Here is a 60699-nt window from a genome sequence, read left to right as displayed (position 1 = left end):
TATGTATATAATAAGTATGTTGATTAAATCATTTCTAGACATTTAATTGAGGAACAATGCATAGTGTATGTGTAAGAGGAACAATACTTGAAAAACATGTTTTCTATTTGATATTTTACTTACAAACAAATCATGTGAAAATATTAAATTTCAATAAACTACCATGTCAATGCAAGAGATGCTAAGAATAGTGGTTTTGCATGAATATTAATTTATTTCTTTATAATAAAATAAGAAACACTTAATTGATTAAATTAACAGATTTAAATATTTATTTTGAACATATTTAAACATATTCATATCAAAACCCCTAAATTATCATAAATCCTAATATTTTTAATAACTAATTATAAAATAATAAAACTAGAATTAGATAATGAAATAAATAGAAAAGATGAAGAAAATTTACCTAAAATATAAAGCAAAAGACAAGAAAAATTAATTGATGAGTAAAGCAAGAGGTAGGGAACGACACTGAACAATGTTAGACAGGGGAAGATAAAGAAAGAAAAGGGAAAAGGGGGGGAAATTAGGGGAATGAGCTGTAATTATATATATATATATATATATATATATATATATATATATATATATATTAACATATGAGTTTAATATTTTAATATAAAAAATATAAAAAAAATTAAGAGGGCAACTTTTGATTCACCGTGGCTCCGCCGTTAAGGATATGAGTCTATCAACACCAAAAAAATATCACAAATAGTGAGTCACAAAGGTGTCAGACTCGCTTGTTTTTGGGATGCTCGTGTGACCCACTTAAATCACTGTTAATAATTTTTTTTTTATCATTGAAGTCGTTTCGTCGAGATCTTTTTCACTGGTACAAATAGAATCATCATTAAAGTTAGTTTTGATATTTCTCTAGGTTTTTTTTTTTTTTTACTCTCTCCTCTTTCCAATCTTCTAATTAAATCTTGTATCTTTCAAATAAGTTCATGTAACAACTGTGATTCGTGAATTACAAAAATTATTTGTGATTCTCGTATTATTTTTCTATTTTTTTTTTTCAATATGTTATTTTTTTAAAAAAAAAAACACCAGAAACAAAAAAAAAAACCTCTAAAAAAAAGGGTTCCACGTGATTCTGTATTTATCCACCAATCAGCACTCATTTCGAGTCTCGACAATTCTAATGATATCCAGTCCAGTCCAGCATAAACGACGTTGCATAATAACCATTAAACGGTACCGTTCCTTCGGGCGGCCGCCTGCATAGACCGTGCTGCTTCCTACGTTTAGCTAGACACACGATCGAGCATCAACATGAATTGGTGGCCTGTGACGTTAGCCCTGGAAAAAAGTATCTCTTGCGCACGTGGCTTGCAGTCGCTGGTTTTTGTTTATCCTTGACATCTAGTTTCAAATTAGTTGTCGGATTTTCTAGTGTTTTTTTCTTCTCACAATAAATCATTCAATTTTATTAGAGAACATTTATTTTCGGCATCTCTCTCTTTTTTTTTAGAGACAAATCATCTACATGATATCACTGCTCAATAGGACGAGCTGTGCTTCTTCGCGTGATCTTCGAATCCGTTAAAAATGTACTAATATTATTATAAAAGAGATAGTAAATCTGAAAGTATGTACAATTGAAAATTATAGACATTCGATTGATATCCAAGAACGGGTCAGCGTGCTGGACATATAAATTTGATGATCATGTCATTATGCACGAAGAAATCTAAAAAAAAAAAAAACTAAGTGGAAAAAAAAATTAAAATCTCATATAATGAGATAATAAAATGAGACAGTAAAAATAAGCACGCTCGAGTATAAAAGTTAAAAACTGTTATTTTAGTGTGTACTTTTATCTATAAATTTTTTAATATTCATTTGATTTTTCTTTATGAAACTCAAACATGATTCAATACTATTTTTACCTAGATTTTAAGTCTTTTTAATTAAGGATGTATTTGTCTATGCGGTCAATCTGATGTAAAAATCATAATAATTTTAAAGTTTTTTTATAGTTAACCATAATATAAAATGATGCCTTTTGAAACTAATCATAATTTAAAACATGATTGGCATGTAGGTAAACAGGTATAAATTGTTTAGCAAAGACATCATTTTTAAAGGCTAATTATTAACTAAGTTAAAAGAACATTATGAGAGTTTATCCCTCTTCATTTTTCATCGATATATCTTGTTTATTTTTGCAAGATTTTTTCTAATAAATTCGTTTTAATATCTTAAAGTGTTTTGTTATTATACTATTTTATTTAAAATTTAGATTTTATATAATGTAACATGTATTATGAACCCACGTTTTATTTTTAACTGATGATGAGATATTTTGAAAATTTATAAAATATTGTGTAATTTTATATAATTTGTTTTATAATATAAATGTTATGAGGCTTGGTGTAGGTGTAGTATATTTACGGCACTGCTTTCACCAGGGGCGGAAGGAAGGGGGGCAAGCAGGGGCCCGGGCCCCCCCTAAAATATTCCGCCCTTGTAATATATATATATATATATATATATATATATATATATATATATATATATTATTAGATAATTAAATGTGGAGGAGGTTTTTTATTCTATAAAGATGAGTTTTTCTACTGTAATTAAGTGTGATTTTTCAATTTGATTTTTTTAAAATTAATTTACTTAGCTCTAATATAAATCTTATAAATATAAAATCATTACTTTGCACAATAAATTCTGCAGCCAGTCAAAAACAAAAATATAAATATAAATCATAAGTAAAATTTTTCAACGGAAAGATTGAAGCAGAGTCATCAATTAATTTATTTTTCATCAAACAAAACAAGGTAACTTAAATTTAAAATCTATTTTTATTTTGTTTTGAGATGTTTGTTAATAATTTGATGATTTTTTTTATATAATTCTACTATTTTTGCTTCATTTTTTTCTCAGATTTGCTAATTTTACCAATTGTTTTTTGAATTCTTGTTATAGTGTTTTTTTTAATTAATTAGATATATTTTATTGGTTTGTTTTGATTATACTTTGATTTTTTTTTATGTTTTGTTTTTAGCAGAATCACCAAAATTATCAATTTTTTCTCACGATATATGTTTTGATTTTAGGTTGAACCATGAACAAAATAAGAAGAATTTGATTTTTTTTTCAAAAAAAAATATTGATAACTCACAGCCTAGTGAACCAACTCCAATGTGTAATGTTAAAGTTATGGTTGAGCAACTCCGATGCGCCATAATTTACAAAGAACCCGCACTGATTAGTGAAAATAGTTCTTTATTATTTTTTGCTTTATTTCAAAGTTTATCGAACATAAATAATGCTTCGTTTTAGCTAATGTTTCTTATATGCTTTGTATGTTTATATTTGATAGATATAAAAACAAACAACATTAAAGTGATGAATATATTATGAAGATGAAATTAACTTCGTTGCTTTGACTCAATTTGGTATTTCTTCGAACCTTTTACCTTATACAAAGATCATTATATTTTATAGTAATTTATTTGAATAAAACTAAATTATACAGGTTTTTTTACAACTCATGTACAATAAAGTAAAATAAATATTATATTTTATTATATTAATTATGACCTCCCCTAACAAATAATTATAGCTTCGTTCCTGGCTCTCAAGTTACTAGTCATGTCATGAATTTAAAATCCAGGTCGTGACATCTACTATAATAAAAGAATTAGTTTTTAAATGTGCTATTAAATAATTCATTAGAAAAATCTAAAAGTAATAAAGAGCACGAAATAACATATAGTTAAATATTCAACTCATATATAACTTGAATAATAAAAAATAATAAAATATTGATGATTCTTTATTTTAAAGAGTATAAATATAATTATATATTTTTAAAAACTAATTAAAATAGTTTTTTCTTAGCTACGCAAAATAAAAAGCACGAGTGGGAATGCTCTTATAAAACCAGAATTTACATCGCCGCTGAGGATTTCCCACCACCAACAGGGCCTGTTAGCAGTATTCCTCTTGTAGCTTTTTTCCAGTCCTTTTACCTGTTGTCGTTCGTGTCTCTTAATGAAATCCAAGTTTGTAGCGTGAAACACTGAAACTTATGCTTTGTCGGTTTGTCCAACTTTAAGCTCCACGTGTTTCCGTGTCTATCCACCAATCGGCACTCGTTCCTGCCCCGAATCTCAACAATCCATCATTAACGACGTCGCATAACAACCATTAAACGGTATCGTTCCTTTGGCCCGCCGTCTGCATAGACCGTGCTGCATTCCACGTTTAGACACACGATCGAGCATCTAAATTGGTGGCCGATGACGTCATCCCACGGAAATTAATCTCCGCGCACGTGGCTTGCAGTTGCTGTGAAGCCTGGGTAGTATCTTTGATTGTTTTTTTTTTTTTATAAATAAATTGTGTTGAGCTTTATATTAAATAAAATTGATATTAATGAGTGATCCTTCGTTAAAAAAAAAAAAAAAAGCAGTATCAGATCACAAGAACAGATCCTATAGGATTCTCTAAGAATAAAAAAAGAAAAAGAAAAAGGTTAAAGAAGGCCATGAACACTCACCATGGCTATACCTCACATGAGAAAAAATATAAATTGATTTTTTTTATGGAGCACGAGTCAATATTTTTTAAATTTAAATTTTAAAAAATATTTTTTTAATTCAAAACTTGTTATTAAATTGAATCAAAATTTTATATTAATCAAAAGTTAAAATTTTCAAATTTTAGATTCCATTTACTTGAGTTTTTCAAATTGATTGAAGTTGTTTTTAACTTTTGACTAATAACAATGTTATACATATATTTGGTTACAAATTATTTTTAACTTAAATAAAAAAAATTGTTACAAAATTGAATCAAGATTTTAATTTAATTTAATTAAAACCTAAAACTTTTAATTTTTAATTTATGAATTCAAAGGTATACTGCATTTATTTTTATCAATATATCTCTAATTTAAAGTTATTTTAACTTATTTTTTCATGAATTATTTATAAAAAAAAAACAACTTTGAAATTTTGATTCAAAATATTTTATTTATTTATCATACTAAACGAACTATTAATTTATAAATTCTATCCTATGTTATTATAATTATTTTTTAAAAAAGTTGTCTTAAATTGATTTTTATCAAATATATTTTTAAAATAACTTATTTTTTCATAAATTATTTATAAAAAATAAATTTTGAATTGTAATTAATCACGTGACCGTGTGGGCCAAAAGAAATGAAAATGAAAAATAAATAAATCCAAGTTCTGTTTAGGTTGACCAGTATTATTACCATATTTCTATAAATAACCAACTAATTATTTTCTATTTACCCCTCTCTAATCAAACTCCCTTCATTCAAGCAAGCAAGTAGCCACCGCCACTCCATTTCCTCAATTTCTTCAGGTGCCCTTTTCCCTCCCTTTAATGTTTCAGATCTACAGTTACATTAAAATCATTCCTCATTAAGGCAAGCAACCGATACATTAATCCTCCCCTCTTGTTTTCTTAACGGCTATTTTTGTAGCAGTAGAAACCATGGAAGCTGTCGATGCAGTGCCGGTTCACTTGAACGGGAAGGTTGAGATCGAGGACTTCGATCTGACGGTTGTGGAGGCGGAAAACGGAGATAAACAAAATGGAAGAGAGATTGTGTTAGGGAGGAACGTGCACACCACTTGCCTCGAAGTCACGGAGCCCGAGGCTAACGATGAATCTACCGGAGATAAAGAAGCTTATATGGCAAGCGTTTTGGCTCGCTACCGAAAGAACTTAATGGAAAGGACTAAACATCATTTAGGTGATCAATTTTTTGAACACCAATAGTAACACTAAATTTCATCATTACTATTATCATTACATTTTTTTTTTCGTAAGTGTCTAATTTGGTTTCTTAATAGCTCGTGTTGATGTTTCAATTTTAGAATTTTGCTTATTATTAATTTGTTCTTCCTCAATGCGGGAATTGAATCTGTTAACACTGCTCGGGATCTGGTCATTGTTTTGTTAATTTTGAAATGCATACAATTTGATTGGTATAATTGCTTTTAAAATTTATTATGTTGCTGGTGTTTGGAAGAGTCTGCTTGGTTCCATGTCTGTAGAATCTATTTATTTCGAGTTCGAATCGTTCACATGGTTTTATCTGTTATAGGTTATCCTTATAATCTGGACTTCGACTATGGTGCTTTGGGGCAGTTGCAACATTTCTCCATCAACAATCTTGGTGACCCGTTCATTGAGAGTAACTATGGTGTACATTCAAGACAATTTGAAGTTGGTGTTCTTGACTGGTTTGCACGTCTTTGGGAGATTGAGAAAAGTGAATACTGGGGTTACATCACTAATTGTGGTACAGAAGGCAATCTTCATGGGATTCTAGTTGGGTTAGTAGATTTTTCATGTTTCTTTTTGAATACGGAGGAGTTGAATCAAGTGCTAGAAAAGAGTGAGTTGCTAATGCATTTCAATTGTGCAGGAGGGAAGTGTTTCCTGATGGAATTCTCTATGCATCTCGAGAGTCGCATTATTCTGTCTTCAAAGCTGCTCGAATGTATAGAATGGGTTGTGTGAAGGTTGATTGTCTGGTATCTGGCGAGATTGACTGTGCTGATTTTAAAGTTAAACTACTTGCTAACAAGGACAAACCAGCCATCATTAACGTTAATATAGGTATCTTTCTCTCTTATGTGCACACACTCTTATGCAGACACATGCCCATGTCTGCTTGAGCATCATTAATTTGTTTCAATGGACCATTCTTATTGCAGGCACGACTGTCAAAGGAGCAGTTGATGATCTTGATCTTGTGATACAAACCCTTGAAGAAAGTGGATTTTCACAAGATCGATTCTATATTCACTGCGATGGAGCTTTATTTGGACTTATGATGCCTTTTGTCAAACGTGTAAGTGATTTCTTATGACTCCTGTTAGAAGATGATTTGATTGATCATAGGAAGGTAATAGTTCTTGTGTTTTCTGTAAGGCTCTTGGATCAACCAAATATGAATAACTCATGACATTTCATGAGGATCAATCCCATTTATTTTCTCTCCAGTTGGTCACCATCTATTAGAGTGACTGATTTGTTCTGCTTCTCTTAAGTATGTTAGAAATTAAGTAGTTCATCTTAACAAAATTTGACAAAAAGGGCTGAATCATCTGATCTAAATGTTTCTGTAGCATCACCAGCCCCTATACACTTGGAACAATCTCAAATCTTTCATTATGGCGGTTTTATTTCTGGAGCGCCTCCTCTTTGTTGGCATCTTTGACATGCTGATACATACAACCGTTGAACATTATAAAAGTCATTGATGGAACCATAAGAAGCAAAATATTATTTTCATGTACACAAAATGTAGAGAACAAGAAGTGGCCATATTCCATTATGCTAGCGAGACGTCATGATGTCATGCTGTCTCCCCTGTAGCTGTTTAGTATGTTGCGGTCACGCATTCCAATTTTCTTTGTTTGGGTCGTTAAGAAGTATACAAGTACCTGTTATTTTAGCGTTGTGGTCCTGGTTTTCTGTGTAGCTCATTTCATTGGTGATAAACAGGCACCGAAGGTTACTTTCAAAAAGCCCATTGGAAGCGTTAGTGTCTCTGGCCACAAGTTTGTGGGATGCCCAATGCCATGTGGCGTGCAGATAACAAGGATGGAGCACATTAATGTCCTCTCAAGCAATGTTGAGTACCTTGCTTCAAGGGATGCTACAATCATGGGAAGCCGTAATGGTCATGCCCCTATCTTCCTTTGGTACACGCTCAACAGAAAAGGATACAAAGGGTTCCAGAAAGAAGTGCAAAAGTGTCTCAGAAATGCTTATTACTTGAAGGACCGACTGCGTGATGCTGGGATTAGTGCTATGTTGAATGAGCTCAGCAGCACAGTTGTATTTGAGCGGCCTATAGATGAGGATTTTGTTCGCAGGTGGCAGCTAGCTTGCCAAGGGAATATTGCCCATGTTGTGGTTATGCCCAGCGTTACAATTGAGAAGCTCGATGATTTCGTGAATGAGTTAGTTGAAAAACGTTCAACTTGGTATCAAGATGAAAAAGTTCGGCCTCCTTGTATTGCAGCGGATATAGGGAGTCAGAATTGCTCTTGTGATTTGCACAAGTGAAGTGGTGAAGACACTATACCCGATATATTGTTTATCGCTTGAATAATCATAGATAATAGTCATAGATAATGGATGGTAGTCCACATGAGAAATTAAGTTTTAGTTTATGTATGGTTTAATTTATTTGAATATTTAGTTAAAGTTTATTAATCAAGTTTTATTTGTTTAGTTTAATTTAATTATTATTAAATATTTTTTTATGAGCTATAAGTTTTTTTTTAAATTTTTTTTTTAAATATTATTAATTATTATTAAATTAAGTTTTATATCCTACGTTTTAAAATATTATGCATTTGATGATATATTAAATAAAAATTATAAAGTTGCAGATTTTTACAACATCTATTTTTTCTCTTTAATTTTTTTCTCTTTCTTTGGCTTATTTTTCTTAGCTTTTTATTTTTTTTTAATTTTAAATCTCTTTTGCCTCATGTCAATTTTGGTATCAGAACTTTTTTTTTTCACAATTAAATAATGCATGAGCTTGTTTAGATCTTCAAATTCAAAAACCATTGTAAACTTTAGATCTTATGGGAAACTTTGATTAACAATGATAAAGAATGTAACAGTAAAAAAACAAAATGAAACAAAAAAATAATAATATTTCTGTTTACAGCTTAAATCTAAAAAAAATTTCTTTAATCTTTCTGTTTACAATTGACAAGGAAGAAAAAAAATAAAACTACTGTTCATCTTTAACACAGACCCATCCCTCTTCTAACCTAAACATACCCTTAGATCTGTTCTTCTCTTTAACCGTAACAACCAAATCAAGCAGCCAACAACCACCATAACCAATTAGCCACCACACACAACCACAATCTCCCAACCGACGACAGCCACCATTCATCCTCCCTAGCCAGATCATCCGCCACACCAAACCCATCCCAACTACCACAACCGCAGCAAGCACAACCTTAACAACCGTCCATAACACTCGCAGTGCCATCGTCCTCAGCAGGAACCAACAGATCGACGCCACAGACCATTGAAAGCCCCCATCTGCAGTGATCGCAAGATTTTCGTCTTCTGAAGCCACATCAGATCGATGCAACAGATCCTCGGCCCACGGTGCCACACTGCCTCGAGACGACAACTCCTTCACGCTGCCGATCGCAACCCACTACAGAACCACCTCTCTCTTCAATAGTGGCAAGGGAACCACTTAAGGTAGATTAATTCACTAATCCATGTCAGCATATAATCAACGCCACGTCAGCATATTCTTCCACGTCACCGCCATGCCAGCACATAATCAGTGCCATGCGTCAGCAATCTTCTCCATGTCAACAACAGTAACTACCAGCTTCCTACCAATCTAGATAGGAAATCACTTTACTTTTGATACGTTGAATTTTACTATGTATTATACTTGTTGTTTAACTTGTTATTAATAGTATTGTTTTGTGCTTAAAATTTTTTTTTTCATCTTGCATTATATTCTTATACTTTGCTTCCTTTATATTTTTCCATTTAAATTTTGCCATTAATCTTTTTTTTATTAATTGTGGAGTTTACCTGAAAGTGACTTTTATTTGATTAATTATTTATATTTAAGGTCTAGTATTGCACAGTTAAATTTTTTCTGGTGTTTTTTCTATTCATGATTAATTTATATATTAAAAAAAATAAAATTAATTTTATTTTTGTTTTGTGATTTCGCTTGTAAGAATAATAAGTGATCTCAATTCTATTTTTAAGCTAGTGTTGCATATATTTGTATCATGATCATTTAGTATTCAAATTTAAATCTACACTTATTATGAATTTAACTCTTAGTGATACTCTTATGACTGATACTCTTATAACTCTTAGGAAATCACTTTACTTTTGATACGTTGAATTTTACTATGTATTATACTTGTTGTTTAACTTGTTATTAATAGTATTGTTTTGTGCTTAAAATTTTTTTTTTCATCTTGCATTATATTCTTATACTTTGCTTCCTTTATATTTTTCCATTTAAATTTTGCCATTAATCTTTTTTTTATTAATTGTGGAGTTTACCTGAAAGTGACTTTTATTTGATTAATTATTTATACTTAAGGTCTAGTATTGCACAGTTAAATTTTTTCTGGTGTTTTTTCTATTCATGATTAATTTATATATTAAAAAAAATAAAATTAACTTTATTTTTTTTTTGTGATTTCGCTTGTAAGAATAATAAGTGATCTCAATTCTATTTTTAAGCTAGTGTTGCATATATTTATATCATGATCATTTAGTATTCAAATTTAAATCTACACTTATTATGAATTTAACTCTTAGTGATATTCTTATGACTGTTTGAGGAAAGCTGCAAAATTAGATGACCAACATATTTAAAACAATTGAATCCCAAGAAAGTTCTCGAATAAGGCATCTAAAGATCAATAAATATTACAAGAATAATCATTGTTGGCAAGTTCACCAAGAGCGCAACCAATATGACTATCATTTAGGTTACTCTAAATATGATGGTCTTGATAAACGAGTTATGAGCTCTAACAAAATAAAAAACCCTCACTTTGACCCTTGAATCTTTGATATGTGGATTTGTGATATAGATTAATTATTTAAGTGACACAATTTGTCTGATAATAAAAGAATTAGATCTCTTAAGATGATATTAATTGATGAAGCTCAATTTTGTTGAAGAGATGTTAAGGATTATTTAAAGAAGAGAAGTACACCTTCTACAATTAATTGGGTCAAAATAAAACAAAAGCCAGAGGAAAAGTAACTACCCAATTTTATTATCTCACAGCACAGATATCTTTTTTTAACCTAGTTATGTTTATGAGGATTTTCCCTGTTTTATATGTTTCTAAATCATGGTTAAACCAAGGTCATCCATAATTTCCTGCAGCTGGACAGCGGAAAATTTCCCCCTCCGTGTTTTATGATGGCTTGACAGGTTGGGTGGTTAATTAGATTCTTTATTACTCTGTACCAGTAAATATAGAATCCTTTTCCCTCCTTCCATCGCTATGATAAGTTCCAGTGTCTTTGCAAAGTTGTCTATTCTAATCTTCTTTCAATGGATTCTGGTCTTACCTTTTCGTATTGCATGGAAGGCTAGTTTTCTGGCAATCACATATAATGTGAACCTTACCTACGGATTTTTGAGTTTCAGACCCAAACTTAATTCACCACGCTGAAATGGTTCAAAATAGTGTTTTGTGGCAGCGCAAAGTTGAAGTTTGTTGCACAGCAGAAGACACAAAACGAGTCCTGTTATCATGAATTACATCATTGTTGAAGAGAAAATACATTGGTTTAAAAAGTTCTCGATGCTTATTCTTGTTATCTCATAAATGCTTCGAAGTTGTTCTTTCTTATCCATCCATATGTTCCTAGGAGGTAGATGCTTCACAGTTTATAGTGGCTCAACAATAACTGGATACTTGTTTCTTGGCATCCGCACAAGTGTTGGCTGGACAGAGTCATCTTTCTCAAGAGGTTTCCACCTATTATTGATACCAGAATTATAAACAGATAGTGATAATAATAACAATAATAATTAAAAAAGCTTCAAAAGGTTGAGATTGGATGAAGTGATCATGCTCTCCATGCAAGAATGTTCCTGCTCTCATGATGCAAGTATAGTACCATGCAATCTATATTGGTCTTCAAAAGGTTGAGATTGGATGAAGTGATCATGCTCTCCGTGCAAGAATGTTCCTGCTCTCATGATGCAAGTATAGTACCATGCAATCTATAATGGTCTTTCATGCAAGTGATATTTTTGTGCGTTCTATTCGATCGATTGAATATGGTTTTTCATCTTACTTGTATCTTATGACCAGGTGGTGTATGAAGACACAGATTTCTAGTCTGGCAAGGTTGATTCCAGGGCACATCCGCGGTCCACTACCAAATCCAAGAAAGCTGAAAGACTTTACGGGTGCCTGCAATTGATTTCAAAATTATTTCACTCTGCATATCAACTGATGATAATGGATTGTATTTGAGCTACTCACGTCAAATCTGGAAGGGTCAAACTTTTCTGGGTCGGGAAAAACTTGAGGGTCATGGTGGATGGAAACAACATCCAAGTTAATAGACCAGCCTTTCTTGATTTCATATCCTGCGATATTATGAAATGAATTAATACCACTATGTTCATATTGCTGCTTGACATCAGGTTTTGTGGATATACATACCGTCAATTTCAAAGTCCTGGGCAGCTTTTCTTGAAAACCAAGGTAATATTGTGGCTCTTCTGAGAGTTTCATTGATTACCTGGACATAATGGAAGAACCAAACATTCAAATAAGGGGAGATTTTAGCAGATGAATTTTTTTTTAAAAAAATCCCCCCCTCACTTTATTAGTATAAGGCATGTTGTTAACTTCGGACCATGTGAGGCTGGCTCCATCCGTTCTCTTTGATTGGATGTTTATATGCTCTTCCTGCAAGTCCAATATCAGACTGCATCCAGAAGTCATCCTCACAAAATAAAATATAATTGGAAGTCTGAATTTATCATTACTCGGAGTTTCTCTAAAACTGCAGGATTTTCTTCGAGAAATTTCATAAGCCAGGTGAGAGCAGCGGTTGTTGTATCGTGACCTGCAACTAGCAGAGTTAATATATTATCCTTCAGTTGTTTGTCTGTCAGTTTGTCCTCCTGATCTTCTCCACCTTCTGCTTTGCTATGTTTCATTATCAGGGATTCTAGGAAATCTTGTTGGATGCTTTTGCCACTTCTCCTCCCTGCGATTATTGAGTCTAACATGTCGTACATCCTATCCCGAGCCTGATGATAAGGTGCAAAATCTTATCAGAGCACATCTCAAAATATTCGTTTTTTCATGGATTGTTGTAAGAAATTATGTTCTCGATTTTGTCCTCAGTTTCCAAAGATTAATTAGTTGCTTCATATCTCACGTTACAGTTTGACAATATGGCATGAAGAATTAATTTGACAACATGGCAAGAAGAATTAATACCTTGATACCGTTATGATAAGCTGTTCCTGGGATTTTAAATGGCAGTGATGCAAATGAAGAAGAAATGATTTTGAAATTTGATCGAAACTTTTCCTGCTCTTCTCCAGCGGGTTCTAAGCTCATTATCATGTTACCGATTACTTTGAGAGTGAACTGCAAAAGTGGAAAGATATTTCAATAACATCCCAAAAACAACAGTGCAACCCGGGTGGGAAGCAATCTCTTTTGATTGAGCAACAGAGACTCAACTGTAGAAGCTTCTTCAAGGACCAGCACTGTTCGTCCAGACCATTGGTCTAATGTTTCCATAGCCACTGTGTTAATGAAGTGAAAATACGTTTTTAGGCCATCTACTGACAGGGGTTCTCCGATCAGACGCCGAAGCCTTTTGTGAGCTTCTCCGGTGGTTTGGAGCAAGCTGGTAGGGCCCAGCACCTGCTTCCCTGTATAAAAGAGGTTTAAACTCACCATCCCATCTTTTCCTGTCAACAAGATTTTACTTGCTTCTCTTCCAGTCATGAATACAGTGAATCTTCCCAGAACAAAAGTCTTGAAAACCTTTCCATACCTACGAAAAAGTTTCAAAAGAACAGAAAAACAAAGATCAAATTGTTTAGTAGCTGTAGCCGTTCGGACAATAAGACAGATTTTGAGAAGTAAATTGCTTACCTCTGCTGCCTGTTTTTCATGAAGCTGAATATACCAGCTGCACTAGAAAACGCGGATAGGAAAGAGAAACTTTCGCCAACAACTGGCCAACCCAAGCTACCTGGGATTACCTCCATTTCTTTTGGTGAAATCCGTGACTGTAGCCAGAAGAAAGCTGAAAATACAAGCATGCTTATGAGAATTAAGACCAGCAAGATGCTCAGTTCCATTGCTAGTCGCTTGATCCCACTACACAGCTAGCACCAAATATATATTCAGTTAACAAATAACAGTATTGAATGCATATATATATTTGGATGATGAGCTCTGATTTCTCCGGTATATTCTTCTCCTTGTTGTCGTTTCTCTAAGACCGTTGGAACTTATTAGGGACAATCTTTACTCTCTAAATTCCTCCGAATGCCGCTTCCACATTACGACTGCTTAGTAATTAACGTCAATTTATTAAATTGTATGATGCTAAAAAATGAAAATGAAATCTAATAAAATTAATCAGTTAAATCCGTGATCTCAGTTAAACTCGTGATCTGAATTATGAAATCAATTAGTTTCAACAATTTATTTTATAATTTTTTTTATTTAAAATAAACACCTATAAAATTAAGTACGAACCAAATATCAAGATGATTGAAAAAAAAAATCAAAACAAATTATGCTACCCAATTAGTAATCAACCAAATATTAAGTGATAAAACTGAGAAAAAATAAGCAAAAAATTAAAAAAAAATCAATTCTAATAGATAAAAAAAAAGAAAAAAGAAAAAAAAACCTAGTTTGTCGGGCTTAGATAACCTAGAAATCTTGGACCTAAAAAAAATAATGCTCAAGCAAGCAAGCTTGGAGCGACCTATATTCCTAGGCTTTTTTTTCAATTTTCTTAAGGGGGTTATCCACCTTTTAATTAATTGAAAAAAATACCAAGATTTCATTGACCTCTGGTCACTGAAAAATTTGCATGGTTTGTTTCATACCAAGAAAAACTCATTTTAACCATATTTTGACTAAAAAACAAAAAAAAAAACAACAACAACATAAACACTTTGTAAAATAGATCTATAGACCATAGTTATTAAACCCGGCCCGGGGGTTGACCCGACCAAGGGGCCGGGTCCCGGGTTTCATGGGTCAACCCGGATTAACCCAGAAAAATTAAAAAAAAATTAAAATTTTAATATTTCATATGAAAAAATCCATGTAAATATAAATTATACATATTATGAAGTTTAAAAGAATATTTTTTTTAAAAAATTATCCCACATTAAAAAGATATTATGTTAAGCTTTTAAGTTAAAGTATTTAAACTAAAAAAGTTTTTTATCCCACATTGAAAAAACATAACTTTTTCCTTGGAAACATAGAGTATATATACTAATGGGTTTCAAATCCCACATTGAAAAAACATAACTTTTTTCATGGGAACATAGAGTATATATATGAAAGGGTTTCAAATCCCACATTGAAAAGATAATATGTTATCTTTTTAAGTTGAAGTATTTAAACCAAAAGGTTTTTTATCCCACATTAAAAAAACATGATTTTTTTTCTTGAGAACATAGAGTATATATACTAATGGGTTTCAAATCCCACATTGAAAAAACATGGTTTTTTTCATGGGAACATGTAGTATATATATGAAAAAGCTTCAAATCCCACATTGAAAAGATATTATGTTATCTTTTAAGTTGAAGTATTTAAACCAAAAGGTTTTTTATCCCACATTGAAAAAACATGACTTTTTTCTTGGGAACATATAGTTTATATACTAATGGATTTCAAATCCCACATTTGAAGAAAAAAAAAAATCGGGTCTCGTTCGGGTTCGCCCGGGTCGCCCGGGTTTGGCCGGGCTGTTGCCACAGCCGGTCTTTTATTAAACCCGGACCGGTCCAGCCACCGGGTCTACCGGGTCCCGGGTCGACCCGCCGGGCCCGACCGGGTTTAATAACAGTGCTATAGACTCTAACAATCCAAAAATTGACTTCAAAACCCACAATCAACCTGAAACCAAAATTCTTTTCGGATTCAGATCTTTATGTAATTTTAAGTGAAAAAATACCTTGAATAAACTCTCAATGTAAAAAAAAACGTGTTGACTCCAAAATAACTTGTTTTCGTGTTCAGAACCGGTCTCAACCAAAACTTTCTCTTTTTACAACTGAAATCCGGTCAATTTATCTTTCCTCTCTCAAACCAGGGATAAAAAATTAAAAAAAATGAAGTTTGGGACCAAATTTGAATTTCTCTGAAAGTTTATAATTTAAAAAATTAAAGGACTAAAATGTATGTTTAGCTTCAAGTTTATAATATCTTTTTTTATCTTTGAATAGAAGAGGAACTAAAAAACAAATCATTTTGACAGATTGTGATTTGTCTTTTAATAAATAGTGGCGTGCGGAATAATATTTTCCCTGTTTTTTTTAGTGTATTTTTTTTTAATTTGGTTTAAAATTAAAAATTAAAAGTAAGTGTCTAAAGATGTTTTGATGGATGTGTAAAAATTATATATATAAATGTAAGTGGGTGGGTTTTTTCTATTGTAAAAAAGAAAAGAAAAAACTGGCATCATTCATCCAACTGATTGTATTATCAGCCCACCAAATCAAACATCAATGCGCAACAAGGAGAAGAATTCGTCACCTTCGCTTATTACAAGACAACCATAAGCTTGCAAGAAACGTTCACATGAGCGACAAAATCTAGATGTTTGGTTTTATGTTGAAGGTTTATTCACTTTTAACCTTGTTTGGTATATTGTTAGTAGGAGAGGAAGGAAAAAATAAGGTGGCTAACACTTGATCCTTAAAAAATGTCAAGTATTAACCCAAGTGGGGGTGATGAAAAAATGTCAAGGGAGGATACTTTTTTAGATTTGTGCTTTTTTTTTATAAAAACAATCATCCTCGTGTTTGATTTTCTTTTCCTTTTTAAAAAATAATATTTTTTATTATATTTAATTTAAGCATTGATTTAAAATTTATTAGATCCCACATATATGAGTAATTATATGGTTCTGATTTGAAAATTTTAAGACCTATCTTAAGGCTATAAACACTTTAGATCGAAACAAAATAATTATTTAATTCTAAATAAAATTTACTCGGTTACTGGTAAATTGCTAAACTAGTAACCCATAGTTTGCAATTATTTTCAAATATAATTTAAAATAGTAGCATTAATCTGCTATAGCATATTTATCTTTCACGTAAAAATCAAATGTTAATTAGGTATTTATCCTGAATTTATTATTTTTAAACAATAGAAAAGGCCCACCCACTTACGTATATATAATTTTTACACATCTTTAACAACTCTCTATCCTTTAAATATTTTCTTACACCCTTAACATGTAACCTTTATACACTTGACTTTCAATTTTTAATTTTGAATCAAATTAAAAAACTATTCACCGTGGATATCAATTCAATATACATATTATTTGATAAGCACTTATGTATGATATTTTTTATATTTCAGTTTATGAAAAAAAAGCTATTTCATTTCATAAAAAAAACATAATATATATTAATCTCAATAGTTCTAATTAATATTCAGTCTTAATAGAGTATTGATTATGAACATTTAGGAATAATGTTTTAATGCAATAAAAATATTATAATTATAACAATTTTATAATTTTCTTTATAAAATATTTTTGTTCAAAATTTTTTATTTAAATTTTTTAATTAAATATTATATATATATATATATATAATTAAAATCATATATAACCAATTTATTTATTTATTATTATTATTTTTTTTAGATTAACATAGGTGTCTAGGCCAGCTTGCGCGCACCACGACTAATTCCACGGGCCTTGAAGTTAATGACCATGTAAGCCTCCAGTGGTCATCATATGAGCAACCAAGGACTCGAACCTGAGACCACAGAGAGAGCAAACTTTTTAATTTCTTACCACTAGACTACCATCTAGATGGTTGTATATAATCAATTTATCGAACCTGAGACCACAGAGAGAGCAAACTTTTTAATTTCTTACCACTAGACCACCACCTAGATGGTTGTATATAATTAATTTATTAGTTATATAACATATGGATATTAGCGAAAGTCTTCGCACGCTGCCTGCCGGATTCAGCCCCTCTCCATTGCAAGCTGCCAATGCCCTTGGCTTCGTCAAGGCAATGCGATCTTGTTGGCGGGTCTGCACCTAGACTTTCCACAAACCCACAAAACATTCTGCCAACTTCCCACGCTACCAGAATGAGTATGCCTTGGGCTATCCATCACCCAAGTCTAGACTCATGCCTGCTTGCATAAGTTGGTGCAATGCTTGCCGAAATCGCTGCTGTCTTGTGGGATATCATTGCCCATTATATCTTTTCAGCTATTGGAGTTTTTGTAAGTGTAATTGTAGTTATTTTTTAAAATATTTTTTTTTTACAAAAATATGCTAATAATATTATTTTATTTTTTAAAAATTATTTTTAAAATCAGCACATTAAAATGATTTAAAAACATCAAAAACATATTAATTTAAAAAAAATTAATTTTTTCTAAAACACATTTCAAAGGCATTAGGCATTGCCAAACGAGCTCGCGCAAACCTAGCCAATTTGACACTCTGACAGTCCTTTTAGCTGGAGGGAATCTTGCTCGGTCACAAGTGATGACAGGCAGATGAAAGAAAAAAAAAAGAACTGAAAAGGGTAGTCTCCATCAAGAATAGCAAATGGTTGGGCCAACGATCCCTGCAAAATATAGCCACCAACCGCCTCCAAAACCTCACCGGTTGCCATTCTCATCCATGTATTCTGGAGGACTAAAATATAACCCTTTAGGCTTTTATTGATGTCAAAAAATTGCATGCTCGTCATTTAATTGTGAATGGCGTAAGAGATCACTTCTGACCAAGGTTAGCTCATAGCTGGTTGAAACCAGGGGAGGAAAAACATATTTCAAAGGAAAATGTGTGGTGCTTGGTCCTGCCGAACCCAGAGATTAATTATTCTGCACATAGAAGATTACAATAGTCATCCACTCAATTGTTTAATGAAGGCCTAATTTCTATGCAACATGTGATAAATATAATCTGTCCTGAGGATAACATAGCCTGACGTGACAGGAGCTACGAGAAAGTACTCTCACAGCCTGTGCCTGCAACCAATATACATGCTTACATATACAAGATGCTACGAGGGTCGAACTAATTTCTATTTTGCAACATTACATTCCAGCAAATGAGGTTCCGCCGGTGACATTAGACCCTTTGGCTGAAATTTGAGAAGCTAGGGTGTGGCTGCCCATTATGAGTCTGGCCAGTGGTGGATGGCTGTGGCATGTGCAGCTGCTGCTGAGCTTGCTGGTTGCCAAAGGTTTGTAAGCCCTGATGGGAGGAGAATTGAGGAGGTAGACCTCTGTTGAAAGGGTTTCCATTGACAGCCGGAACCTGACCGGTTGCTATCTTAAGCCGCTGCACCTCTTCCCTTAATGCTTCATTCAGAGCTGCACACCATGGAAAATTACAAAACACCAATTCATCACTACTCTAGATTCATCCCCTAAAACTACTGATGAAAAATAAGTAAGTGAACATGTTAAAATAATCAAACATGAGCATTTTGGCAGAGCGCCAAAAAAAAAAGTTCATATGGAAATGATAAAAGGTATTTCTCCCATTTTAAGAATAATTTCAAAGCATGGCAACAACATAATACCTTTGGCTAAATGATGCTGACATGCTATAACTTATACTCAACAGACACACCTACACCCAAACCTGCCCAGGCACTGTTTAAGATGTGGCAAATTATGACATATCACATCCATCAAATGCTAAAAGAGGACGATGTTCACATACCAGGTGGGGAGCTTAGATTATGCAAGTACATTATAATGTTACCTGGTGTGCTTAGATTATGCAAGTACATTATAATGTCAAACAAATAGAAAAATGTGATTATTACACCTCCAAAAAAGAAAAACATTCTTATTCAAAGCGTACCATCTCTAAGGTGTGCTTGTTGCTCCATAGCCTGTAACCTCAGTTTCAGTTCCTTATTCTCAACAGTTAACCCAGTGGTGTCTCTCTGCATCCATAAAAAGAATATAGACAAACATTAGCTTTCCTCCATATTTTTCTGTATGTTTTTTCCCAACTGATTTTTTAGCCAGTACCAGCTGCAGCCTCTATGAGTGCCATCCAGGTTACTGGAAGGATACAGACAAGTCTGCATAAATTAGTACAATTTTGAACAAGATACCCATATCATCTAAAAACAAATTCAAAAAAGCACGCAGGTGGAAAAGGAAATATAGCAACATGTACTGGACTATATATAGCCCATGCAGCCCACAACTTAAATATGCTCAACAAATATCATTGCATCTTTTGGGAAATCCATGGATATGGAAACTATTTGCCAAGGTGAAAATAGGAGCCTACATTTTTCAAAGTCATATACCTGTCTAATACAAAGCACAGGACATACTTGTCAATATACACAAACACATCAATGAATTGCACAATCTATATTGGGAAACATAAATAATGTTCTGCCGATTAATAACTGGATAAGAGTGTAAACAAGAATCTGAAGTGAAGCTGTCTGTAGGTAAGTCTCAAACACCAATCAACTTGTAATTTAGATAACTATCCAAACAGAGATTTATCCAAGCATATTTTTAAGAAAAATAATCCAGATTTCAGGGAGGTGTTAATGTGGGCTCCACTTTCACATGAAATTTAAATGTATTTCAACACTTGAAACAGAGCTTGCAGCCACTACTTTCCATGCATGGTGACTGCAGGATTTAATTTCATGTCTTCAATACAAAGCCAAAGGGACAAAACCATCTAAGATAGCTAGAATCTTTGCTACAGGTTCCAACTGAGATTATGGACAGCCATTGTGGGAGTTAAGATGATATGAAATCTCACAAGGTTTGTTGCATTTCAAAATAAATGTTAAAAAAAGTTCCAGATAATCTTTTAGTAAGGTTTCTGGGGGCATGTCTCAATAGCTAAGGCTGATAAATACTTTCATTGGAGAGCATTTATGGGCGTGCAGAAACAGGGCTGGTTGCATGAATGGTTGGATGGGTTGCAGTTGAACTGCCATGAGTGTCCACATGCACTATGCATTTATGCATGATAACACAGAGAACAATTATATCCAGTATTTTGGAATGACAATATGGTGCATGCTTCAGAAGATGGAATGAGTTAAGCGTGTGGACAATAAGCATAACTCATTGTTTTTGGCTATAAGTTTTGAAATGATTGATGCATCACTCAATTCTTCCACGCTTCAACATGAAATCAAAAGCTCTTGCTCAAATTTATTCTATAAAATCCTTCTAGAGTGCAAGTGCAGCTGAAACAGAGTTCAAGTCCAGTGAGGTCAATTCATCCTGTTAAATCTGGTTCATCATCAGGGGTTCTATAAATAAGATGATCTGGTAGTATGACAGCACGCAAGCAACCAGTTTGACTGAGCTCAAATTGACAGACCCAAGTATCTCCTTTTTATCACGGCCACTGACAATATGAAATGAGGCAGCTTGCTGCAGTTGACGCATAGATGACATCGTGCTATTTAAGAAACTTCATTGATATCACTAAAATATAACTATTAATCACTGTAAAGGATATAAACACAACAGTTCTTGTCTTCGAGGATAAGTAGCAATTGCGTGGCCACAACAAAAATAGTAATATGATTACTGTGTCAGGTATGTTACCATAACAACCAGAACTTCTCACTGAGAATTAACACAATATTCAACACGATGCTTAAATTAGAACACTAGAAGATAATACTAGTGCATAATCTCATAAATTCATAACCAAATGAGATGGTTAGTCAGCGGTTGTAAACGGTGATTAGATAAAACTTGAACAGAATTGACATGTCAAAATATTATAAATGGTTTCACAATTGAAAATATGGTTGACCTAAACTTCCAATTATGGAACACACAAGACAGTGTGTTGGGGTTAATGCCTCAAATATAAAAGGCATGTAGCTGCTTGGTGCAGGTGACGCATGAAAGACGCCATGCTATTATATTAAAGAAGTCGCTTTGATGTCAGTTAAAGAACTATTAATCACTATATGGCTACACTGTTCTTTCCTTCAAGGATACGGAGCAAGGTGCTTGGCCTTAACATAGTAATCTGATCAACGAGTCAGGTTTGTCATCATAAGAACTGAAACTTCTCAAATCAAGAACTAACCCAGCATTTAATGCAATGCTTAAAATAAAACACCAAAAATGATCATTGTTCCATGCATAATTACATGGGTCCACCACAAAATACGATGCATCAGTTAAAACAATAACATGTGGAAAGAATTTTTTTACAAAACACGAAAAAAGTTATTAAATCAGAGTCTTGAAAAATGGTTATACAAATGCAAGAAAGGTTAAAAGAGATTTTGATTGAACATAAACTTCCTATTATGGGATGGACATAGCTTAAAACAAATAAGGCAATATATCAAGGTAATGCCTCAACATGCCATAGCCAAATTGTAAAGTACCATAGCTTCTATACTTGCTTTCCATCCTGTTAAACTCTAATAGATATCTCAAAATGGTATCAAATGAATTGTCCATCATGAGACAAAAGTCATTAATCACTCCATCAAGAGATCAAAGTCATAATCAATAGATCCAACGATTATTCACACGTGAGACATCACAAACAAAATATTGCAGCTCCATGCATTCCCATACAGAAAACAATCATCACTTCACAGGGCAATGAAGCACAAATTCAATAAAAGAAACCAAATCTAATTATATTTCTCAAGGAAGTTAGATAAAACCATTAAACAAAACAAAACCAACATATACCTGCAGCATCGTGACCTGTGCGGAGAGGGTGGTTGCTTCAGTCTGAAGCGTCTGCACCTTCCTCTCTAGCTCGCCAGTGTATCTGATTTTCCTCTCCTTTGACCGTGCTGCGGATTGCCTATTAGCAAGAATCCTAGAAAACACAAACATTTCGTTAAAAAAACCCTCATCACTAATCATTTTACCCAGCAAAATGACAATTCAAACAACAAAAGACCACAGAACTAATAACATCACACTACTACTTCTCCATCTTTCTACTGAAGTACTACAATAATTAACACATATAATATATATAGCTTAGGAAGCAAATGAGAAACAGTTAGAATTAATCATTAGAGATTAATTTTAAATTAAAAAAAAAAAGAAAAGGTCAAACCTTTTAGCTCTTTTGGGATCAATCAAAGATAGCTCTGCAAGTCTATCGGGAGCCATAGCTTTCTTGACACCATCAATCATAATAGAATCCACCTCAAACGACCCATCCATCGAATAGCTATGCCTGTGGTGGGGGTTCGCGGCCCTCTTTTCTCCCGCTACCGCTTTCCCGTCGAATTTCTCATCTGCACCGCCGGCAGCCCCAAGACCCAAACCGTCAAAAAAGTCGGAGTCCATAGACAAGCTCCGGAGGTGATTGACGGGTTTGGGCTTCTGATTCTGACCGTTGGATGTGGAGTCATCGGACAAGGAGTCGACGGCCATGGGAGCTGCAGGTGGAGGGTGGGTGGTGGTGGTGGTGGTGGTGGTGGTGTTGGGAGTAGGGAGGTCGTCGAGAGATGAGAGGTCGAAGTCAGAAGCATCTAAGAAGAGGAGGTCGTCGAAGCGGAAGGACGTATCTGAGTGGGCCCTTCTGTGGTGGCTCCCTCGGTAAGGTGTCTCCGGCATCTGCTCAATGTCAACCGTCATGGGCTGCTTCCCTCTGAACTTGGTGGGGTCCATTGTTGGACTTAGAGCGGTGGTTTTGGTGGAACTGTGTTGGTTGAGTAAAGAATACAGACAACAGCTCCACTTGAGACGGAGAGGGTTTGTAAAGAGATTTGAGAGATTATGTGCTGTCTGCTGTCTATTTTTGCTTTGTTACGCGGTTTCCACAAATAACTTTTTTATTGTTTTTTTTAACCGCACACTCTCTACGCAGGCTCTCTCTAATCAGAGCACACGGTCTCCCTCCCAATAAACTCTACCTTTTTCGCTTCGTTGTTGTCGTCGTTTCCTTTCCATGTATGATAATTTTTATTCAAGCTCGCAATGCAATGCAGTGTTTTAACTAATTATATACCCGCGTTATTAGATTTTAAAATCTATTTTTTTAAGTTTTTTTTTATAATTTCAAAAAATATTTTTTGAAAACGAATTATTATTTTCTTATTCATGCAATTTTTTACTAAAATATTTCTTTATAGTAACAAGTATTTTAAATTAAAAGTAAAGGCAATTAAAATATCTTTTTTATAAAAATATCAATAATTTAAAATAAATAGGAAAATATGAATCCCTTCAATCTAAACTACATTTTTTTATTAATAGAAACATGGTTTTTTTTATTAAAAGCATTGTCTTTTAAATAAAAAAAACTTATATTAATAAAATATTGAAAATCATGCCTCCATATTTCATATACTATTAAAAAATAATTAATCTAATAAAAATATGTAAGATATTTATAATAAAAAATATAAATCTTATTTTTATTGAATATTTTTTGCCACAAATATTTTTTTTTGCATATTAGGTTAATAAATAATAATTAACAGGATTGTTGCTAAAATTACAAAAACAAATGCTATGATCAAATTTGAAAACAAAGGTAAAATTGAATGGTATTAGTGGAATAATATTTTAAATATAATCTTAATTATTTATTTATAGTGAATTTTATCATAACTTATTTTTTACCTTAATTTTTTTATGTGTTTTGTTCAATTTATATATATATATATATATATATATATATATATATAGAGAGAGAGAGAGAGAGAGAGAGAGAGAGAGGAGTTTAAGGGTGAAATAAAAAGAAAAAGAGAACAAGGAACTAAGTACAGGATGGACTAAAAATTAATAATGGGAGATTGTGTTAAAAAAAAATAGATAGAAAGATCAAGTAAAGTTTAAAAATTATTGCAAAAGATCCTACACATTAAAAAAAAATTAATTATGAGTCCATAATAAACAATGAAACAATATAATTATCTAATATTGTTTTTCTAGTTAGCACAAAAATAACTTTATGACTTCCGATTTCCTATCTTTAGTGGAGGTGACTAACACTGCTGACACGTTTCATCTTGTTTATTTTTATGTTTTAAAAGAGTTTTAAAAAAAAATATTTTTTAAATTTTTTATTTGTTTCAAATTAATATTTTTTTAGTTTTTTTAGATAATCTTGATGTGCTGATATCAAAAATTAAAAAAAAATATCATTTTAATACATTTCTAAGTGAAAAGCATTTTGAAAAGCAACTGCAACTACACTCCCAAACAGACTTAGAGGAGTAAGTTGTGTTTCCTGCAGAGTGGTCCACGCGCTACAGCATTAATAGCTCCTTCATGCGTGTAGCCCACATGCCGAGACCGTTTCTTTTTTCTTTCCATCAATTCTCTTCATGTCCCAACTGACTCTAACGACTCGTAAAGATTAATTTTAATCCTTATATATGATTTATTTGTTGTTCAAATAATTTTGTAATTTGTTTTGTTAAATTTTGAACCGCGCGAATGTATGTTAATGTTGATGTGGTTTTGAATATATTCACAGTGTATTCATGATTTTCTTTTCGTGTTAGATTATGCTTATTTATATTAATTGAATTTGTGTGAAATATTGGTGGTTATGCTTGGTAAAATAATTAATTTATGTTGGGTTAATATAATTTGAGTAATTAAATGAAACAATTCAAAACCCAAGTTCGTGTTAATTATTATTTTGAATCTTGTCCCCGTAATAAAAAAAAAGTGAGGATTTAGTTTCATTATCAAACCTACATCCAAAATCATTATCTTAGGAGTTTTCACCTCTAATAACATATGCATTTAGTTTAGGCAAAAATATTAGCATGTATGAATAATAAGTATTTTTATCCAAAAATCAAATAACAATACAACTTACCTTAAGCATGATGTTTTATGGTGTTTCATCTTTCTTTTAGCATAACAAATTCTTTATCCAAAAATCTTTAAAGACTAGTTAGTGTTCATAATAATCATAAAATTAGGTGGTAACACCTTTTCTTATTTTTATCATTTCATGTAATCAATTCACCAAGATCCCCCCTTGACAAATTTTAATTAAAATTTTAGATAAAAAATAAAATAAATAAGGTTTGTCTAAAAGAAGGTCAGATGCCCAGATTTAGACGAGTTAACATGCTTGACCCAATACAAAAAAGTCGAGGCACATGTGAGCCTTCAAGGCTAGGCTCTCATGTTTGGTCTTATTTCTCTATTTTTAACCCTTTCTTCTTCTTCTTTTTTTAAAAAAAACAGAGTAGATGAAGTGTAGTCTATAATGACAAGTGATGCGTTCTTTACTAGTATAGTTTCCAACCATTAAAAGTGGTAGAAAGGTCGGAGTCTGACATTTCAAACCTTAAAAATCTATTTTTCAACTATATTCATGTAAAAGTATCTAGAAACACCTTGATAACCTTGATAAATTCATTATTGATCTCAAATCACTCATAAATCGATCAAAAACCAAAAATAAATTGAATCAACAAAAGTTTTTCGAGGCATGCTCTACTTTTTTTTGGCAAGATGAAAGTTCAAAATCACCTTAACAAAATTTATCTCATTAAGAGGAATCCAATAACACCAAGATTTTTTTTAGTGTCAAAACGTGTTTAACCCGCCATTTTCTCTCTCCTTTACTATTTTTCAATGACCTTCTCTCTCTTTTTTTAAAACTAAAAGACTAGAACATAAAAAAAATAAAAATTATGATCTAAACATAAAATTATAAACCTAGAAGGACCAAGAATGATTGAATGGAGAATTTTTGGATGACAATGAACCTTTTTCAAGCAAATATGAAAAAAACCCATTTGTTTTTTTGGGGTCATTTTTCTTATAATTATTTTTGATACTGCAAATTTAAATCTTATTTCATCAAATTTATCTCTAATTTAATTATGAAATTTTATAAAAAAACCTTGAAGCCTAAAAATATGCAAAGAGAAGTAAACATCACAAACATTATTTTGAATGATAAAACTGGAAAAAAAATTGTGACCAATTTTATTTTGAAATAGTATTATTCATTGAATAGTATCAACCGCAATAACACATAGTAAAAGGATGTTTTCTTTTAAATGTATTTTATAATGATCAGCCTTTTAACTTGCCTAATATTACAAGTTATTTTCATATAAATTTTAAACATGTCATTTATTTATATCTTTGAGATTTTTTAAAAAAATGATATGATAAGGAGCACACTTATCTGTCAAAACTTGAAGATAATTGATTAAATTAACAGTTTTGAATAAAAGAATATAGACAATTAACAAACAATGATGTATACCAAGAAAAAGGTAAATGTACAATAAAATAAAAAAATTTAAGGTGTTTGTTAATTTTTTTCATAGATACACATTTAATGGTGTGGTTGTTTTTGCAATTCAACCCACTTGTATTTCAAACTTCTTTTCATCTTAAAAAAATATTAAATTAATGGGGTTTTTTAGATTTTTTTATGATTTTAATATGTTGATGTCAAAAAAAAAAAATATATTTTAATATGCTATCAATTAAAAAATAGTTTTATCAAAATACTGTGTATCACATTACTAAATACATGCTTAAGAACAATCGTTAACAATGCAATCATGATATTATATTGTTGCTATTTAGTACTTAAGAAGTAAAAAAAAAGTATTGCCATGATATTACAAGGGATTGCATTGCCATCACACGAGGCTATTTGATGTAATGTATAGCTTGAACAAAAACTAAGATTCTCGAGCCTTGAGTTTATAGTCCTAAATTGTTGAGAAAACTTTAATATTTTTCTGAAAAGTTTGTAGTTCAATAATCTTCATTAATGATTGTTTCAAAGCTTCCACCATAATTTATTAGCACCACATTACATATGACAAATTCTATTTTTTGATAACTAGAAATTTTGTTCAAATAAAAATAGATTCATATTTTAATGACCATTCAATAAAATCTTTCTCCAAAAAGTTCCCATCAAAGAAAGGAATCTCTTCAAATTTAGTAACTTGCCAAGTAGGGTTCTTAAATAGACCATCGTGGATTTATACCAATTGACATAGCGTGTAACGTGAATACAAACTAGGGTTTTTAAACCTTGAATTTACAATTCTAAATTGTAGAGAAATAGATGGAGAAAACTCTAATATTTTTTTAAAATCTTGTAATTCAATAATCTTTTTTTTCAAAAAAATAGCCCCTCGGGACTGTTTAAATATAAGAAGAAATATCATAATTAATAAAATCCTAGCATACAATAATAAAAACAAAGAAAATCATGGGCAAAAACTCTTAGAGTCAAATTTGGCATGTTCTCGAACAAAGTTGACTTCTTATACTTGTAGACAAAACGTTTTAGCAAAATTCCCACCCGATCCATTGATTAGATAAAAAATCATGATCCATTTTTATTAAAAAGTCTATTTGACGCGTTCAACTTCTTTCTGGAGCTAAGACTTTTGTTACGCGCAAATCGCACTGGTTCGCCACGTCGATAATGAATGGAAACATTCGAATCCAGCACTGTCACTCGAATTGAACGCTCGTTGGTATTTTAAATATTAAATGAATATTTATGTCTTTGGATCTCTTGAACTGTTAATTTTATCTCTCAGATTGCTTTAAATTTGCATAACAAAAGTAAATTGTCGAAACAGGTAATTGTTTGTAGAGTTACACAACGAATCATAACTATATATTTACATCAAATTTCTCAGCTACATTAACATATATGGTCATGCCGTTTATAATTAAAAAACATGTTTACATAGTTATTAAACCTAGACCGGCCTAACGGGTTGATTTGGTGATTGAACTGGTCCGAGTAAGGTAAAATACTGGAATAAGCAAAATTCCGGCAAAACTCAGTCGATTTATGACCCGAACGACTCGACAAAACCTAGTTGAGACCCGATTTTTTTTTCAAATGTATTTTTTCTCATAGCCAAAGACCTCTCTTTTTTTATATTTTTTTAGTTGATTATTAATTTTTTTCAGAGTTCATTATATAAATACTAAAAACATATATTTTTTTCAATATGGGATTTGAAGTTCTCTAATATATATACTCTATGTATACAACAAAAAAAAATATTTTTTCAATGTGAGATTTTAAGCACTTTAGTACATATACTCTACATTCACAAGAAAAAAAATATGTTTTTTTTTAATGTGAAATAAAAAATATTTTTTGTTTAAATATTTCAACTTAAAAGGACAGCATACTAACACAGTATCTTTTTAATGTGGGATATAAAATCTTTTGAAATAATCTTTTAAATTTCATTATTTATAACATGAATATATTATATTCATATGAATTATTATTTTAATTTTTTTATATAAAATATTAAAGTTTCAGATATATTTTTTAATATTTTTAAATTAACTTAAATTGAGTCCAATTAATCCATATCCATATAACCTGAAACCGGCTCCTTTACCGGATATGATAACTATGCACGTGTATCTATCAACATATCACAGACGTGTTGTCCCCCAAGTGTATCATTGCTTTCCATTTATTCATTACATCGAACCTGGCACTACTTTTAGAAAGTTTATTAAAAAACCGCCAAATAAGAATTCGGCGAGGATTTTTACACCTACTTTATTGCTAATTGTTGGAAGTAGAGGATGGTTCTATTTAAATATATACAAGGTTTCACTAAAATAAATAAATAAAAATATGAAAAATGTCAAAGTAAAAAAATACCAACACTCATGCATGGATCTTAGTTAAATCATATAATATTTCCACTTAATTAAAAGAACACTGATTGTTTTGTTTCATATTTATTTATTTATGTGTTGCTTATATTATCTATAACATTCTGTTTCATCGATGAGAGCACCGATGTTTTTTTAAGTAATTCATTTTAAATTATTAAAAATCTCTTGATGAAAAATTTAATACAAATACCACAACTATTAGTTTTTAAAATAATTAAATAATTTTATTCACACCCTAAATACCCAAACAATTTAATATATTTGATTTTATAGCTAAGCGGTATAACCATAACACACAAAGCATCGCCATGTAACAGGTAATTCCTTATTATTATTATTATTAATAATATTTCTTTTGCAAAAACCATTTTAAAAGGTATGAGCTGCTTCGTCAATGGAAATTATACTTATATAAAAAAAGTAATATTCTGATGAAATTAATACAGGAAAAGTGGATCCCACCAGGAAAACCAGCGACCAACTACGATGTTCGTGTTCTCAATGGCTAACCTGGCTTTAGCTAAATTTAGGAGGTCCGAATGCTTCCATTTCCTTGTTGCCATAAAAAGGAGGCGACTGTAAAACATATCCAGCAAAGTGACGGCAAATAACTCCTTTGCAAGAAGAATATATGCCAGTTTCACCTTCCTCATTTGGCTAATTCAAACGCATTACCAGCCAGCTTTGTTCATTATTATCCTAGTAATACCGACTGAATATTTGTAGATATTTAAACACTGATTTTATTGGAAAAAATATTTACCGGTAGAATCACGTACAGTAATTGATGTTGAAAAATATACCGTTAGTAATTTTTGTTTTATTAGTCATCTCATCGGTAATATAATCATCGATGAATTTAACACCAAACAAAAAAAATTATCGGCATCATTCCGTCGGTAATTTTATCGGTGAATATGACATATTACCGACATAATAAATCGTTGATAATTCTATCAGTGATCGAATTCATATTACCTACGGAATTAACCCGTCAGATATTTACTTATTGCTAGTGGCAAATCCTGTAATTTTTTTGGAATTCTCTGAAACTTTCCGAGGGACTTAATCCGTCAGTAATTTTATTTGTAATTGTCGGTGGTAAAGTCCTGTAATTTTTTTCTAACCCTCTAAAACTTTTCGAGGGACTTATTCTATCAGTCATTCTATTTGAGATTCAAATTTAATTGGTAATTTTGTTAGTATTATATTTAATATTAACAAAACAAGAATAAAACTAAAATAAAAAATCAAATTTTTATTATTAATTTTAAAAATATTATTGAATATAATTTATTTAGTGGGCAAAGCTGAAGGAAAAGAAATACCTTTACCGGGATCAGCTGGACGACGAGGTAGAAAGTTATTCTAAAAAAAACATTGGAAGAACATTTATGAAAAAAATGATACTGAAAACAGTTTTTCTTAATAAAAGAAAAGAATGTAACAAAAACAAACAGAATATTTTCATTATTCTGTTTGTATTGAAAAGTCAACTTGTAATCTAGTGTTAATTTCAGTTTTGGTCGATCGCGTCCAAATTTACTTAAATTTACATAAGGGGATAGAAGGACTTATAAATTTTGAAGACAGTACTTCGGGGACTTCAATTTCAAAATTTTTTGTTTACTACAAATTATACTTAATTTGATCGACAGTTTAGCGACTAAGCACTTTAAGTTAAGACTGTGAATCGCCATGGATCTTTTGCTCGTCAAGCCATCTCCTTCGATGGAAATCGCACAAAGTTCCAAATAAAATTGCCCTTGAAATATGACTAATTAAAAAAAAAAAATTCACGTGTAATTTTATTCTTGAAGTTGTACCCTGCATAAATCACGTGAATTAAAATAGTAATTATTTTTAAAAAAAATTAATTTATCTTTAAATTTTTTTATACAATAAAGCTTTTTTAAACTCAAATTAATAGCCAATCACATTTTTTTTTAAAGAGGGTGAAATCAAAACACAAAGAAACAAAGTGTAAAACATGGAGAAAATAGATAGTAATTTTGAATTTTCATTAAAAAAAAAAGTTAGGAACCCCTATCTTTTTCAGTTAATAAATGGTTGATCCCTTTAGTTGTTAGAAATTCCACTATGATACCAAACTTTATTTTTTTTATTTTTCAATTTTATCTATGAGAGGAGAGAGAGACACTCGTTGAAATCTAGTGTAGAGAGAGAAAGTCGTCGTTAACACCTATTTTGACCACCAAAATGGTTGAAGTTGGTGTCAAGAAGATCCATTCAATGAAGGGAGTCTTATGATGGTTGTTTTGAGCCTCAATATTACCTAAAAAACCAGATCTAAGTTGAGAATGAGAAATTTTATTCGAGTTGATTTTGTGAATTAGACCCTTTTTTAGTTTATTAGGTTGCTATGTTGGTTTGTTAATGTTTTAAGAGTGTTTATATGATGTTTTCAGATTAAAATAAATTGAAAAACAAGTTTTTATAGTAAAAGATACATGGACATGATTTCCCGACTGTCATTGTGGTGGTTGAATTCTAGGCTAATAGACGCACATCATCGGCCATAGCATGAGATGTGTCGTCTTCCCTTTTAAATAAGAAAAAAATATTACAGGCCTAGGTGCCCGAGCTTGAGCTTGAAGGTCTACAAACCTGAGCTCTTCCTTTCACAGACCTAGGGGTTTGGCTATGGGCATGCGTTGCTGGGCTATTTTTCAACTGTTTTTTTAATGTATTTAGGTGAACTATAGATTTATTAATAAAAATATTGAATTCAGTCGAGTCCATGATCCGGATTGCAAGTTCGACAGGTTAAGCCACAACATCTAGTCTATTTTTTTTTGTTTAATGCATTTTTATCCCTTAATTTTTTAAAAATATAATTTCACTATTTTTTATCGACGATCTATTTTTTTTATTTAACTTAAAACCAAAAAAATGCAATTTGACTATTTGTTATCAATAATCTGCTTTTGTTATCTTAGTCCCACACAACTGTTATGATTTTTTTCTCTTATAAAAAAATATTTTATACAAAAAAATTCTTATGCGCTTTATTGTCATATAAATCTATTAAATGAAAAACAATCTATGAGATAAAAAAATTCATTGAATCTAATGGTGTGCATGACTTGCATCACGAGATCGGTTGGTTGACTTGAGTTCACATATTTTTTTTTTAATTGAGTTTTGTTTCTTATCAATTTTGTCCTTTATATTGAATTAGTTGGAGATTTAACTTTCTAATTTGTTTTTTTAAGACTATTCCTGTAAGTTTTGCATATTAATCTGGATTCACGTAAATAGATTTAATGTGTTTCCATCTCAATATTAGATAAAAATATCACTTAATATGTAATTATTTTAAATTTATGATTAAAATCTATTTTTCAGGAGACATATTAACAATAAATAGACTTTTCTTTAATGTTTTTTTTTTTTAAAAAAAATACTCCAATGCACGATATAACGCGAGGCAATGAACTAATCGAGAACTAAGGATTGGTGGGTCATCACTTAATCTGTGCAAAATCATAGTGACCCCCCCTTTTTTTTTTGGTCGGGAGACTTCTTGTTCCTTTTATTTTTTGGTCAAAGATTAACACAGATTCTTCACTCCAAATTCCTTCATCCTTTTGAGTGCCGTCTCCTTCAAAGTGGGTGGCTCTTATGTCCCACGAAGGTATCGTCAGAAACCTGCAAGTTATCTATCTTGTTGTGAATTTATTTTTCGAAGAGCGCATGGCTGGACTAGTTTATGTATGAATGATGCAAAATAATTGGATGTTAAGTGTTTTGGAGTTTGGAGTACGTAATTATCTAACAAATTCATACCATTTGGCAAATCCAAATAATTAGTAGCTCAACTTCAATATCTAAGCTATGGAGAAAGCAAGGCATCTTCACACATGGCTAGCACATGGTGTTTGGATATTTTATGTAGCATAAACTTGCAGTACTGGAATTAATTAACTAACAAAGTGTTTATATATAGAAGAAGAAGAAGAAGAAGAAGCAGAAGTGTTTATGACAGCTAACAAAGTGGGCATGTTCTACTAATAATTAAATGAATTACTCTCTGGAGCACCGTGCTAAGCACTTGAATCCTCACCTGGCAATCAGTCACGTAATCAAGGTTTTTTTTTTAAAGATGGTGGCCGTAGAAAAACTGAAGTAATTGTTGACAAGCAGCTCAGGAGTGAAAGGGAAGTACCATTAATTAATGGTGTAGCAGAGAATGAATGGCGAAGGGACCATTAGAAAATTATACATCATAGCCAGAGAGGTTAAACTTAAAACCTAAAACTAAGGTCGCAAGTTGACTCTCAAAACTAGGGCCAGGGGATAATTAAGAAATCTACTATGGCTAACGTATGTCCTTTATTATATCAGTAATATATATAAATACACACACACACACACACACACACACACACAACCCGCCTGCATTCCTATCAAATTTTTTTAACGTACAATGTGGATGTTTAGACAACAATAGCATTCGTAAAAAACAAAAAAATATAATGCTAGCGTCACTAACTTGACTACATGATTGAATAATATAATAATCTAATTTAAATTATAAAAAATAATAGCTGACGAACTATACAAAAATTTTTGGTAACAATTAATTAACACAAATAAATTATCAATATTATATCCGGAAAGAGAATAAAGAAGAAATTTAAAGATTCACCATCATTTAACTGTGGACATTGCCTACAACCAGAAGATCTTGCTGAGACGGTCTAAACTCATCACTACAAAAGAGTGCGTGAAGACATTATAAGAAGCCACATGGGTCGCTAGAGTACCTTCGTGGAAAAGAAAACAAAAAAAAGGAGTGATTATTCATTTATAGTCAGCCAATTAATTCTATTTAACTCGAGAATAAAACTTATCTATAAAAATAAACTTAATAAAAAACAATAAGTAAAAAGACTAAAGAGAACTCAATCAAATAAATAAACAAAGGACATATAAAGTTAGAGCTCGATCTAATTAAATAAATATCAAATGATAGAATCGAAAAAACATTAGCTTTAAAAAATATTAAATAAAACCCTAACGAACCCCTAAAACTGGGTTAATTTTCAAAAATTACTACTTGTAAAATCCTAAACAAAGGCTTAACCAAGAAGATAAAATTCAAACAAATTAAAAGGACCAAATATGACAAAGCAACAACTTAAATGAGGATGAAATTGAAATAAAATTTCAAATTTTCAATTATTTAAAATAAAGGAAATAATAACAAAAAATACATGGACTAAATAAAAAAGAAAGAGAAGTTTAATGGTTGATCTAAACAATTGAAGGGCAGGCTTAAAGATTGAGGAAGAGAGAGGAAAGAAAGAAGAAGAAAAACGAAATGGCTATCGGTGACAAACCGGTGAACTTATATATATGCACACGTTGTTTTTTCATGGAAAACATGCCAAGACGCATCGAAAACAACCTTGAAAAGATAATTTTGGCGTTCTGAATCAGCCGCACGCCCTGTCCTAAGACAACGAGCAACTGACATGCTTTAATTTTTATCTATTTATTAAAACACTTAAATGACTTCACCCGACTCATTAGTTACAAAAAAAAAAAAAAACAACAACAACAAAATGACACAAATACCTTTTAACCCAAGGATTAATTTAACTAATATATTCGTCTGCGCTCCGCTGTGAATCAGATTATTCTTTTTCTAAACTTAAAAAAATATTAAGAGCATTAAGATTTTTTTGGTAGTATCATTAAATCCAATGAAGCGGTTCGATTTTGAAACTTGTCAACCAGACTCTTTACCTAACTCGAATTTCAAATTAAATCATGTGAGATTTAATCCAAAGTGAGTCATTCAATTTCATAGGTTCAAAAACAATTTGGATGATCAGTAAAAACATGACATAACTTTTAAAAAACTTCAAGATAATATTTTTTTTTTTAATATTGAGACAATGATAGATTGGATCAACCTCGGTCACCTTGCGACATGAGTCGTGGATTTCAATGGGTTTAATAACTTTGTTGTTTTTATAAATTATTTTAATTTTTATTTTATGATAAAATTAGATGCTTGTAAAATCGATCACCAACCCTAAAAAAAACGTTATTTAGATCGTGAAAACTTTATAGAAAATAGAGAAAAATAAACCATGAATTTAATTTCCTAACCAATCCAATATTGAAGAAGAGTGATATAAAAAAAAACATATCATATTTGACGAGTAAACCTGTTAAACCCGTGAATCGGGTAACTCGAGTCAACACATCAAACACGCAAACTGTGTAATGAACTATATTAGGATTGATAACTTGTTTTTTTTTTTCTAAATTGTTGTTTATTTAACTATATGATAATAAAAATAAGCAATCATGAAATCGAGCATTAAACCAATACTGAGTTTTTTTAGAAAAATATAAAAAATAAATTAAAATAAATTATTAATTCTAAATCCATATACACACATCATAGAAAAGGACTAAAGTTAAAAAAAAATCAATAACCATGGAAAAGGAAGGATCAACATGCAAAATAATAATAATAATAATAATATAAATTAGTATTATAATCCGCAGTCATAATAGATGTGGCGCCCTACCTTTTATCTTTATACTTAATATTTGATCTGAACGATAGGTTACATGGATCCACGTATGCATCTACTTCTTGTTATTTGAAACAAAATATCAGTACTAATTACGAAGTGGAAAACGGTGGACATTTTACATCAAAAAAGGCTCCAGCACTGAGAAAATTCGAGCACCTTTGACTTGTCTCCATGAAGTGTATCAGTCATTCTCCCCTGCGTCTTATCATCTTCTCGACATGTAGCATATGATATGATTTCCAACATGTCTTATCTCTTTCTCTAGGCTTTTGTAATCTTGCGGCTGACATTTTGCTCCTCGTCCCTTCAAAAACAAGTAAAAAGCCACCCTCATGGCACAACATCCAATCTGATTGAGTGCTCAAAGCTGTTTGGAACGTGTTTGTGGAACACTGTTTTTTTTTTTTTTAATTTAAAATGATTTATTTCAATTATTACCACCCTCCAAAGTCCAAACAGCCTCCAAGAGAATCATGTTTGTCGATATTTTATCTGTGAACAACAACATGGGAGAAAAAAACAAAAAACTTGATCGGCAAGTTCTTGCTCGTGAATCTTGCAAGGATCCTGTTTGTCGGTATTTTATTTTCGGAGTGTCTTCTCAGTATATAGTTCTTCCACCGATCTAATCAGGCCAAGGAAAGTCATGGTTTGATATCATGAATTGATCGACCTGTTTTTCGAATGATTCATACCAAGAACTAGAGATTCTTATTCGAAAATTGTCATTTATTCGCAGAGTTTCGACATTATTTTTCTTTCTTGCAGTCAAAAGAAAATAATTAGTAACTTTCAATTATTATGCCAGTTGCATCTGATTAAAATTACCATTCTGCATTCCCTAGCCTTTCCTCTGTAACACTATAGAGTCTTCCCCTCGAAGCTGGAAGGGAATAAATTGAAACGAAAAAAGATCTATCTTTATAACTGGTGACTCATAAAGTAAAGTCCTGTAAAAATTGTTTAACCGAAAGTAATGTTTTGTCATTGATGCTAAGTGTTTGCTTAAGAATGAGATTTCTTGGTTACTTAATTCTTATCCTCTAATATTTTATTTGTTTGAAATCTAGCTTTATTTTTTTCTTACAAGTTATCATTTGATTGGAATTGATTTTTGGATTTTTTTTTATATTTTTCTTCATATGAGATTATCTTATTTTTATACCCATGATCATGGAGTTGAGTCAATTTGATTTAATTGGGGATTATTTTTTTTGCTTTTTTAAAATTATTTTTTTAGTTTCGTATTTTAATATTAGATCGGGTCTGTTTGTTTTTGCGTTTCAAAAGCTCTTTTGAAAAAATTTAAATTTTTTTTATTTTTTTATTTATTTCAAATTAATATGTTTTTAGTATTTTTAAATTATTTTGATGTGCTGATGTTAAAAATAATTTTTAAAAATAAAAAAACATCATTAACATGTATTTTGACTCGAAAAATTATTTGAAAAGCAACCGCAACCACACTGCCAAACACGCGATGAGCTTAGGTCGGCTTTTTTAACTTTATTTATTATCGTTATATTTTTTTATTTATATTATTTAAATTATCAATTGAACTAATAATTACTGTCGGATTTTTTTCCCAAACATTCTTTTTTACATAAAAAGAAAGTGGCTCGTGTGACAAAACATGGTCTATAAATGTAAAACTAAAAGAGTCCTCGCAAATTCTATTTTATATATTTTTATGTCCAAATGAACAATTATGAAACATCAAAATCACTCGATTGAGATTTTTTTTTTTTCTATTTTCGTGCTAGGGTTTCAGGATAAAGAATCGCACTTGCCATTGTCCAGAACCAACCATGGGAATGAAATAAGAGAAGAAATGGTATTGCTTACAACTTGTTGTGTAACATGAAAACATCTTTGATTCTCTCGCCGTGTTTTTTGATAATCTGTAGCGTGTCTTTCATTCATGCTCGTAATTAATTAATTTGTTATCTTTACATGGAGAATAACATGGAAATTCAAGCTTTTGATACACTTTATCCTAATATGGGCCCTGATTCTCTGACCTAGTACGGCTCAAAAGCTGAGTTCAATTGATGATTCTGAAAAATGCCCCAGTTCATTATATAGATAAAGGCTTGGGCTATGAGTTAGACAAATTAAACTCTAAATTAAACAAATTGTGATATAACTAGAACTTAAAAAATAAGGCACCAACGTGAAAAAACAATGCTGTCGAACCCGTATCAAATAATGGTTCGGTTAAACTATTGGATCGCTGAATCATTGATTTGATTAGTGGACCAGTAACCAGATGATTGGATCGATTGTATTAAAATATAAATGTATTTTGTACCATATAAAATATAAATAAGAAATGATAAAACAGTGAGTGTACAATTTTAGAAAATTGAAACAAAAGGTTATTTAAAAAAAAAAAAAAAGGTCAAAGCTTAACCCACCTATTAAATAAGCTAGGTTTTACCAGATTTGGCTGGGTTTCATCATTATTTACCAAATTTCCTACTAGTTACTGTCTCTAGTGTCAACCCATACCAGTTAAATGGTCGGGTTTTATTAAATTTGTCAGGCTTTCATTGCTTTTTTATTAAGTCTTTTATCGGTTTTAGTCTTAAAGGCCTTATTTATTTGTTAAAAATAATTTTTTAAAAAAAAATAGGTTATTTTTTTTATATCTAACAGTGTTATAAAAAATAAATTTAAAAATATTTTTTAGTATTTAGTTATGTCATAAAAAATGAGTTAGGAAATTACTTAATAATTTTTTAAATTTTTTATCAAATTTATCCAGCATATATAGAACATTAAATATAACTATTTGACTAATTACAATAAAAGAATGAGATATAAAAAGTCTTTTTATTATATCATATATTTATATATAGTTTATTTTATAAAATATAACTATTAATATGATATAAATATTTTAAATATAATATTATAGACATATATCAATTTTTTGTTGTTTGGAGAATATTAAAAATATTTTTTTCCTATAGTATCCTAATTTTATAGCAAAATTTATATTATTTAAAATGTATGTATTAGAATATTGTGTTTTCTAGCAATATTATCTAAATTAAAGTATAATATAACTATTTTTTTTTACCTATTCATTCAATTTCGGATATTTCCAGGCAGGCAAAAATAGTTGCTATTTTCATTTTTTTTCTTTTCCTAAAAAAGACTAGCCACTCAGACTACATGATTATTAGGGGTGATCATTTTCGGTTCGATTTGGTTTTTATAAAAAAAAAGTAACCAAACCGAATCTTTTTTAAAAAAACCAAAACCGGTTCAAACCTTGCTCGGTTTTTTCCGGTTTGGCTCGGCTTTTTTCTGGTTTTTTCAGCTTGGGTTCGGTTCGATTTTTTCGGTTTCAGACTTATAAAACCAGAACCGAACCGAACCGAACTGGTCGGTTTTTTCAAAATTTTAATCGGTTTTTTTTCACGATTCGGTTTTTTCGTTTTTTTTTTTTCCGGTTTTCTTGGTTTTTCAGTTTTTTTGCTCACCCCTAATGATTACACACTATTTGTATCATTATTTATTATTTAAATTCTAAAATAAAAGGGTTGAATATAACTATAACTATTTGTGCTTTGCTCGGTGTGAAGCTGAACTTAAAGATGTTGGGTCTGATATTTTACTAGACCCATAAGCATTTAAGACCAACACGTAGCTGAGTCTAAAAATATTAGGTCTAAAAAATATATATATATATATACCCACATTACCTAAACTTATTAGTCTATCAAGTTTATATGTTAGGTTATCACCACCACTCTTTAAGCTAATAAGTTATGTATAAAATATGACTTTACTTGTATTTGCAACTGTTGGGCTGGATTCTGATGGTATATATTGTGCCGTTGTTCTCTTAAGGCCTATCGGAAATTGTCCTGGTTACTGATCCAGTTGTCATCAGAGCCTATAAACAACTCAGGCCTTCAAGGTTTTTGTGAAGAATTGGGATTCCCCTAATTCTTCTTCTTAGGTAAAGAAAAAAAAAAAAGTGGCTGGTGGGGTGAGACAAGGGACAAAGCTCATCTCTCAATAAGTGGAAAATTATGGATTTCGTTGAGACTAGATCAGCATCCTAGTTTTATCTTTTCCTTCCTTTCCATTTTTTTCTTGGAAGAATTGTCCGGAGAAAATAATGCAAGGGAAAGAAATGAAAGACAGCTCGTTCAGATTTTGTTCTCTTCGATTCTGAGTTCTCAGGTCCCTTGCCATCTTAGGATGCTCTCCCGAATATCCCATAACAAAACAAACCAAACCAGACAAGATATGAATCAGGTCTCTCCTGTAAAACGCACCACTGACAGATTTGGGCTTTCTAGCTAGAGGTAGTGGATGCCCACATAGCATCCTTTTGATGCTAAGGAAGACAAGAAAGTACTTATTATCGTTTGATTTGTCCAAATTGAACATGATGCCGCCTCCCATTCTCATCCCACCATCACTTATTCAGTCTCCAGCTGCGCCTTAATGTTGTTACACACCATGCCACTAATGTAGCCACAAATGGCTACATGAAGTTCTTCGGGTTTTATATGGCCCCACAAATAATTCCAATTAAAATGCAGTACTCATTAGGCATGTTACCCCAAAGTACTTAATTACAAAAATATAAACAAATTATTATTGTTAATTATTGATCACGTTCTTGGTTAAGCAGAAGATACAGAATATTGGCCAATTACAGATGTTTTTTGAACGAGGGATATTTATTTTATGAGCTGGCATTGATTCGAGCAAGAGAACCTCTTGAGGAATCCACCATACATGATGAATCAATCTAGACCTAGCATAGATGGCACTTAATAGAAGTTTAATTAGTAGTGCAACATCCACCGAAAAAGTTGTGTAGATTTTTTATTGCCAGGCATATCCTATCATGATGAACTTGGACTTGGGGTATTGATTTACAGCATCTTCTAGTAATAAATTTATAATTTATAAATATGGATTTCATACTTTTTCCTAGAAGTTAATTTTAGCTGCCCAGAAACCTGCTGATAATGACTGCAATGTTTATATAATTAAGCTGGACAGCTGCGGTATAAAAGTATTATAGATACTAAATCTTTCATTACTAAATTTCTATGCATGAAGGATTAAAGACCAATCCTTTCGTGCATACTCCATGAACATAGACAAAAACCATTAAAATGGTTACGCATAAAAGTTGTAGGGGTTCCATTAAAGAAGATGGAAAGCACAATGATAGCAGCGGCCAGTTTGAGTGGAATGTCGAAAGAGAAATTAGGACAACAAAAAGACTTCCAATAAGAGTAGTTTTTGATTGATAAAATAACGAGAGAAGGTGGCATTCGTGTGGAAAGCACACTCCTTGCATTTCCTAATATTATCGTATTCGCCAACACTTCTCTCTCTCAACTATATACCGAGTGCTTTCCGATTCAGCAATCCATTATGAATGTTACATGCTAGGAAAAAATCCTGGCCACGTATATGATTTGATCCTTTGAAATCATCATAATTGGAGTATCATATATATATATTGGGATTTATGATTTTGTACCCCATGATCTTCCATTAAATTTATGATTTTAGAGCAGGCCAAATGATTTGCAAGAAATTGTTGGGCGGCTGGCTTATATATATTGGTGGGTTTTTATACCAACGGGTAATTCCCACGTATAGTAAACATGAGCTTCGCTGTTGAAAAGGGCGTTGATGATATACTTCTCAGGGAAATTAAGTGAAGTCTCGAGTTCCAGTTTTGCTTTTATCACCTGAACAAGAACAAAAGGCCAAACAAAAAGAAGAAGAAGATGAAGAAGAATTTTACTTAAGGGCCTTGGCCCATCTCTAAAAGAAAAGGAAATGAGCTGCATACATGCATGGGACTGGTGGGGGTCCCTCTAGCCTTTCAATTTTCATGGTTAGGTGCTAGGGCACAAAATTCGTGTTGCATTTTGACTAGATCATCGTCTTATACTAGATATATAGAAATCATAAATGAGCCGAAGCATGACAAAACAATCTTCAAGACGAGTTGCCTTCATCAAGACAAATTCTGCTTTATCAAAACGTTACAACAAGTTAAAAAGCAAAAAGTTGCAGGTTAGTTATATAATCTTTTCTTCGTAAGTACTTACACTTTTCTAAAAATATTTTTTCGGTGAATTATTCTACACTCATATTTGGTCATCTTTAAGACCATTAATTTAACTATTAATTCAAAAAGAAAAGATTGTTAATAATTAAATATTAATTAATCCCAAGATAGAAATTTACCCAAAACCCTCTACCTGGATCAAATACACCAAATAATATTGAGAATTGAATTATGTTATATATTTTTCTGAATATCCGAATTTAATTAAACATCATCTTTTAACGAATGAAAATCCTTCAAGATCACATGGAATGATGGAAAGTTGTCTTGGACACACAACACAGTTAATTAATCATATCCATGCAAATGCCCTAAATCTTGATTTCGTACGTAGATCCATAATATGTTAATTGATCATTATATTCAGGATAATACCCTATGCCTATAATTAAATAACAGACTACCCTTTTTTTTTGTTCCGACCTGAGAATTTGACTAGAATAGAATGCTTGAGAGTGCAGATTATAGAGTTTAGGAAACCGAAGCTTTGAAACGCTTGCTTATGTTAGTTTCCATGTATATGTTTGCCGTTGTTAAGATAGTTGTTTGTCCTGCTTCCACGGTCATGCTTTAGTCATGACTTCCAGTCTCTGGGCTAACTGCCTAAAAGCGAACCTCCTCTTCTTGGGGTATATATCTATATCTAGGAGGAATTACTGGATCGAGTTGTTTTCTCTCTTCCTGCATTGGCAAATAGTTTTCACCTTTTTCTTTCTTTGTTCTTACTTATCATTCTTTCATGACTGTTTATGATTAGTATTCCTAATCGAATCATAATCCTTTTCTTTTCTTTTAATTTCTTCAGGAGCACAGTACTTAGAGAGACTAAAGGTTGGATTATATATTTTCCGTGTGTGCATGGTGGGTGGTTCTTAGGGCTCGACCATGCTTTTTTTTTCCTGCTTGATATCGATGGATGAGTTCTAGTTATGGTGATAAGGTTACTGTGAAGGCCATTGAGGGTAATACATCAAATGACTTCATACGCACAAAAACACCATTTTCGACAAATAAAAGTTTCCCAAGTTTCGTGTAGCTTTTGCATTTCATTTCATTCTTCGTAGGCAAACCCACCATTAATAAAAGCACTGTGGCAACCACATCGATCATGAGCCATGACTGATAAATGAAATTAAATTCTCCTTTTCAATTATTCTTTATAAAAGTTTTGTTGCATAACATCTAACATATCTTACTGCTAATGAATTAATTTCTCAGGCAATTTCAATCTTTCAAAATTACTAATATATTGAGTACGGTAAAGTATTACCCCTACTTTTCCTCAAATATATACATATATACTAATACAAGCGCAATAATTGTGAGACCGCATACAATTCGCAACTACAAGGATCTTTTGTTATATAAAAGCTTTTTCTTCCCCTAGTGGGCGTTCCCACTTCAATTTGCCTTGCCTTCCACCATAGCAAAGATCTTCATCTATATATAACCTCTTCAAGGCGTGTGCCATCCACACTTCTCCAAACCTTCCCCTCTTTACTATCTGATTATTCTAACAAAATCTCCATAATTCTCAATCTGCTTTTCTTCCATGGCTAGCAACCAAACATCCCTCAATGATGCCAAATTTGCTCTCCCTATTAATGATGTTGAGCAACAAGCGACCTTAGAGATTGAAACCGAAGACTTTGACTACTCAAAACGAGCACAATGGCTACGAGCTGCAGTCCTTGGAGCCAATGATGGTTTGGTCTCCACCGCATCATTGATGATGGGTGTGGGGGCTGTGAAACAAGACATTAAGGTCATGATACTAACCGGGTTCGCCGGTTTGGTAGCTGGGGCTTGTAGCATGGCAATAGGTGAGTTCGTGTCTGTCCACTCACAACTAGATATTGAGTTGGCCCAAATGAAGAGAGAAAAGGAAAGAAGAAATAATGGAGGAAAAGAGGAACAAGAAGAGGGAGAGAATAAGGAGAGTTTGCCAAATCCATTGCAAGCAGCTGCAGCTTCAGCTCTTGCCTTTTCAGTTGGTGCATTAGTGCCATTGCTAGCTGCTTCTTTCATAAGAGGGTACAAGGTGAGGCTAGGAGTTGTGGTTGCGGCAGTGACCTTGGCTTTGCTGATCTTTGGGTGGTTAGGGGCTGTGTTGGGAAAGGCTCCAACTGTTAAGTCATCACTTAGGGTTTTGGTTGGAGGATGGCTGGCTATGGCTATCACCTTTGGTCTTACCAAGTTGATTGGATCAAGTGGACTGTGAATTAATTTGCCACTCTCTCCCTTCTAGGTTTTTTATTTTTCCAAGTAATTTTCGTGCAGTAACCAAGTTGTTTGTCTAGTTTGTTTTCACTTCTTTCCTTTCCCTTTTTATCTGGCAGTTGTGATGCATGTATGCATGGGACGTTGAAGTTGGCTTGTTGTATTATTAGGAATTAGAAGCCAAGGAGGGGAGGAGAGTGGAAGTGATTGGATTGAAGTATCAAATGCTTATAAATAATTAGAGAGAGCTCTCTCTCTCTCTCTTTCACTACTCACATTTGTGAAGGGAATATTTAACTGTAATCACACCAAAGGAATGCCCCCGCTTGTGAGGTCTATTAATCTTTTACTTAATTTGTGTTATATTTGTTGGAAAATCTAATTAAAACATGGTTAATGAATATATTTGAAGTCAAATTAAAATTGAGATTCATTCATTTTTAACATTAAAATTTTATTAGAATTTAATTTTCAATACATGAGCTCTTTTACAAGGAACATTAATTAATATGATTTAAATAGAATGAGAAATTGATTTAATTTTTTTTTAGTTTACATGTTTTGTAGAAACTCAATTTTTTAAAAAACTTTTATTACATGTGGAAAAAAAAAAGTTTTATGTAGTGGAAATGTGAAAGGTTAATATTAAATTTAAAAGAGACACTCAAATTTTTAGAGAGGAGATCTTTAGCAAAGTAACTTTGGACTTAATTGATTAAAAAAGAATTTATTCTGATATTAAATATAATTATTATTTTTATTTGTTTTAGTTCTGAAATCCACTGTAAAAAGAAGTTGTAAGAATAGTATTTCTACACTGTTTTTTCTAGATTCGATACACTCTTCCGTACCTCTTTCTATAAAAAGAGGGCAGAACTACTGATATTATAAACCCAATCATGCAGTCTTTCGATTTTTTCATCGTGACTTCACATGATATTTGCTGCAACAGCTTACAAATCCATCAATTCACAACATTCTCTGTTATTCTAATTCAAAAGGTTTTCCTTGTCAAAATGGTAAAGGGTTGACACGAAATATCAGCCAAGCAACATTTCACATAACTCAACTACGATAGCAGAAAACTCGAATAGGAAATGAAAGTGGTGTCCTGACAGTACTCCCTGTCACTTCAGTTTAGAGAATAGCTTCGGTGCAACCTGCATATTCCAAAATCCCGAATGCTGCTGATGATCCAGACCAATAATAATCTAAGAAAGCATTAAGAAGTGGAAAGAAAAACTTACGCATTTATCAATACAGTACCAGTAGTCGAAGTACTGCCCTGTACAATGTTTGTGGCCACTCTCATCTCCTTCAACTCTCTTAACACATGCCTGTAATAAGTGGAATATAATTATAGTTCCAGTGGCAAAACATATACTCAAGTTGAGAAATTTCCAACCAACTGGGACAGCATTTCAATTCAGCAGTGACTAGCGAATTTTGGATAAAACAATAAAACATTCAATTCACGACCCAAGACTGATGAAGTGCCATATAAAACAATAAGCAGCGTCATTTCTATTAGTTCCTGACAAGATTTTTAAGTACTGTATAAGCATAAAACAATTCCGTTATGGAAATCTCAGGGAGTGTAACATCAAATTAATAGCTTTGGAAGGTATTGGATATAAGTCAATGGCCAGAAGACATAAAGTCAAGAATGATATTCATTTGCATGTTTAGAAAACAAGAAGGCAGGGAAAAAGAAATGACAAATTAAATTGTGAAAGTGCTTCACCTCATATTCAAGTAGAGGCTTCACACATTTAGGCTTGCAAGAGTCCTCGAGATACTTCTTTTGATCAACAAGTTCCTCGTCCGCCCTAAATTTAATTAAATGAAAACAACAAGCGCATGCATAGTAAGACATGAAAAAACTATGACATGCAAAATAAAATTCAGAACTATGCAAGCAGATAAGGTTCATTACTGACTCTAGCACAGGTATAAGCATGTTTTTTTTATCTTAGCATCCATGTTTTTGTGTCTGAAAACATGATAGTTTGGGACTTGGGACAAGCAATATCCAATCATGGATAAAAATCTTGCTTAAAAACAAATAAATCCTTACCTTCGAATAGTAAATTTAAAACTAGTATGAGATTGAGAATGCTTAAGATGTAAAAATCAGCCTTTCATGGTTTCTTTCAAAAAAAAGATTTATAGGTCCAAGATCCCAGTTTATCACAATTACACCCATTAATTACATGGATTCAGCACCATACAGAACACGACAGCAATTGGTTTCCCTAATGCACCCATCCTTATAAACAACCTTAAACCTCAAACCAACACAACAACACTTAACAGATAATTCCATATTAATTACAACTAGATAATATCAGAAATTGTGCAACACCACAACATGGCGAGCCGAAAGCTCATCAAAATTCTGATGCACCCAGATTCAATTATGATTAGCAGTAACTTAACAAGATAAAGGGAGCCTAATACTCACATGTGTTAGAGCTAAAAAAAGGCACGATATGATAATTTGCGGTGTTCCCTGCAGAGAGGACGGCAATTAATTTAATTTTAGATACGTGCATTAATGGCGAGACCTTGAATTTTAGAAATGCTGCTTTATTTATTTATTATAAATCAGAATACGAAAATAAGGGAGAAATTGAACGAAAAAACAAAGGAGACTTTGATGATTTGATGAGTTAATGAGAGACAAGGAACTGTACCTTAGATTAGAGTTAATGACAGACAGAGAGATCGTTCACTTATGCAAACTATGTCACTGTTGATCTCAGGATGCTTGGCAGAGAGTTGTGACCTGAGATTGGGCTGAGTTTTGTTGGGCCATAACTGGGCTCTCTTTTTTGGTTGGTGAAAACGATAAGACGAAGTCTATCCATTCCGTTTGTGAGTCGACAATTTCGCATCTGAAAAATCAACAAGGTTAGGTCTGGTTTGCAACCCGTTTTGGGCGGAGGATTCACCGTATAATGGCGGAGGAGTAGGAGGTCCCACTGGTTCCCGTTTTCAATCACATTGAATTCTGCGGTTTTAATACTAGCCACCGCCTTTTAGATTTTTCACTTCTAACAAATTTATTCCTTCACTTTCATTACCATTTTCTACTGAAATTAAAAAGAAAATAGCCTCTTTTTTTTTCAATGATAAACCTTGAATATATCTATATATCAATCAAGATTGAATCCCTTTTTTGAATGATCTCGTCGAAACATCCCGTTCAAATAATGATCTCAAATCCAGGATATCAAATAATAAACAAAATTTGTGTAACGAGAATTTATAGGAAGATTAACTTTTTGACCAGCTTAGATTGTTGGGGATCCAATGATCCCTTTTGCAGTCCCAAGATTTACAAATTAAAACCGAAAAATATTTTTATTAAAATAATTTATTCACTTAAAAATATATTAAAATAATTATTTATTTATTTTTAAAAAATTATTTTTAACATTAAAGTATTAAAATAATTTAAAATTAAATCATTTTATTTCAAAAACACTTTTATTCCACATAAACAAACGTTGAGATTCTACAACCCTAAAGCAGTGAAAAGTCTAAACAAGTCAATCTTGCGAGCGAGCAGAGATCATGCGTGACTGCAGAATATATAGGACGCTGAAATGATTGCCATGTTGAAAAAGCAACGAATTCCGTCCGATCAGCTATCAGTTTAGACAGTTAATACCTGCTATGAAGCGAAACCTGAATTCAATTGTATATATCAACACAACAGTATATGAACAAATATCATCGGAAGCATCATCTCTCCCAGCAGTGTTATAGAAAGGCATTGGCATAGTTATATCTAGGCTGTGTCATAGCAGATTTTGTTATGATATTTGGTTACTTGTCAAAAAAAATAAATAAAATAGAAATATATTAATATAATATTTTATTTTTAATATTAATATAAAAAAAGATTTAAAAACATAAAAAAATATTTTTTTTTTAAAAATCATGCTGGGCTGCAAAATCAATCCACCCCTGGAGCAATATACAGCCTCCATCTTTAAAATTTTCAACATGACCTCGCAAGATGTATCACGTTCAACAGCTTACCAGTTACAAAGCAATCAATTTAAGACATCTTCCATTATTTTAATTCAAAAACGTTTGCTGATCAAATCGAAAAGAGGTGCCGCAGATGAGTGGAAATGAGCCCATGATCTGACATTTCAAAAGATAAAACAGGAAATGAAAGTGCCCTAACAGCATCCCTACTACTTCAGTTTCGAAAACAGCTTCAGAGCAACCTGTCCAAAATGCCAAATTCAGTTGATGACCTGAATCAAAATCTTGACGAAATTTGAAACACTGAAAGCCAACTTACGCATTTATCAACACAGGACCAGTAATCAAAGTACTGTCCAGTACAATGTTTGTGGCCAGTCTCATCACCTTGAATTCTCTTCACACATGCCTGTAATAAGTGCCACAGAAGTTATAAGCTTTTGGCCATAAAATCAAATCCTCAAAGCTCAAGAAATAGCCATTCGGAAGAAACCAGTAAAAGAAATGATTTTTCAGTAGTAACTACCAAAGAAATGATTTCCAAAATTCATATAGCCAAAAATTATGGCACCCAGTGGCGGAGCCAAGATTTTTTAAATGATAGGGCAAATTACTAACAAATGCTTAATATTATATACTATATAGACATGTGTTATATATAGAGAAATCAATTTAAAATGTATGTACTAACTCATGTCAAGCAAAATTAATTTAAGAATATTTTTAAAATGAAAAAACTTACATTATAATTATTCTTTTCAAGTTTTTATATTTTGAAACTGCTTTATAATGACTTCATTCTTAATTTCATTAAAGATATTCTTTCTTAATATATACAATCAAACTTTCATTCATCTATTTCTAAATCTTCCAGGGACTATTGAAGTTATTGGCAACAATTCTTTGTTGGCTTGTTGTTTTATACAATTGGGTTAAATATAAACATTAATATATTTTTAATTTTTTTTAAATTGTGTCCCTAATTTTTTGAGTTGTCCAGTACTTCATTTTTAATAACTAGTAAGTTTATCACCATAATTTTTCATATGAAATTCATAATAAAATATATATTAATTCATCAAAACTCATTATCATTTTTCATATGAAATTCATAATAAAATATATATTAATTCATCAAAACTCATTTCAATTCATATTCATATGCATATAATATTATCCATACACATATTAATTTAACAAACCCATAAATTATCATAAACTCTAACATTTTTAAATAACTAATTATAAAGGAATAAAACTAAAATTAGACAATGGAATAAATAGAAAAAATGAAGGAAACCTACCTAAAACATAAAGCATACGAGGTTACTTGCTTAACTAATTAATAGTTTAGGACTTGAAAAGAAATTTTGTAGAAAGGAGAGAGGCAGGGACAATAGTTCACAAAGGAAGAAGAAGAGCTTGTATCAATTAATAGCTAACAAAGAAAATTAAACTTGTTAAGTTATTATATTAAAATTCTAATATAAAAAATATTTTGAAAAAAAAAATTAAAGGGGCAACTGCTCCTCTTTCCCCTCGTGGCTCCGCCACTGATGGCACCAACAAGGAGATGATCCACATTTTCCCAACAAGTTATCGAACATGATCTTATATCTTATCAAGAGCAGCGAAGGATTGAAAATGAAGTAAACAGGAGCTTTGATGGACCCAAAGTTTTTTTTTTTTTTAAGACGTCAGATTTCAGAAGTCGCTGAACGAAGACCACATTCATTTGATATCTAGATACTGGAAAAATGAAAAGATAAAACAAAATAAACTACAGGTACAATCCATCATTTTCACTCACGCATTCTATAAACAAGTTTGAATATAAAAATGCTTTACCTGATATTCAAGCAAAGGCCTCACACATTTAGGCTTGCAAGATTCCTCAAGATACTTCTTCGGATCGACAGGTTCCTCGTCCGCCCTAAGTTTAATTGAAAGGGAGCAAATGCATGTATAGGTGAGAAACAGAATAGTGTGAAATACAAAAATACATTCAAAACCATGCAGGTATATAACTCCTTTATCTTCCCTGAGACAGGTATTATTAGCACATCTCCATATGACTAATGCATTTGCAAGAACATGGTGACAAACATATCTCCAAATATAAAAATGCTAGTTTAAAAAACAGCAAAACAAAGTTCTTGCTTAAAGCTGATCCAATAAACGATATCTGCATAACAAAGTAACTAAGCCAGAACAAACACGCTTACACAAGCCTTTAATGGTTTCTAAGCATAATTGTCCCAAATGGTGCTACAAGATAGTCATAGTCATTCCATTGTTATGGAAAACAGTTTCATGATCAGGACCCTTAAGACATCATACCTAAACCAAAAAAAGTGAGAACCTAGACAACATGGCCACTTTCTAGGAGATTTTATTACATACTTGAAAAGCAGGAAACGTATCTAATCTATCTATATTTATCTCATTTACTTAAACAGCAGGAATACATGTAAAAGGAACCTCGCCCCACCCACACGCACGAGCGCGCACAAAAATTATTGATTGAGGTCCCAGTTTATCACAAATAGACCCATTAGATTGGAGCACTCAGTGTTGCCCAGCAGTTTCTAGTCCATATCACAATAATTGTTTACTCCATTGTAAATCCAAAACCCACATCTCAGTCACGTCAACTAGCACATAATTTAACAAATGAACAAAAAAGATAAGATTAAGAAAAACAGACAGATTGCTATAAGCTTAAGAATCATCACATACATTTGAATAAAATACAGAATACTCACTCACATGTATTAGAACTAAAAATCACGGTAAGACAGTTCGCGAATTCCCTGCAATTATTTGAAATCAATCATCTGAAAGGAATGGTTCGATTGTTAACGACATCCAAAGGCAAAAAATAAAAAACTGCGAGGGAGACCTAAATATTTGGATAGGGGTGATTTGTTTGTAATTAAAATACGAAACCAACCGTCAAATTAGAGAGAGTACTGAAAACAAAGGATGGACGACGAGAGCTCGAAATAGGAGTGGTTAAGGGAAGTAGAAGAGAAACGTGACAAGGAGAAGAAATCGCACCTTGGTCGGGGGAGTTGGAGAAACGATGATCGGGAGATTGACGCAGACAAAGCGACTGTTGGCCCTGTGAGATTTACTTTTCTAATCGAAGACCTCGGACTGGGACTGGGAGGTGTAATGGACCTGCAACATTGATTGGACTATAACTACATAAAGGGCCCTAATTTGACCCACTTCAGTTCGGTCATTTCGAGTGGTAAATTTTAGAAAAGAAAACATAAAAAAAATATCGTTCTTTCTTCTTCTTCTTTTACAATTTCCTAAAAATATTGTAATTTTTTTTTACTATTCTTCTATATCTTATTTACTTTGGTATTATCAGCTTTTTTATATGAAGAATAAATTTAATACTCCCTGGAAATACATGAATTATTGAAGGAGGAAGGTTAATCTTGGATTGCACCGTACTTGTATACATATTTTTGCTGCTTTGAAGAACTACCAGGTAGATGGTAACAAGGAAATGATGGCAATTGGGTTAATGAATGTGATTGGCTCCGCCACTTCCTGTTGTGTTACAGCAGGTGCTGACATGTACAGTCTACTATCCTTCCTTTCTTTTCTGTTATGCTATTAAGTGCTTAAAAATAGAAGAGACACGTCTATGGTATTATGACACAACTTTGAATTTCAGGAGCTTTCTCTCGTTCTGCTGTCAATCACAATGCAGGAGCCAAAACGGCAGTTTCCAACATTATAATGTCAGTGACAGTTATGGTGACCCTCCTCTTCCTAATGCCTCTATTCCAGTACACCCCAAATGTTGTATTGGGTGCCATCATAGTAACAGCAGTAAATGGCCTCGTAGACATCCCAGCTGCTTGCCAGAGATGGAAGATCGACAAATTTGATTTTGTTGTGATGTTGTGTGCATTCTTTGGTGTTATTTCTGTCCCTGTCCAGGACGGCCTTGCCATTGCGGTGAGTTTTCAAGTTTTAGATAATGGTACCAGAACTGAACCTGTACAGGCTTGAAAAAGTAAACAGGAATTACTTATTAATTAGGATTTAAGTTGCTTTTCCTTTTTCCAATTATCTTGGGAAAAGACACTATGAAGTGATTCCTGCTTTCATGTTATTGATGATACAAAACAACCATGATGCTGTTGATGAACAGGTAGGGATATCAATATTCAAGATCCTTCTTCAAGTCACAAGGCCGAAGACTGGTTCTGGGAAACATACCTGGGACAGATATATTCCGTAATCTTATCATTACAAGGAAGCTATGAGGATCCCTGGTTTCTTCATTTTAAGCATTGAAGCTCCAATCAATTTACTTGGTTAATACAACCTACCTCAAAGAATGGTTTTTCTGTGCACTCAGTAGCTCATAAAGCATACTTGCACTTCCCATCATGACTCTAATAATTCTCCTTCAATTTTTCCTTATTTTTTCTTTTTTTATGGTAACTCTCCTTTAACTTTGTAACAGGATTCTGAGATAGTAGATGAATATGAAACTGAAGAAAACACAAAGAGACAGTCAAGTATTCATTTTCTGATATATTTTTGCTCTTCTTGTTGCTGATGCTTCACTAACCAGGAGATTATTCTCACTTGATAGTTGATCCTACGCAAGTCCCCACCTGGGCATGGAACTAGAGCACACGCACGTTCTCCTAAGATGCAAGCATTGATAAAGCATTCTCTTCTGCTGGTATTTTGAACGCCCCAATCCCACACTGGGAACAAGGGAGAAGGTAGTTTTATGAAGATGATCGGTGTATTTAGGCAAAATCCTAATCAATCCCCATTGATCTCCTTCTCCCGCTATGATTAACAAGCATAAACATATCAGTGTATTTAGGCAAAATCCTAATCAAATAATCATCTGGGAACCCAAAACTTCTCTTTAACTTGTTGAGTAAAACAACATTAAGCCCATGACTCCCACTCATCATCAACAACTATAAAACTCTCTGTAGACACATGACAAATATAAAAATTTAGCTCCGGGAGTTGCAAAAGAATACAATAATTAAGTTTTTCCTCTAAAAATACATATTAAAATAATCTATCAACCATAAACATTCATACATTTATAATGAGAAACACAAAGTACGGCATGCTTCTTACTAAGTTCTTTTATTTATTCTTCCACTAAATATCTGGAATTATACTCAACATAATTTCATCATACAAAACATATCAATTAATTTCATATTTAATAGGAGTACAAATAGTTTTTTAATTGTTCCAAACATTGGTATACTCTAAAATAATTAACATCCTTTTCAATTCAAACAAGTGTCAAACTATTCTCAAATAAATGTAAAGTTCGATCTAAAAAAATTATTTAGATATTCATAGAAAAGTGCGCGCGTGTCTATATATTTCTGCTTCGATGCAGAGGGCAGTCATTACCCTATATCATATATGCCCTAGCAACAAAAAGGCTGACTGCCCCCTCCAGCCCCCCCGGATCCGCCAGGCTGGTTCCATAGAAGCAATGAAATACTAGTAACCATTCGTTTCTGTTTGCTGAATTTCATGGTTAAATATTATGAATAAAAAGTAAAAATATGACAACAGGATCTCTCCTTAGATCTAATAACTCTCCAATAGAAACTCTGTTCCGTTGCCCTTTCGCGTTCCTCCAGGGCAGAGTTTAACTGTTACAACATATTCAACCGCAAGAACATGCATGATTATTTTGGCATTCCTACAATCCCTCGCCAAAGGCTTTCCAAATCAACACAAAGGCAATATAAACGAATTTTACACATCAGATTGCCATTAAACATGACAGTATACCTCCCTTTCTGAGTATCTAACATTATCAAGATCGAATTAGAATGAGCAAGCTACAACAATCCACAGCAGAAAATGGTGTTGCACATACTTGCAAAAGATAATACCATGAACCCATAGATAATACCATGAAACCCCCCCCCCCCCTGCTTAATTTAAAAGAGGATGCCTTACCCTGAATTTTTTTTGTGATTGTTCTTGGATTATATGCCATCTGTGTTTTCACCGACAGGAGCACGCTAAAGGATCACAAAAAGGGTAAACATTCACACTATACTAGGCGGATCCCCCACCCAATTGCAAACTGCACGCGACCAGCGTGTTCTAATACAGTCCACCAGTGGTGCATGCTGGGAAGGCTCAGGTTTTGTCACCTCAGTGTCTTTACCACTTGATTCGTTCCCAACAGGCCCAGAAGTCACTACCACATCTGCCATGAATTCCTCGGGAGTCCACCTTGGTGGAACTGAAACCCTCAATTTTGTGAGCCTAGGTCTCTGAACTGGTGTTTCACCCCCAGAGGTTGTGTGGCTTCCATTTAAATCAGATTTTGCAATCCCATTAAAATGGTAAAGATCAAACACCTTCTTACCCATTAACCCACTTGAATCCTTAAGGCCTCCCAAACTTTTGTCCAAGTCCAAAATAACCTGCCAGAACTCACTCCATACAATAAAGCCAGTGCTGCAAAGGTGATCAAGTTTCTCGGATGGAAGTCTAATTCCTGCTTCCCTAAGGACTTGATGGAAACCTTCAACACTGATAAAGCCACCGCCGCCACTCTGATCTTGTGCATCAAATGCCCTCCGGATCTGTGATTCCCTTTCTTCCAGCTCATTCTCATCTTGAACAGTGGTGTCGAGAGCAAATAGAACTGTATAATGGGATTCACTTCCTACAACCCATATTGGCCATTTAGGGCATTTTAGATGCTGGCCAACCTTACAAAAATTGAGGGATTCTAGTAGAGTGAGAAATCCAACTTCCACACTCGTGAATATGCCCTTTAGAAACATGCCTCCACCCAAGTCCATCCTACCGTCAAATACATTAGGGACAGCCTGTCCACAGAGCAAAAGGTTCACAATTTCCTGTTTCACAATGTTCAAAAGAATCATCCCAGAAAAATTCAATCAGTATTCAAAGATTAACCAAAGGACAGATACCATCAAAGCAGAGGGGGACGAGATAACACAACCTAGATCAATATGTGGGTATTATACCTGTGAAGCATGCCCAAAAGGTGCAGTGACTAGGGGAAGGCTGGGATCGTCCCTGTCAGATTGAATGGAGTCCTGAATAGAAGAGACATTTTTCAAGCATAAGTGGCATAAGCATCCAATTTTAAAAAGGGAGAACCACTAATTCACAAGGAAACTTCAAAAGGCTGTTAGAGATCTACAGCATAAGACTGGAGAAAGACAAAGCCATCTTTTTTTTCTACTAACATAACATAACCCCAAAGTAAAGCTCAAAACTCCCATTTCAAAAGGCTTTGAAATTAAAATCTCAGACACCTCAATCCCACCCCGCTCCTACCTTCTTCCACAAAAGGAATAGGTTTTGAAATGGACTAGCGATGCCCCCATTTCCAAGCATAAAATGATGAGGATTAGGTCAAACTCTCAAATGGGAAAATATTAAAGGGCATATAAATGAAGAGATAGCTTTGTAAGCATACCAATCCCCGGGACAGTAATGCAGAAATAAGGAACAGTAGTGCCCCCATACGAGATTGGAAAACAGGAAGTGCCTTATGGAGCTTCTGCAATGCACTTGCTTGTGATGTATGTGTTTCGATTCTTAGAATTTTTTGCAAATCAAAGGCAGATTCAATTGAAAGACCCTCAAGTGCTTTTGCAACAATCTGCAAGATAGAAGACAACCCCTATCAGCAAATAAATATCCAAAACAGCTGTGCAAAATAGTCATCACAATCATGATGTTTCCACTAAATCAATCTCTAAACTTATTATTGCAAGTACATTGATATCAAGCCTAAACCAACTTACCTCGTTCTTTGCAAAGCCCTTGGTGTCAAGGCCAACAACATTCAAAGTGGCAATCACAGCTCTTTTATTATCCCCACACATAAACAATATCTCGCCCATGCTTTTGACCAGGGCTCTGTGAATGGGAAAAAATTACAGCAATGAAATGAAAATGGAGAAGTGAGCAAATATAAATGAATTTCTATAAGAGATTGATCATGAACCGTATAAGTTTTTCAACGCATCCCGACATTCATTTCCAACTAAAACAGGCAGAACGCTAGTTACACATAATTGATAGTTAATCAAGGGTATAACAAGTTTTCAAACCACTACTTGCTGTTAAACCTTGCCCACTAGTCTAGATATATGCAGTGGCAAATTATTCAAAAACCTCAAGTACACAGGAACATAAGCTATTAAAGTTAAATTTTAACCAGGACTGAGTTGCACATGACACATGCAAATATAAGATCAAAGAGGTTTGAATATTCTACAAAAGATCAAGTGGCATAAACAGGAAAAAGCATATACACCTCATATGGTATCCATCACCAGGAAACCAACTCCATCACAAACTCAAGGAACATTGTATCAATAACTTGATGACACCCAATTAGCAATTTGTAATAGCTCAACCATACATATAAATCAGAATTCCCTGATAAAGAATATCATTGCAGAAAATAACTCACTTGAGAACAATGGAAAACCCTTAGATATGAAGTTATTAAACTGTGACAACTTAAAAATAAAACAGTTCACGGCACTTAAAAAGCAACTGAGCACATCTCAGGAATGAATACCACAATTTCGTTGTTTGTAAATCAAAGGATCATAAATAATAGCATAAAATGAAAGTAAACAAAAAATGGAGCTCCAAGCTTTAAATGCAACTGAAAAAAAGGGTAGGCTACAGGCAGGAGGAAAACCATGTGAAACCATGAGTGGTAAATTTCTAAGTGCATAAGGTCTTCCATTGTGATATTTAACCGATGGTTTATAATCACCTTGCTTTTGCATCTTCAGTGAGAGAACCAAAATTATCCGATGCAACATATTGGCCTTTAGACAATCTTCCAGGGCCTAAATTTTGTGGCGCATTTGATGTAACTTTGCCTATTTCATTCGGAAAGAAAAGAAGGTATTTGAGAACAAATGCCTGCACAACCCCACAAAATATTGTAAGAAAATCAATAAGGATTTTGAACTGATTCTGAAGCTATGAATATTGCAAATCAGTATAGCACCAAGAAAACTAAAATAAAAGATGAAATGGTATAAGGAGATTAAGAACTGCACACTTAAATTGCAACCAATACCTGGTTCAAAGGAATGATGAATGATACAGTTATATAACTTCAATTACTACCTTATACAAAAACAGAGGCTACCCATTTCCAAGTAAGAAATCAAACTCCAACCCTCCTCCATTTTGGAGAAGTTCAAAAAACCAGCCATAGCATCGTGAAATGATCAGGCCAATGGCTCAATACCATTATGAAGTGAATTTTTTTTACTATGGTTGGTTATGGCCTATGGACCTTGAGTTTGAGGTAGCCTATAATTCTCTAAACCCTTAATGACACACAATCCAAAGATTTGAAAATAAAACAATTTTTGAAAAGGGCTATGCCTAGAATTTTTTGCAATAGCCACAAAGTCAAAAGATATAACAATTATTTCAAATATTTAGATAGTTAAAATAATCATCTGATTTACAACAGATTGTCAAAATCACACATGTGTTAGCTAGTGTTTTGAAAGATTATCACCAACAAACACAGGGAATTGATACATGACACAATAACTAAACTCAACTCTGCTAAACCCAATGTAGATTATGATCAATCACATGAATCATTCTTATATATTATAATCCTATTAAAGCTAAATTTACTATAAACTATCAGCTATTAGATAACTTTTAGTCAGCCTTTCTCCATTTTTAATACTGACTACTAGATGAATCCAACCAATCTTCCGTGTCAGGAAGCCTGAAAATGTTAGTTGAAGAAAACTTAACATCAACGGATAGAGCTAATATTTTGGCAATGGCTCCTGGTGCTTAGTTGACCTCGAGCAAAATTTCTAGTAAACTCCTACCGGGATTAAATATGTTCATGTTCATGTTCATGTTCATGTTCAATTCAAAGCATTTTCTCTCATCTCTGTGAAATCTGCAGCAGTGATTGTAGCATCCTCACCCTGCATTTGGCTTCTTTGATAATTAACTAAATTCTTTCACACGCCCATGACTTCAGCTTGTCATGAGCCCCCATAAATTCCACTATCAGTTAAAACTTTACATGACTATGTTATGGTATTTTATATTTTTTATTTATTTTCTATTGATCTAATCTTATTTGGGAAGATATATATTTTAGATTTATATAATATAGTATAGTATAATATTACTTCTTTTTTTTAATTTATAGCATATCACCTTGGTTCATTCAGGCATGCGCCTCGGGCATTTTATAGGCTTGGACTCTTTTTAGCGCCTTTTGCCTTTGACAACACTGATTATAAATAAATCTAAAATTGAATGGCATAGACATCCATTTAAAAAATCAATTCTATGAATGACTAGACTGTCGCCTAAAGCATGAAAATTTTAAAAAAGATGACATCAAAACATCTATGATGAAATTGCATATTGACATTCAAGTAGCCTGGCAAGAGAAAGCTCCATTCTTCAGCATCACACCATGGTTAATGATCCATCAAGGAATGCATCCAAATTCTAATTAGCTTTATCCAAGGGCAAAAAGCAGAGCGGCATAAAATGCACATGCACCATTCTAACTCATGCGTACCCCCCTTCTTCCCATAGCACAAGAAAGAAACAAAGAAAAAACTAATCCTTGATTTATTCGATATAACACATAATGTAGAAATTGATTAAAGATACTAGCAACAACAGAAAAAACAGCATAGTTCGAAATCAAGGGGATTACTTGTATAGTTGCTAAGACGCCACAGGGCCCGCCTTCATGCTGCACTAGGCCCATAGATGTTTCTGGATCAGGACTAAACCTATATGAACGTTCAAAATGATATTAGCCAATAACGGGTATGCCAATGAAACTTCTGCAACATCGTGATTTTGAAAACGAACCAGATCTCAAACAAGTTGTAAGACAAATAATTTAGTATACAAATTCCTATGGGATCCCCATGGGGATAGCCCTTAAAAGCACACAGTTCTACCCTTTCATCACTACACTGAACCAATAAGACCACTTTTTCTCCACTTCAGTTGCTGAACATGAATCAAATTGCTAAAATCCACTATTATGACCCATCAAAATGTGTCATAACTAAACATGTAAAACCATTTGCAATATGGAAGTCACCACATTATCCAATACCTTATGCCCTGGTTACTCCACTGAGCAAGAATGTCCTTCGAAACTCCGCTCCCAAACACCATCGAAAACAACTGATTAACTTCCTCACTCGATAATTCCAGTCCCGAATTCCCCTCCTTCGCACCAAAATTCACCTCCTTTCTAACACAGTCCGCACTTTTACCAGGATTTCTATCAATTGTTGCTTTCGAAGGTGAAGGTGAAGGTGAAGGTGAAGGTGAAGGAGAAGGAGAAGGCGAATGCGACAACGAAGGAGAAGGGGAGGCAATTCTCGTCGCGATCATCCGCTTCTCAGCGGCCGCTGCCATGAGCTCTCGTTGCATCCGCCTCGATTCCTCTGGTGACGCCGCAGGAGCTCCAGCGTCTCTCGGCTTGCTTCGCTTAGGTTCAGGAGGCGAGTTTTGCATGCTCATTCTTAGAGCCACTCTCAACTCCTCTTCTTCTTGATCCGCCATTGAAGAAAAAATCAGAATCAGAATCAGAATCGCAGATCCAAAATGGCTTGCAATTTGGCGAGTTTAGGGTTTCATGCGTATATACAGGTAGATTTAATCCAGTAATTACAATGGATAAGAGGATTAGATTTGATTTAAAGATGAAGATATCAAAAAATATTGTAATTATAAAAACCCTAGTGAATTAGGGTTTGAGATCTTTTATTTAGTACGTGAATGGATTTGGATTTTATTTGTGTGTGGGAAGTGACATTTGATTTTCGACGAGAAGAATGATGGTAGGATTGGTATTTTAAATTCTGGATAGGGTCAAAAACGGAAAGAAGATTAATCTGAGAGCGAAGATGCAGGTGCCTGAACGATGTCGTACGCTTTATCAACTGTGTGCTTTTTGTTGAGGATGATTTCTACGAGATGATACGTTTGACCTCGTTTATTGAGTTTAGGTTGTGGGTGTCTTTGGATGAAGGATCAGGATCAAGAGTGTTTTTGTTTATTTGTTTAAGAAGTGATTTTGAACATTTAAAAAAAAAAAATTAGTTTTTTTATATGATTTTAGATATTAATATTATTATATTAAAGATAAATTAAAAAAACAATATATTAATATATTTCTAAATTTAGAACATTTGGTTTATCTTTTAATTAATGAGTGTGATTCAGTGACCTGTCTATCTAATTCTTT

The 60699-nt window shown here is 32.7% G+C and overlaps 8 protein-coding genes across 13 annotated transcripts; 3 read left to right on the top strand and 5 right to left on the bottom strand.

Moving 5' to 3' along the window:
• Positions 1–5237: 5237 nt before the first annotated feature.
• On the top strand, positions 5238–8259 carry LOC7466403 (serine decarboxylase). Its single transcript, XM_024596233.2, has 6 exons — positions 5238–5361; positions 5486–5755; positions 6110–6341; positions 6434–6627; positions 6726–6862; positions 7519–8259. Exons 2-6 carry the CDS (start codon positions 5494–5496, stop codon positions 8083–8085), a joined length of 1392 nt encoding a protein of 463 aa, XP_024452001.1. The 5' UTR covers positions 5238–5361; positions 5486–5493; the 3' UTR covers positions 8086–8259.
• A 2968-nt stretch (positions 8260–11227) lies between these two features.
• LOC7466402 (abscisic acid 8'-hydroxylase 3) lies at positions 11228–14105 on the bottom strand. Its single transcript, XM_052450685.1, has 9 exons — positions 13689–14105; positions 13269–13587; positions 13020–13172; positions 12560–12826; positions 12393–12479; positions 12231–12309; positions 12048–12154; positions 11857–11975; positions 11228–11534 (listed from the first exon to the last, which is right to left on the bottom strand). The coding sequence occupies exons 1-9, from the start codon at positions 13895–13897 to the stop codon at positions 11444–11446; spliced, it is 1431 nt and encodes a 476-aa protein (XP_052306645.1). The 5' UTR covers positions 13898–14105; the 3' UTR covers positions 11228–11443.
• Positions 14106–18605: 4500 nt separating this feature from the next.
• On the bottom strand, positions 18606–23719 carry LOC7467825 (transcription factor VIP1). Its single transcript, XM_002300889.4, has 4 exons — positions 22891–23719; positions 22512–22644; positions 19654–19738; positions 18606–19154 (listed from the first exon to the last, which is right to left on the bottom strand). Exons 1-4 carry the CDS (start codon positions 23448–23450, stop codon positions 18910–18912), a joined length of 1023 nt encoding a protein of 340 aa, XP_002300925.2. The 5' UTR covers positions 23451–23719; the 3' UTR covers positions 18606–18909.
• A 19110-nt stretch (positions 23720–42829) lies between these two features.
• LOC7466401 (vacuolar iron transporter homolog 1) lies at positions 42830–44649 on the top strand. The gene has a single exon (XM_002302149.4). The coding sequence runs from the start codon at positions 43711–43713 to the stop codon at positions 44377–44379; it is 669 nt and encodes a 222-aa protein (XP_002302185.1). The 5' UTR covers positions 42830–43710; the 3' UTR covers positions 44380–44649.
• Positions 44650–45163: 514 nt separating this feature from the next.
• On the bottom strand, positions 45164–47414 carry LOC7466249 (cytochrome b-c1 complex subunit 6-1, mitochondrial). 2 transcript variants are annotated; one of them, XM_002300888.4, is made up of 5 exons: positions 47075–47414; positions 46843–46890; positions 46123–46207; positions 45626–45715; positions 45164–45538 (listed from the first exon to the last, which is right to left on the bottom strand). In XM_002300888.4, coding segments are annotated over exons 2-5 (210 nt in total). In that variant the 5' UTR covers positions 46845–46890; positions 47075–47414; the 3' UTR covers positions 45164–45505. The 2 variants fall into 2 exon arrangements, with proteins under 2 accessions (XP_002300924.3, XP_052306741.1); XM_052450781.1 differs by lacking the exons at positions 46843–46890; positions 47075–47414 and having other exon boundaries at positions 46123–46773.
• A 940-nt stretch (positions 47415–48354) lies between these two features.
• LOC7467824 (cytochrome b-c1 complex subunit 6-1, mitochondrial) lies at positions 48355–51572 on the bottom strand. Of its 3 annotated transcripts, none has more exons than XM_024595057.2 (5): positions 51441–51572; positions 51120–51193; positions 50229–50313; positions 48700–48789; positions 48355–48622 (listed from the first exon to the last, which is right to left on the bottom strand). In XM_024595057.2, coding segments are annotated over exons 2-5 (210 nt in total). In that variant the 5' UTR covers positions 51122–51193; positions 51441–51572; the 3' UTR covers positions 48355–48589. The 3 variants fall into 3 exon arrangements, with proteins under 3 accessions (XP_024450825.1, XP_024450823.1, XP_052306339.1); XM_024595055.2 differs by having other exon boundaries at positions 51150–51193; positions 51441–51565; XM_052450379.1 differs by having other exon boundaries at positions 51150–51217; positions 51441–51497.
• A 192-nt stretch (positions 51573–51764) lies between these two features.
• LOC112326679 (probable sulfate transporter 3.3) lies at positions 51765–52703 on the top strand. Its single transcript, XM_024596223.2, has 3 exons — positions 51765–51964; positions 52075–52361; positions 52558–52703. The coding sequence occupies exons 1-3, from the start codon at positions 51904–51906 to the stop codon at positions 52645–52647; spliced, it is 438 nt and encodes a 145-aa protein (XP_024451991.2). The 5' UTR covers positions 51765–51903; the 3' UTR covers positions 52648–52703.
• Positions 52613–60441, bottom strand: LOC18096176 (uncharacterized). 3 transcript variants are annotated; one of them, XR_008058502.1, is made up of 8 exons: positions 59560–60441; positions 59146–59224; positions 57196–57347; positions 56207–56321; positions 55876–56061; positions 55418–55489; positions 54369–55285; positions 52613–53362 (listed from the first exon to the last, which is right to left on the bottom strand). XR_008058502.1 is itself a non-coding variant. In XM_006386249.3 (7 exons), the coding sequence occupies exons 1-7, from the start codon at positions 60012–60014 to the stop codon at positions 54461–54463; spliced, it is 1884 nt and encodes a 627-aa protein (XP_006386311.2). In that variant the 5' UTR covers positions 60015–60441; the 3' UTR covers positions 53965–54460. The 3 variants fall into 3 exon arrangements, 1 of the variants encoding a protein (XP_006386311.2); XR_008058501.1 differs by having other exon boundaries at positions 52613–53213; XM_006386249.3 differs by lacking the exon at positions 52613–53362 and having other exon boundaries at positions 53965–55285.
• Positions 60442–60699: the final 258 nt, after the last annotated feature.

Source organism: Populus trichocarpa, chromosome 2, assembly GCF_000002775.5.
Source record: "Populus trichocarpa isolate Nisqually-1 chromosome 2, P.trichocarpa_v4.1, whole genome shotgun sequence".
Classification (NCBI taxonomy): Eukaryota; Viridiplantae; Streptophyta; class Magnoliopsida; order Malpighiales; family Salicaceae; genus Populus; species Populus trichocarpa.
The sequence above is the reverse complement of the archived record's forward strand: the minus strand, read 5'-3'. Positions and strand labels throughout refer to the sequence as shown.

Coding starts and splice junctions, on each gene's coding strand:
- LOC18096176 (XM_006386249.3), bottom strand. CDS start 60,014: ATGGCGGATCAAGAAGAAGAGGAGTTGAGAGTGGCTCTAAGAATGAGC. Junction 59,225..59,559: donor TGGAGTAACCAGGGCATAAG/GTATTGGATAAT, acceptor ACGTTCATATAG/GTTTAGTCCTGATCCAGAAA. Junction 55,490..55,875: donor CATTACTGTCCCGGGGATTG/GTATGCTTACAA, acceptor TCTTCTATTCAG/GACTCCATTCAATCTGACAG.
- LOC7466402 (XM_052450685.1), bottom strand. CDS start 13,897: ATGGAACTGAGCATCTTGCTGGTCTTAATTCTCATAAGCATGCTTGTA. Junction 13,588..13,688: donor ATGAAAAACAGGCAGCAGAG/GTAAGCAATTTA, acceptor ACTTTTTCGTAG/GTATGGAAAGGTTTTCAAGA. Junction 11,535..11,856: donor CACCTGGTCATAAGATACAA/GTAAGATGAAAA, acceptor TATCAATAATAG/GTGGAAACCTCTTGAGAAAG.
- LOC112326679 (XM_024596223.2), top strand. CDS start 51,904: ATGATGGCAATTGGGTTAATGAATGTGATTGGCTCCGCCACTTCCTGT. Junction 51,965..52,074: donor TTCCTGTTGTGTTACAGCAG/GTGCTGACATGT, acceptor TTTGAATTTCAG/GAGCTTTCTCTCGTTCTGCT. Junction 52,362..52,557: donor AGGACGGCCTTGCCATTGCG/GTGAGTTTTCAA, acceptor GTTGATGAACAG/GTAGGGATATCAATATTCAA.
- LOC7466249 (XM_052450781.1), bottom strand. CDS start 46,338: ATGCTTATACCTGTGCTAGAGTCAGTAATGAACCTTATCTGCTTGCAT. Junction 45,716..46,122: donor AGCCTCTACTTGAATATGAG/GTGAAGCACTTT, acceptor CACTTATTACAG/GCATGTGTTAAGAGAGTTGA. Junction 45,539..45,625: donor GGTACTGTATTGATAAATGC/GTAAGTTTTTCT, acceptor TGGAATATGCAG/GTTGCACCGAAGCTATTCTC.
- LOC7466403 (XM_024596233.2), top strand. CDS start 5,494: ATGGAAGCTGTCGATGCAGTGCCGGTTCACTTGAACGGGAAGGTTGAG. Junction 5,756..6,109: donor AAGGACTAAACATCATTTAG/GTGATCAATTTT, acceptor TATCTGTTATAG/GTTATCCTTATAATCTGGAC. Junction 6,628..6,725: donor CATCATTAACGTTAATATAG/GTATCTTTCTCT, acceptor TTCTTATTGCAG/GCACGACTGTCAAAGGAGCA.
- LOC7466401 (XM_002302149.4), top strand. CDS start 43,711: ATGGCTAGCAACCAAACATCCCTCAATGATGCCAAATTTGCTCTCCCT.
- LOC7467824 (XM_024595057.2), bottom strand. Junction 48,790..50,228: donor GGCCTTTGCTTGAATATCAG/GTAAAGCATTTT, acceptor CACTTATTACAG/GCATGTGTGAAGAGAATTCA. Junction 48,623..48,699: donor GGTCCTGTGTTGATAAATGC/GTAAGTTGGCTT, acceptor CATTTTGGACAG/GTTGCTCTGAAGCTGTTTTC.
- LOC7467825 (XM_002300889.4), bottom strand. CDS start 23,450: ATGGACCCCACCAAGTTCAGAGGGAAGCAGCCCATGACGGTTGACATT. Junction 22,645..22,890: donor GATCCCAAAAGAGCTAAAAG/GTTTGACCTTTT, acceptor TGTGTTTTCTAG/GATTCTTGCTAATAGGCAAT. Junction 19,155..19,653: donor ACAAGCACACCTTAGAGATG/GTACGCTTTGAA, acceptor CATGGTGTGCAG/CTCTGAATGAAGCATTAAGG.